We start from the raw sequence: 72,089 nt of genomic DNA, 5'->3' as shown, positions 1-72,089 counted from the left end.
TTTCAATCCTTTAAAAAGCGTGCAAAAAATATAAAGGTGACACCATAAAATCCAAGGGAAACGCCTTTCCGTTGGATTTTATGGGGTCACCTTTATATTTTTTGTACGCTTTTTTAAAGGATTGAAATAAAACGTTCAACAGGAAGAGGTTGCAGCAGAGTAGGGGCGTGTGACAGCAGGAGTCGCAGCGAAAGGTCTGAACTCCCGGTATCAGCTAGCAGTCGTGTCTTGACCAGCAACCCAGCAGCCATGATTGATTGGTTCACTCGGTCATCCACTTCATTCCAAGTGACATCTGACACCCCCAGTCAACAGTTGGTGGGTTCCTCAGACTCAACCCTCAGTCGGCATGGCCCTCATGCTGCTGCTGCCACCTCCAAGCTCTCCCATTGTGCCGCCATATGGTCTCCTCATGCTGATGCTGCCACCTCCAGGCTCTCTCATTGTGCTGCCATATGGTCTCCTCAAGATCATGCTGCCACCTCCAGGCTCTGTCATTCTGCCGCCATATGGTCTCCTCATGCTGATGCTACCACCTCTAGGCTCTCTCATTGTGCTGCCATTACAGAAATTCCTCTGCATTAGTGTTACGCCTAGCGCTCCGGGTCCCCGCTCCTCCCCGGAGCGCTCACGGCGTCTTTCTCCCTGCAGCGCCCCGGTCAGTCCCGCTGACCGGGAGCGCTGTACTGTCATGGCCGTCGGGGATGCGATTCGCACAGCGGGACGCGCCCGCTCGCGAATCGCATCCCAGGTCACTTACCCGTCCCGGTCCCCTGCTGTCTTGTGCTGGCGCGCGCGGCTCCGCTCTCTAGGGCGCGCGCGCGCCAGCTCTCTGAGACTTAAAGGGCCAGTGCACCAATGATTGGTGCCTGGCCCAATTAGCTTAATTGGCTTCCATCTGCTCCCTGGCTATATCTGATCTCCTCCCTTGCACTCCCTGGCCGGATCTTGTTGCCTTGTGCCAGTGAAAGCGTTTAGTGTGTCCAAAGCCTGTGTACCTGAACTTCTGCTATCCATCCTGACTACGAATCTTGCCGCCTGCCCCCGACCTTCTGCTACGTCTGACCTTGCCTCTGCCTAGTCCTTCTGTCCCACGCCTTCTCAGCAGTCAGCGAGGTAGAGCCGTTGCTAGTGGATACGACCTGGTTGCTACCGCCGCAGCAAGACCATCCCGCTTTGCGGCGGGCTCTGGTGAACACCAGTAGCCTCTTAGAACCGGTCCACTAGCACGGTCCACGCCAATCCCTCGCTGACACAGAGGATCCACTACCTGGAAGCCGAATTGTGACAGTAGATCCGGCCATGGATCCCGCTGAGGTGCCGCTGCCAAGTCTCGCTGACCTTACCACGGTGGTCGCTCAGCAATCGCAGCAAATTGCCCAACAAGGACAGCAGCTGTCGCAGTTGACCGCCACTTTACAGCAATTTCTGCCTCTGCTACAGCAGCAACCATCTCCTCCGCCAGCTCCTGCACCTCCTCCGCAGCGAGTGGCCGCTCCTAGCCTCCGCTTGTCCCTGCCGGACAAATTTGATGGGGACTCTAAACTCTGCCGTGGATTTTTGTCTCAGTGTTCCCTGCATATGGAGATGTTGTCGGACTTGTTTCCTTCAGAACGGTCTAAGGTGGCGTTCGTAGTAAGCCTTCTTTCAGGAAAGGCCTTGTCTTGGGCCACACCGCTCTGGGACCGCAATGATCCTGCCACAGTCCAGGCCTTCTTCGCTGAACTCCGGAGTGTCTTCGAGGAGCCAGCCCGAGCTTCTTCTGCCGAGACTGCCCTGTTGAACCTGGTCCAGGGTAATTCTTCAGTGGGCGAGTACGCCATCCAATTTCGTACTCTTGCTTCCGAGTTATCATGGAATAACGAGGCTCTCTGCGCGACCTTTAAAAAAGGCCTATCCAGTCGCATCAAGGATGTGCTGGCCGCACGAGAGATTCCTGCCAACCTGCAAGAACTCATCCATTTAGCTACCCACATTGACATGCGTTTTTCTGAGCGACACCAAGAGCTCCGCCAGGAAAAAGACTTAGATCTCTGGGCACCTCTCCCACAGTATCCGTTGCAATCTACGCCTGGGCCTCCCGCCGAGGAGGCCATGCAAGTGGATAGGTCTCGCCTGACCCAGGAAGAGAGGAATCGCCGTAGGGAAGAAAATCTCTGTCTTTACTGTGCCAGTACCGAGCATTTCTTGGTGGATTGCCCTATCCGTCCTCCACGCACGCACCCAGCTCACGTCGGTGTGGCGTCTCTTGGTTCCAAGTCTGCTCCTCCACGTCTCACGGTGCCCGTGCGGATTTCTCCTTCAGCCAACTCCTCCCTCTCAGCCGTGGCCTGCTTGGACTCCGGTGCCTCTGGAAATTTTATTTTGGAGTCGTTTGTTAATAAATTCCGCATCCCGGTGACCCGTCTTGTCAAGCCGCTCTACATTTCCGCGGTCAATGGAGTCAGACTGGATTGCACCGTGCGTTACCGCACAGAACCCCTCCTGATGTGTATTGGACCCCACCACGAAAGGATTGAGCTCTTCGTTCTCCCCAACTGTACCTCTGAGGTCCTCCTCGGTCTGCCGTGGCTCCGGCTTCATTCTCCCACCCTTGATTGGACCACCGGGGAGATCAAGAACTGGGACTCTGCCTGCCTTAGGAAGTGCCTCTCCCCCCCTCCCAGTCCCCTCAGGCAAGCCTCTGTGCCTCCTCATGGCTCCCGTCCTTGTGTCACCCTGCCCCGTGCCAAGCTTCACCCTCTGCCCTCCCTCCCCATTCCTACTCCTGCTGCTCTGCCTGCCGTTGAGGAAACCCTCCATTCTTTTCCGGTGTCCTCATCCCAGGGGAGGCAGTTACCGGACAAAAAAAAGGGGAGACCTAAGGGGGGGGGGTACTGTTACGCCTAGCGCTCCGGGTCCCCGCTCCTCCCCGGAGCGCTCACGGCGTCTTTCTCCCTGCAGCGCCCCGGTCAGTCCCGCTGACCGGGAGCGCTGTACTGTCATGGCCGTCGGGGATGCGATTCGCACAGCGGGACGCGCCCGCTCGCGAATCGCATCCCAGGTCACTTACCCGTCCCGGTCCCCTGCTGTCTTGTGCTGGCGCGCACGGCTCCGCTCTCTAGGGCGCGCGCGCGCCAGCTCTCTGAGACTTAAAGGGCCAGTGCACCAATGATTGGTGCCTGGCCCAATTAGCTTAATTGGCTTCCATCTGCTCCCTGGCTATATCTGATCTCCTCCCTTGCACTCCCTGGCCGGATCTTGTTGCCTTGTGCCAGTGAAAGCGTTTAGTGTGTCCAAAGCCTGTGTACCTGAACTTCTGCTATCCATCCTGACTACGAATCTTGCCGCCTGCCCCCGACCTTCTGCTACGTCTGACCTTGCCTCTGCCTAGTCCTTCTGTCCCACGCCTTCTCAGCAGTCAGCGAGGTAGAGCCGTTGCTAGTGGATACGACCTGGTTGCTACCGCCGCAGCAAGACCATCCCGCTTTGCGGCGGGCTCTGGTGAACACCAGTAGCCTCTTAGAACCGGTCCACTAGCACGGTCCACGCCAATCCCTCGCTGACACAGAGGATCCACTACCTGGAAGCCGAATCGTGACAATTAGACCACAAGTAAGTATTGAGAATATGCATTAGCTAAAACTTAACTTTTCTTTGGATAAAATATATGGACCCAAATTTTTTGTGAAATATAACAAAAGGAAAGTTGTGCAAAAAACACCATGTGCCACCTACACTAAGTATTATTGTGATGCAAAGACCTCGAAAAGTTGGAAGGGAACAACATATGGTCTCCTCATGCTGATGCTGCCACCTCCAGGCTCTCTCATTTTGCTGCCATATGATCTCCTCATGCTGATGCTATGATTGTAACAGGTGGGGGTAAAAACTTCCCCTGTAAGGCCCTACTCTCGCACTATTAATTTCCTTCTTGGCAAGTGTTACTCATCCTAAAAAGGGCAGCCTCACACAGGAACCTTTCCATATTTCCAACTAAAACTTTGGGAAATGGCAGTGTTTTTAGGTGGAAATAGGGATAGGTTCCTGTGTGGGGCTGCCCTATAAAAGGGCGAGTAACACTTGCCAATAAGGGAATTAATAGTGCAAGAGTAGGGCCTTACAGGGGAAGTGTTTACCCCCACTGGTTACAATGAAAAATACGTTGTTTCCTTCCACCTTTTAGAGGTCTTTGCATCACATCAATACTTGGTGTAGTAGTTGGCACATGGTGTTTTTTGCACACCTTACCTTTTGTTAATTAAAAAAAAAATTGGGTACATATATTTTATCCTAAGAATATTATTAAAAGTTAAGTTTTACGTAATGCATATCCTCAATACTTACTTGTGCACACTAACACTTTTACAAAAGAGACTGTTTTCTTCTGCCTACCTGCCTCAGCTACTATTCTGATCCTGCCACCCGCCTGATGCCACACATCTGAGGCCAAGTTCTCCTTCTTTTACCCACCTTCCTCTCCAGGTACTGGTATTGCCATCCACCACCCCACTCTGTCACCGGGTCACTTTCTGGACTCCTGATGCTGCTGTTGCCACCTCTAGGCTGTCTCATTCTGCCACCATATGTTCTCCTCATGGTGATGCCAGCTCCAGACTGTCTAATTCTGCCACCATATGTTCTCCTCATGCTGATGCCAGCTCCAGGCTGTCTCATTCTGCCATTATATGGTCTCTTCTAGCTTCCGCCACCTCCAGGCTGTGTCATTCAGCCACTATATGGTCTCCTCATGCTTCCAGCACCTCCAGACTGTGTCATTCAGCCAATATATGGTCTCCTCATGCTTCTGCCACCTCCAGGCTGTGTCATTCAGCCACTATATTGTCTCCTCATACTGCCTCCACCTTCAGGCTGTGTCATTCTGCCGTCATATTGTCTCCTCATACTGATGCCACCTCCAGGCTCTGTCATTGTGCTGTTCTGTAACAGTGATTCGTATAGCGACAACTGTAATCTGCATGTCATACTGAATAACAGTGTTATTTCACTAACACAGCACACTCCCTATGAGTGTTACGACAAGGCAAAGTGTTCTACACTTTTAGGCTCTTTGTATCCCAGAAATAGCCGTTTTTAATAGTGATTCGCTGCAAAAACTATGTCATGTCTGTCACATGTGCTCAGTGTGAACCTGCTTTCATCTGTATAGAGCACAGGGCGCCAGTGGTGAATTTGCCAATCTTGGTGTTCTCTGGCAAATGCCAAACATCCTGCACGGTGTTGAGCTGTAAGCGCAAACCCCACATGTGGACGTTGGGCCCTTATACCATCCTCATGGAATCTGTTTTTGACCATTTGAGTGGACACATGCACATTTGTGGCCTGCTGGAGGTCATTTTGCAGGGCTCTGGCAGTGCTCCTCCTGCTCCTCCTTGCGGATGTAGCAGTCCTGCTGCTGGGTTGTTGCATTCCTACTGCCTCTTCCACTTCTCCTGATATACTGGCCTGTTTCCTGGTAGCGCCTCCATGATCTGGACACTGACAGACACAGCAAACCTTCTGGCCACAGCTCGCATTGATGTGCCAGCATTCAAAAGTGACCAAAACATCAGCCAGGAAGCATAGGAACTGAGAAGTGGTCTGTGGTCACCACCTGCAGAACCACTTCTTTATTGGGGGGGTGTCTTGCTAATTGCCTATAATTTCCACCTGTTTTCTGTTCCATTTGCACAACAGCATGTAAAATTGATTGTCAATCAGTGTTGCTTCCTGAGTGGATCAAGCGTGATTGACTTGGAGTTAAATTGGGTTCTTTAAAGGAGTACTCTGGTGCAGAGTATTACTGCTCCGTCCTGCCCAGGCTGCAAAAAAAATTAAAATGAACCATCTCTCACCTTCCTGGGTTCCCACGGAGCGCCACTACAGCTGATCGGTCCTCCGGTCCATCATCTTCCTACTTCCACGTGCAACGAAGCGTCACATGGCGCTCAGCCTATCACCTGCCGAGGCAGAACATTGCGGCGGCCGGCGATAAGCTGAGCACCATGTGACGCTTCGTTCACACGGAAGTATGAAGAGGATGGACCGAAGGACCGATCAGCTGTAGTGGCGCTCCTCGGGAACCCAGGAAGGTGAGAGATGGTTCATTTTCATTTTCTTTGCAGCCCGGGCAGGACGGAGCAGGAATACTCTGCACCAGAGTACTCCTTTAAGTGTTCCCTTTGTTTTTTGGTCTTTTTTTTTTTTTTGAGCAGTTTATGCTAAACTCAGTTGGAAATGCTATGTTTTTAATTAAACCCAGATAATACAGGTAATTTGGTGTGAAAGAGCTATTTCACATTCACTCTCAACTGTAGGAATGCAGATTTATGCTACAGCCAGCTAGAAATTCTACTATTTGTTCTATGCTGGAAATGGGGATTTTTCTTAAAATACAGGTAAGCCCACTGCACGATGCTTTAATCTAATTGCTTTTTATTGTAGGGTGATAGCTTTTAATGGAATGTTCTGGGATTTGTACTGCAGCAACTGGACACAGTCATGCAGGTCACTAAGGTCACTGCACAATGTTTTGCTTAAATTGCTTTGTACTGTATTTGTGAAGGCTTTCTGGGATCAGTGGGCTCATAGTGAGTTCTACTGTGCACTTCTCACTGGGCAGTTTTCTCTCCAAGGTGGGGCCACAAAGCAGTGCATAGGGTTTTATCAGACTCTAAGACCCACCTCTATGCTGTCTACTGATTGACCTGGAAGCTGTATCCAAGCATTTGATTTTGCTATTAGCAACAAAATATGTTGGGCTTCCCTGATGTCATCTCAGTGTTCCTACTTTCTCCAAAGCTGATATGGTGCCAAAACACTATGTGTTCCTCATCCTTTCTCCTATAAAAGCACCAATGCCAGTTGTGCTGAAGCTTGTTTCGCACTCACTGAAAACATTGGGTACTGGGAGCTTGTGTGTGACATTGTTTACCACTTGCAGGTCCTGTGGGTCTGGTCAGTGCAGATGTTGGGGCACAACAAGGTGTCATCCCCCGCGCTCCGGCCTCCTGCACCGGCCACGAGAGCATTGTTCCCTTGTCCCTGGCTGCTGGCGGGGCTGGGATACGCATCACGGGGCGTGCCCGCATGCGAATCCCAGCCCGTCACTCACCTCTCTACCCTGCTGCCTCCGCTGTGTCAGTGGCCAGTACACCCATAATTATTGTGTACACCTGACACCATCCTATAAGTCTATGCACCTCTCACACTTCCCTGCCGGATCTTCAGTGCCCCTAGCCTGAGATTAAGCGTCCCTATAGCCTGTTAGCCTCACCCATGTATCCATACCTTCTGCTACATTATTAGACTCCGCACCTATGCCGCCTTCCTTGACCTTCTGCTACGTTTGACTACGCTACTGCCTTATCCTTCGGTAGCTCGCCTTGCCCAGCTACCTGTGTGGTCGAGCCGTGTCGGGGGTAGCGCCCTTGGTGTTGCCTGCCGCAGCAAGCCCATCCTGCCTTCGGCGGGCTCTGGTGAAGACCACCTTAGACTCCGCTCCCCGATACGGTCCGAGTCATCAGCCACACAGGTTAGAGGATCCACATCCAGGTCCGTTACACAAGGGATCCTTGTGTCCTCTGATGGGCCAGTCCTATGCTTGCAGTCACTATTCATTGTGGATTCTTAGGGGTAAATGGCCAGGATTGGACATATCTCTTATCCAGACTATCTCAGTGACAGACTATCTCAGTCTTTGTGTGGGCTACACTCCTGTACCTGTTCCATTAATTGGATATAATTGTACATTTATTTGCAGTAATATACAGGCAAAATGGATATATAGTTTGTAGAAAGGGGTTAATGACTTCACATATTATACAATCTATATTGATGGCCTCCAACCGGCGACTTTCTAGCTGTTTGGAAACACGCTGTCTCTGTCATGCTGGGTGCTGTAATTTCACAACAGCTGGAGAAGCACAGGTTGGAGATCACATTTTTATATCTATTATAAAAGGTGCATTGCTCCTTTGTCTTGTCAGATACTTTGTCTACTGTTACTATAGAATTGTGTGTTATGTTATGAGAGGCCATTACATCCCTTGTAATAATACCTTTCTCCCATTTGTAGCCCTTTAGGCACTAGGGCCTTAGCATACGGGATATACCAGCTCTGCTCCCCTAAAGCTTTGCCATGGGTTGCCATCACATTTTAAAAAGCATTAGACAACAATTTAATGGATTCAGATAAGGATTTTAGTAGACAATATTTTACAATTTGGAATTGAGATGTCAGTGGCTTTGACAATGTTAAATCAGGCTTAGGAATTTTTTTATTTTTTTTTGCAGTATATGCTATTAAGGTTGCCAAACCGTGCATTATATACCATGATGTGTATTCATTACCCATGCATGAGGAGTTGTACAACTTATTTTTTTTTCCCTTTAATAAACTTCCATGAATACGACAATAGCAATATACACAAAATCACTACAAAAACCTGAGGGCTGAATACATAATCAGAGATAATCTAGTCATAGAGTCCCGGGGTTACTACAGCTGATGAATTAAACTCAAAGACTCTGATTTCCTAGACTGTTCCCCAGGCTCTGCTGAGATGTTCCCTTGTGTCTACCCCAGGAAGCAATGCACTCTTTGGCTGTCTTACTCTCTGTCACTCCACCAGGAGGCAACACTTCCCATGTAACCCATAGCCTGCTACTACAGGCAGATTAAAATTTTATAAATGTATCATAAATGAATTGCAGCCCAGGAAAGACTTTCAGTTAAAGAAAATATATTAACAAACATGCTGATCTGAAAGCTTATCCAACCCAAGGCATTGTGGCCTCATTGACTATTTTAACAAGTTTATTCTTCTCTTTTTATTGGGAAGGCTGGTGAATGGTAAAGACCAATTAGCAAAAAATACGAAATAACAATGAGCTACACATAAGCACATTTTACATTTTGGTAAAACATAGAGCCAACAGACAGGATTTTGACCAAAAAGAAATATTATGGCTATAGCCAACTGTTTGATATGTCTGTAGTTATTTACTACACACTAAGTGCATTGTAATAGCTCTAGATGACCAACAAACCTGGAACTTTTTGGGACCATGGATCAGTGGTACGTCTTGAGACAGAAGAATAAAGAATTTGCTGAAAAAGAACACCCTACCTACCGTAAAGCATGGTGAAGGCTTGTGGTGCACTGGGGGCTGATTTGCTTTTTCTGGAAACCTGTGTAAGAAAACAAGGGATCAATCATAAAAAAAAAATCCTAGGGGAAAATGTCATACCTTCTGTGAAGAAGCTGAATCTTGGATGTCACTGGACCCTCCAACAGGTCAACCATCCCAAGCATCACTAAATGTCCAAGGCTTGGTTTCAGAATGATTCTGCAATGGCCCGCACAGTCTTTTGATTTAGGGCAGGGTAACACGGGGCAAATTCGCATTGTATTTGACACTGTGGATGTGCTCATAGCAGTCACAGAGGAACTGAAGAGCGAGCTGTGAATGTGACAGCGGTTGGCTCATCCGCAGCGTTAAATACAATGCGGATGCACCCCGTGTGAACCTGCCCTGAAAGAATAACTGACAGCTTGTTCACATGCACAAAATCCAATATACTGGGTTATAGTGCAGTTGAACAGCTTTAACCCCTTAAGGACCCAGGGCATGCAGGTACGCCCCGACGTCCTGGGTTTTTAGGACACAGGGCGTACCTGCATGCCCGTGGGAATTCCGGTCCCCGACTGGCGGGACCGGACCGGGATGCCTGCTGAAATCATTTAGCAGGCACCCCGTATAAACCCCTGGGGAGGTCCTGAGACACCCTACCCATGTCATCAATTCAGATCAGCAATTTGCGGCAATTCCGGGTCAATCGGGTCCCAGATGACCCAGTGACCCGGAAAAAAGGGTGATAGTGCCGTCCGAGATGGCACCTATCACCCTTTATAAGCAGGAGTGAAGTGGCACTGGTTACCAGCTGACGAATCAGGATTACTGCTGTGCGGGTGTCCGCAACGGCACTCGCTTCGACCCTATTCCGGAGGGCGAGAGCGGGTGCCGGGAGTTCTCACCTGGACCTGGGGCCCCTGATCCCCGTCATCGGCAGGGGATCGGGGGCCCAGGAGCGGTGACAGCGGAGACAGCGGCGGCGGCCTCAGACAGGATCCAGCAGAGGAAGTAAGGCCGTGCCTCCTGCTGTTGCCTAGCAACAACTCCCAGCATGCACAAAAGGGCGTGCTGGGAGTTGTTGTTATGCAACAGCAGAAGGAACAACTACAACTCCCAGCATGCCCTTTGGTAATTTGTGCATGCTGGGGGTTGTAGTTATGCAACAGCTGGAGGCACATTTTTCTATGAAAAAGTGTGCCTCCAGCTGTTGCATAACTACAACCCCCGGCATGCACTGACAGCTAAATGGCATGCTGGGAGTTGCAGTAGTGTGCCTCCAGCTGTTGCATAACTACAAATCCCAGCATGCCCTTCGACTGTAAGTGCATGTAAGAGTTGTAGTTTTGCAACAGCTTAAGGCACACTGATTGCGAAACACAGAGTTTGTTACCAAATTTAGTGTTTCACAACCAGTGTGCCTCCAGCTGTTGCAAACTACAACTCCTAGCATGACCTGAAAGACCGTACATGCTGGGAGTTGTAGTTTTGCAACAGCTGGAGGCACACTGGTTGTGAAATATTGAGTCTCAGTCTCAGTCTTTTGCAACCAGTGTGCCTCCAGCTATTGCATAACTAAACCCCCAGCATGCACGGGCAGCCAAAGGGCATGCTGGAAGTTGTAGTAGTATGTCTCCAGCTGTTGCATAACTACAAGTCCCAGCATGCACTTCGGCTGACACTGCATGCTGAGAGTTGTAGTTTCTGTAACAGCTGGAGGCACACTGGTTGCATAACACTGAGAGTTTGTTACCTTACTTAGTGTTTCGCAACCAGTCTGCCTCCAGCTGTTGCAAACTACAACTCCCAGCGTGCACTGATAGACCGTACATGTTGGGAGTTGCAGTTTTGCAACAACTGGAGGCACACTTGTTTCAAAATACTGAGTTAATTAATAAACTCTAAGGGGGGCATTTACTAAGGGGTTTAGTCATTTTTTTCTGACTATTTTTGGCGCAAAATTGTCGCAATTGCGCCTACCCTATAAATTGTGCGACTTTCCCTAGCAAGAGCTAGAAAGTAAAAAAAAAATGTCCCTCTTAATTTACGCAAGTTTTCAGTTTTTACTTGCAGTGGTCAGGAATTTATTAACTGAGACAGTCGCAGTTGCGCAATAAACTGTCGCAACGGCCATGAAAATTGACAAAATTTACTCCAGCTCCAACATGGAGCAGGAAAAGCTACTGCCGCCCGGGCTCCGACATACTTTCTCCCCGCTACCCTCACTGCGCTACCGGGAAACTACAGTGATTTACATCCCACCCCTCTCACCTGCCAGCGCCACACAACTCCCATCTGTCTGCTGTTGGAAGACTACAAGTCCCAGCATGGCCTTACAGTGAGGACACGCTGGGAGTTGTAGTCTTGTAGCAGCGGGAGCTGAGCGGCGCGGGCGGGAGGTAGCGGGGAGGCCGTATGAGGAGCCCGGGAGGGAGACAAGGGGGGTAGCGGAGAGACCGTATGAGGAGCCCGGGCGGCTGCACTGTAATGTCAGCCCGGGCTCCTGCCCTGAGAGCCATAGGCTTTGGCTGTCAGGGCATGCTGGGTGTTATAGTTTTGCAACAGCTGGAGGGCCACAGTTTGCAGACCACTGGTGTGTGGTCTGTAAACTGTAGTCCTCCAGCTGTTGCAAAACTAAACAGCTGAAGGGGACCGGCGAAGAAGTTCACTTACCCTTCCGAGGCTCCAGCGACGATCGCTGACGGATCCTACGGAAGCCGGTAAGTTGCGCAAGCTTCCCAACCAGGGTGCCTCCAAATGTTGCAAGACTACAACTCCCAGCATGCCTGGACACCCTTTGGCTGTCCGGGCATGCTGGGAGTTGTAGTTTTGCAACAGCTGGAGGCACCCTTTTTGGGAAACACTGGCCTAAAACAGTGTTTCCCAACCAGGGTGCCTCCAGATGTTGCAAGACTACAACTCCCAGCATGCCTGGACAGCCATTGGCTGTCCGGGCATGCTGGGAGTTGTTGTTTTGCAACAGCTGGAGGCACCCTGGTTGGGAAACACTGTTTTAGGCCAGTGTTTCCCAGCCAGGTTGCCTCCAGATGTTGCAAAACTACAACTCCCAGCATGCCTAGACAGCCTTTGACTGTCCAGGCATGCTGGGGCTTGTAGTTTTGCAACATCTCGAGGCACCCTGGTTGGGAAACACTGGCCTAAAACAGTGTTTCCCAACCAGGGTGCCTCCAGATGTTGCAAAACTACAAGTCCCAGGTTGGGAAACACTGTGCCCGGCCTCCGCCCCACCTTACTGTAAGGGCATGCTGGGAGTTGTAGTCCTGCAGCTGGGGGCAGGGGACAAGCTTGTCACTTGCCCACACATCTCCTGCACCACACAACTACAACTCCCTGCATGTCCTTACTGTAAGGGCATGCTGGCAGTTGTAGTCATGCGGGGCGGGAGATGTGTGAGCAGGTGATAATAAATGTACTAACCCATTTTTTTTGTTTTCTTCTCATTTCAGATCCGTTTATCCTGTGGACTCCTTCGGATTCGGTGGACTACTTCGATGACCAGCGTTTTTCTTTGTTTGATTTTAATAAAATGGTTAACGAGGGCTTGTGGGGGAGTGTTTTTTGTAATAAAAATTTTTTAAAACCTGTTGTGTTTTTTTCTTACTTTACTAGACAGGCTTAGTAGTGGAAGCTGTCTTATAGACAGAGTCCATTACTAACCTGGGCTTAGCGCTAGCCACAAAAACAGCTAGCGCTAACCCCCTATTATTACCCCGGTACCCAACGCCACAGGGGTGCCGGGAAGAGCCGGTACCAACAGGCCTGGAGCGTCAAAAATGGCGCTCCTGGGCCTAGGCGGTAACAGGCTGGCGTTATTTAGGCTGGGGAGGGCCAGTAACAATGGTCCTCGCCCACCCTGGGAACATCAGGCTGTTACTGTTTGGTTGGTATTTGGCTGAGAATGAAAATAGGGGGGACCCTATGCGTTTTTTTTTTTTTTAAATAAATAATTAAATATATTTAAAAAACGCATAGGGTCCCCCTATTTTTATTCTCAACCAAATACCAACCAAACAGTAACAGCCTGACGTTCCCAGGGTGGGCGAGGACCATTGTTACTGGCCCTCCCCAACCTAAATAACGCCAGCCTGTTACCACCTAGGCCCAGGAGCGCCATTTTTGACGCTCCGGGCCTGTTGGTACCGGCTCTTCCCGGCACCCCTGTGGTGTTGGGTACCGGGGTAATAATTGGGGGTTAGCGCTAGCTGTTTTTGTGGCTAACGCTAAGCCCGGCTTAGTAATGGACTCAGTCTATAAGACCGCTTCCACTACTAAGCCTGTCTAGTAAAGTAAAATAAAAATAAAACACAACAGGTTTTAAAAAAAATTTATTACAAAAAACACTCCCCCACAAGCCCTCGTTAACCATTTTATTAACATCAAGCAAATAAAAACGCTGGTCATCGAAGTAGTCCACCGAATCCGAAGGAGTCCACAGGATACACAGATCTGTAGAAGAAGTAACCAAAAAAAAAAAAAAGTGTAAGTACATTTAGGGAGAAAAAAACTGTGTTAAAAAAATGTAATAAACACACACACACACACACACTAAACACCGTTTACCACTTCTGAGCCATGACTACAATTTACAGTGATCCCTCAACTTACAATGGCCTCAACATACAATAGTTTCAACATACAATGGTCTTTTCTGGACCATCGTAAGTTGAAACCAGACTCAACATACAATGCTACAGACAGTCCAGATCTGTAAAACGTGTCAATGGCTGGAAGAACTGACCAATCAAAATGGGCATTCACTGGTAAAACCCCTGTATTACTGAAGTGTATGCACTGACTGGTGTCTGGTATTACATGTTCTGTACACTTAACCTGTATCAGGGTTAGCTGCTCTTTTGGACACCAGGTGAGGGCGACTCCATTACTTGTTTGGGACATTGCCTGTACTGTACAGGACCCCTGAAGAAGCTCCTGTCCTCTACATAGACCAGTGTTTGCCAAGCAGGGTGGCCCCATCTTTTGCAAAACTACAACTCCCAGCATGCCCGGACAGCCTTTGGCTGTCCAGGCATGCTGGGAGTTATAGTTTTGCAACAGCTGGAGGCTCCCTGCTTGGGAAACACTGACATAGACAGTGATTTACAGCTCCCAGCAGATCTTTATTACTTTTATATGTAGGGATTTGCTTTATCTATATCAGTTATCTACTTATTTTTCTTTGTCACTTTTTCCTATTTTGGATGACATTTTGGTGCCTTTAGAACCAATTACCACGTTTCCATAGAGTTATGGTCTCAACATACAATGGTTTCAACTTACAATGGTTTTTCTGGAACCAATTAATATTGTAACTTGAGGGACCACTGTAGTTATTGAATTATTTAGATGTGGTGAAAAAGCTAAAAAAAAACTCAAAAACAAAAGATCCAGAAGGAAACCTAGCAGCCAAACCTATTCAGACAGCAGGAAAAAGGAACAGACTATTTTTTCTACTACATGAAGTAAATTTCCCACTTTTGCCTATGTGTGCCAAATTTATTAATGCCGTGCAGCAATTTAGTAAATTTGTCGCACATAGTCAAAAATGAAGTAGAAAAAAACAGGGTAAAAACCAGACTACATAGTAAAAGATTAGTAAATGCCCCCCTAAGTGCTTTGCAACCAGCATGCCTCCAGCTGTTGCATAACTACAACCCCCAGCATGCATGAATAGCCAAAGGGCATGCTGGGAGTTACATAGTTACATAGTTACATAGTTAGTACGGTCGAAAAAAGACATATGTCCATCAAGTTCAACCAGGGAATTAAGGGGTAGGGGTGTGGCGCGATATTGGGGAAGGGATGGGATTTTATATTTCTTCATAAGCATTATTGTTATTTTGTTCCATGAATGTATCTAATCCTGTTTTAAAGCTGTTAATTGTTCCTGCTGTGACCAGTTCCTGAGGTAGACCGTTCCATAAATTCACAGTCCTCACGGTAAAGAAGGCGTGTCGCCCCTTGAGACTAAACTTTTTCTTCTCCAGACGGAGGGAGTGCCCCCTCGTCCTTTGGGGGGGTTTAACCTGGAACAGTTTTTCTCCATATTTTTTGTATGGGCCATTAATATACTTATATACGTTTATCATATCCCCCCTTAAACGTCTCTTCTCAAGACTAAACAATTGTAACTCCTTTAATCGCTCCTCATAGCTAAGATGTTCCATGCCCCATATTAGTTTAGTCGCGCGTCTCTGCACCCTTTCCAACTCCGCAGTGTCCCTTTTATGGACAGGTGCCCAAAACTGAACAGCATATTCCAGGTGAGGCCGTACCAATGCTTTATAAAGGGGGAGTATTATGTCCCTGTCCCTTGAGTCCATGCCTCTTTTGATACATGACAATATCCTGCCGGCTTTGGAAGCAGCAGCCTGACATTGCATGCTATTCTGTAGTCTGTGATCTACAAGTACACCCAGATCCTTCTCTACCAGTGACTCTGACAGTTTAATCCCGCCTAAGACATACGATGCATGCAGGTTATTAGTACCCAGATGCATAACTTTACATTTATCCACATTGAACCTCATTTGCCAAGTGGATGCCCAGACACTTAGTCTATCCAAGTCAGCTTGTAACTTATGCACATCCTCTATAGACTGTACCGTGCTACAAAGCTTGGTGTCATCTGCAAAGATAGAAACAGAGCTGTTAATACCATCCTCTATATCATTGATAAATAAATTAAACAACAGCGGGCCCAGTACTGAACCTTGGGGTACACCACTAATAACCGGGGACCAATCAGAGTACGAATCATTGACCACCACTCTCTGGGTACGATCCATGAGCCAGTGTTCAATCCAGTTACAAACTAAAATTTCCAAACCCAAAGACCTTAACTTACCTGTCAGACGTCTATGAGGGACAGTATCAAACGCTTTAGCAAAATCCAGAAACACTATATCCACAGCCATTCCTCTGTCAAGGCTTCTACTCACCTCTTCATAAAAGCAAATTAGATTGGTTTGACAACTTCTATCCTTAGTAAACCCATGCTGGCTATCACTTATAATACAATTATCCCCTATGTATTCCTGTATGTAATTTCTTATAAGTCCTTCAAACAATTTACCCACAATGCACGTTAAGCTTACCGGTCTATAGTTTCCTGGGGAAGACCTAGAGCCCTTTTTGAAGATTGGCACCACATTTGCCTTGCGCCAGTCCCTTGGCACAATACCAGACACCAGAGAATCTCTAAATATCATGAACAGATATTACTGAACTTACCTCTTTAGTTGTAGTTTTGCAACAGCTAAAGGTTTGCCCCCCCCCCCCCCCCCAAGTGAATGTACAATGTACATTCACATGAGTGGGAGTTTGCAGCGAGTTTCTCACTGCAAGTTTGAGATGTAGCAAATTTTCGCTGCAGCTCTAACGTCCAGCGGTAAATTCGCTGTGAACCCCACTTGTGTGAATGTACCCTAAAAAGACTACACTACATTACACCTACACAAAATAAAAAGTAAAACACTACATATACACATACCCCTACAAAGTACTCCCCCCCCCCAATAAAAATAAAAAATGTCTCGTACAGCACTGTTTCCAAAACGGAGCCTCCAGCTGTTGCAAAACAACAACTCCCAGTGTTGCTGGACAGCCATTGACTGTGCAGGCATGCTGGGAGTTTTGCAACAGCTGGAGGCACCCTGTTTGGGAAACACTGCAGTAGAGTAATTTTAGTATCAGAGGCAAGTGTCATTCTTGCATCCGGGTCTGTCCCTATGCAAATCCCTAATTTAGGCTTTTCACTTCGGAGCCCTGTCGTATTTCAAGGCAACAGTTAAGGGCCACATATGGGGTATTTCCGTACTGGGGAGTTATTGCCTAACAAATTTTGGTGGTCTTTTTCTCCTTTTGCCCATTATGAAAAGGTAAAGCTGGAGTCTACTCCAGCATGTTATTGTAAAAAAATAAATTTTTTACACTAACATGCTGGTGTTGCCCCATACTTTTCCTTTTTACAAGAGGTAAAAGGAAAAAAAAAGCCCCCCAAAATTTGTAATACAATTTATCCTGAGTACAGAAATACCCCATATGTGGACATGAAATGCTTTATGGGTGCACAACAAGGCTTAGGAGTGAGAGTGCACAATGTACATTTGAGGTGATTTGCACAGGGGTGGCTGATCATTACAGCGGTTCTGACATAAACGTAAAAAAAAACACCCACATGTGACTCCATTTTGGAAACTGCTCCCTTCATGGAACGTAACAAGGGGTATAGTGAGCCTTAAAACACCACAGGTGTTTTAAGAATTTTTGTTAAAGTTGGACGTGAAAATTAATTAATTTATTTTTTTTCACTAAAGTGCTGGTGTTATCCCAAATTTTTCATTTTCACAAGGATTATAGGAAAAAAGCCCCCATAATTTGTAACACTATTTCTTCTCAGTATATGATGAATACCCCAGGGCTCGAGTCCTGCAGGAACGCACAGGAACGGCGTTCCTATGCTTTTTCCAGAAGTGGAACGCCGTCCCTGTTACACTAGTCCTGCAGGACCGACCTCTGAATTATTCTTACCCTCCCTCTGTCTCCTAGCCTGGACTGCTAGATGCTGGACCTGTAGGACCTTTGATGATGTCACCATCACATGTTGGGGGCAGAGATTAGCTGTGGAGGAGAGGAGAGATCATGGTTGAAGGACCTGTGTGATGCTTTGGAGGAGGCAGGCTGAGCTGGAGGAGAGGTCACATGTCCCTCCAGTAAGGTAATTACATGAAAGGAGATTTGTTACAGTGTGTCACCACAGTAGTAAGGTGATTACATGAGGAGGAAGTTTGTTACAGTGTGTCAACCAGTAGTTATGAGATTACATGTGGAGGAGGTTTGTTACAGTGTGTCACCCAGTAGTAATGAGATTACATGAGGAGGAGGTTTGTTACAGTGTGTCTCTCCAGTAGTAAGGTGATTACATGAGAAGGAGGTTTCTTACAGTGTGTCACCCCAGTTGTAAGGAGATTACATGAGGAGGAGGTTGGTTACAGTGTGTCACCCCAGTAGCAAGGTGATTACATGAGGATTAGGTTTGTTACAGTGTGTCAACCCAGTAGTAAGGAGATTAAATGAGGAGTAGATTTGTTACAGTGTGTCACTGTTATACTCCATAGGCAGCTGTATGCATGTGGCCTGTAAGAATCCTGGAACCGTGCAGGATGTCAAGTTTTTGCTTGGACATTTTCATTTGTTTGTTTTTTTGCGCAAATTGGGGGGGGGGGGGTGTATTAGAAATGTTGGGTGAGTTCCCACACTTTTTTTTCCAGGACTTGACCCGTGGAATACCCCATGTGTGGAAGTTAAGTGTTCTGCTGGCGCACTACAGGGCTCAGAAGAAGAGGAGCACCATTGGGCTTTTGGAGAGAGAATTTGGCTGGAATTGAAGGCCATGTGCGTTTACAAAGCCCCCATGGTGCCAGAACAGTGGACCCAGACATGTGACCCCATTTTGGAATCTACACTCCTCAAGTAATGTAATAAGGGGTGCAGTGAGCATTTATGCCCCACTGGTGTCTGACAGATTGTTTGAACAGTGGTCCATGAAGATAAAAAAAAAAATTTTTCATTTGCACAGCCCATGGTTCCAAAGATCTGTAAAATGCAAGTGGGGTGTTAATGCTCAATGCACCCCTTATTCGATTCAATGAGGGGTGTAGTTTCCAAAATAGGGTCACATGTGGGGGGGGGGGGGGGTGTCCACTGTTCTGGCCCCATGGGGGCTTTGTAAACGCACATGGCCCCCGACTTCCATTCCAAACAAATTCTCTCTCCAAAAGCCCAATGGTACTCCTCTTATGAGCATTGTAGTTTGCCTGCAGAGCAATTTACATTCACATATGGGGTACTTCCATACTCAGACAAAATGGGGTTACAAATTTTGAGGGGCATTTTTTCCTATAACCTCTTGTAAAAATGGTGAATTTGGGAAAAAAATGCATTTTAGTGAAACAAAAATGTCATTTACACATCCGACTTTAATGAAAAGTAGTCAAACACCAGTGTGGTGTTAAGGTTCACTGTACTCCTTGTTATGTGCCTTGAGGGGTGTAGTTTCCAAAATAGTATGTGATTTTATTTATTTTTTGCTGTTAGGGCACCATAGGGCTACCAAAATGCGACATGCCCCCCCCCCCCCCAAAAAAAAAAAACATTTCAGCAAAGTTTGCTTTCAAAAAGCAAAATGTGACTTCTTCTCTTCTGAGCATTGTAGTGCGTATGCAGAGCATATGTCCACACATGGGGTATTTCCAGAAGTTGTAAATGGGGTTACAACTTTTGCGGGGACATTTTCTCCTATCACCTCTTGTAAAAATTGTAAATTTGGGGGAAAAAACTGCATTTTAGTGAAAAAAAAAACCCATTTACACATCCGACTTAATCGAAAAGTCGTCAACCACCTGTGTTTTTTTTTTTTTTTTTGCTATTCTGGCACCATAGGGGCTTCCTAAATGTGACATGCCCCCCCAAAATCTATTTTAGCAAAATTCACTCTCCAAAATCCCATTGTCGCTCCTTCCCTTCTGAGCCTTGTAGTGCACCCACAGAGCACTTTACATCCACATATGAGGTGTTTCCTTACTCAAGAGAAATTGGGATACACATTTTTTTCTCCTTTTACCCCTTCTAAAAATAAAAAAACTGGGTCTACAAGAACATGTTCGTGTAAAAAAATGGAGATTTTGAATTTTCTCCATCACTTTGCTGAATGTCATTTTGTATACTTTGAGGGGTGCAGTTTTCATTATTGGGGTAATTTATGGGGTAGTTCTAATCTAAACTGTTGCCTTGAAATAAGACAGGCCCCCAAAGCAAGAGAGCACCATGCGCATTTGAGGCCTAGTTTGGGGATATGTATCCGCCACCAAAATACCCTACAGCAGTTTTTCCCAAACAGGGTGCCTCCAGATGTTGCAACACTCCCAGTATGCCTTGACAGTCAGTGGCTGTCCGGCAATACTGGGAGTTGTTGTTTTTCAACAGCTGGAGGCTCCGTTTTGGAAACAGTGCCGTCCAAGACATTTATTTTTTTTTAATTATTATTATTATTGGGGGGGGGGGGGGGACTGGGTATGTGTATATGTAGTGTTTTACTTTTTATTTTGTGTAGTTTACAATCCCACCGGTGGAGGTTTACAAGGAATTTGAGCTGCGGCGGAAAATTTTCCACACCTCAAACTTGCCAAAGAAAACTCGCTGTAAACCCCCTCCCGTGTGAATGTACATTCACATGGGGGGGGGGGGGGGGGGCAAACCTCTAGCAAAACTACAACTCCCAGCATGTACTGACAGACCATGCATGCTGGGAGTTGTAGTTATGCAACAACTGGAAGCACATTGGTTGCGCAACACAGAGTTTGTTACTTAACTCAGTGTTTCACAACCAGTGTGCCTCCAGCTGTTGCAAAACTAGAACTCCCAGCATGTACAGTCTCTCAGTGCACACTGGGAGTAGTAGTTTTGCAACAGCTGGAAGCACACTGGTTGCGAAACACTGAGTTAGGGCACAAACTCTGTTGCACAACAAATATGTCTCCAGCTGTGGCAAAACTGCAACACTTAGCATGCATTGACAGTCGAAGGGCATACTGAGAGTTGTAGTTTTGCAAAAGTTGGAGGCAGCATGCCCTTTAGTAGTCTGTGCATGCTGGGAGTTGTAGTTATGCACCAGCTGGATTCACACTTTTTCATAGAAAAAAATGTGCCTCCAGCTGTTGCATAACTACAATCCCTAGCATGAAAAGATTACCAAGGGGCATGCTGGGAGTTGAAGTTGGAACTCCAGCTGTTGAAAAACTACAACTCCCAGCATGCCCTTTGGCTGTACATGCTGAGGGTTGTTGCTAAGCAACAGCAGGAGGTGAACAGGCCTAACCTCCTGCTGTATCCTGCCGCCAGGCCCGCCCCCACTGCTGCCACCGCTCCTGCAGCCGGGACCGCCACCACCGCTCCTGAGGGGACCCCCGCTGACCTCCGGACAGGTAAGAGACCTCCGCTGGCCCCGATCGCTGCCCCGATCCGGCACCCCGATCACCACCCAGCAGGACAGTGATTGGTCAGTCGTTCCAACTGATCAATCACGTCATCATGAGGTGGCACCCATGCCACCTCACTCCTGCTGGGTAATGGTGAATGGGACTGTCTCTGACAGCCCCATTTACCCTTTTTTTTCCAGGTCACCAGAGACCCGATTGACCCATAATCGCCACAAATCCCTGCTCTGAATTGGACCCCCCCAGGGGTTTGCACAGAGTTCCTGCTGATAGATATCAGCAGCCATCCCGGTCCATACAGGAATGCCCTAGGACCTTAAGTAGCAGGGAGTCAGGGTGTACCTGTATGCCCTGGGTCCCTAAGTGGTTAAAGTCCAAAATGGCATATTTTTGGTCACTTTTTATATCATGAAAAAATGAATAAAAAGCGATCAAAAAGTCTGATCAATACAAAAAATGGTACCGATTAAAATTTCAGAACACGGCGCAAAAGATGAGTCCTCATACCGGCCAGTACGTGGAAAAAAAAAAAAATTATAGGGGTTAGAAGATGAGAATTTTTAACATATACATTTTCCTGCATGTAGTTATGATCTTTTTCCGAAGTACAACAATATCCAACCTATATAAGTAGGGTATCATTTAAACCATATGGACCTACAGAATAAAGATAAGGTATTATTTTTACCGAAACATGCACTGCGTAGAAACGGAAGCCCCCAAAATTACAAAATTACATTTTGTCTTCAATTTTGTCACACAATGAATTTTTTTTCCATTTCGCCGTGGATTTTTGGGTAAAAAGACTAATGTTACTGCAAAGTAGAATTGGTGGCGCAAAAATTAAGCAACCATATGGAATTTTATGTGCAAAATTGAAAGTGTTATGATTTTTAGAAGGTGATGAGAAAAAATGAAAATGCAAAAACGGAAAAACCCTGCGTCCTTAAGGGGTTAAAGTGACAGTGGTCAGATTTGAAAAAAAAATGCTCAGGTCCTTAAGCGGTTAAAAAGAGGGGTTAATCACATTTATGGGTGAAGTATTTGCTGAGTTATTGCTGTATATGTCTTCATTTCTATTGTGCTGTTTTGCATAATGTAGGAAGGGAGCCGCTCTGCCCGGCCTGCCCCCTTGTTGACTATGCTCATGTCTTCACTTTTGCTCTCATCCCTCACCTCTTCCGACCAGGCTCTCATGAAAGTGAAGACCTTTGCATAGTCAGAAAGGGGACAGGCCAAGCAGTGAATATTGAGAAGGCAGGGGAGCTCGGCAAGGATATATTTAAATGACCATAACTCAGCAAGTACTTTACCAATAAATGTGAGTTAGCTTACTTTTTAAAGTAGTATATTGTGTTTGAACAAGCTGTCAGAGTCTATTCAAACCCTATACAGTGGGGATCAAAAGTTTGGGCATCTCAGGTAAAAATTTGCATTAATGTGCAAGGAAAGATGGAAAATCTCCAAAAGGCATCAGATTACTGATTAGACATTCTTATAATATGTCAACAAATGTTTGATTTTATTTCCATCATTTACCCTTTCAAAATAACAGAAAACAAAAAAATAGCATCCGCAAAAGTTTGGGCATCCTGCAGAGTTAATATCTTGTACTGCCCCCTTTGGCAAGTATCACAGCTTGTAAACACTTTGTAGCCAGCCAAGAGTCTTTCAATTCTTGTTTGAGGTATCTTTGCCCATTCTTCCTTACAAAAGTCTTCCAGTTCTTTGAGATTTCTGGGCTGTCTGTCATGCACTGCTCTTTTAAGATTATCCATAGATTTTTAATTATGTTGAGGTCAGGAGATTGTGTAGGCCATGGCAAAACCTTCAGTTTACGCCTCTTGATGTAATCCCCCGTGGATTTTGAGGTGTGTTTAGTATCATTATCCATTTGTAGAAGCCATCTTCTCTTTAACTTCAGCTTTTTCACAGATGGCAACAAGTTAGCATTCAAAATTTGCTGATATTTTATTGACTCCATTTTTCCTTCTACTCGTGAGATGTTCCCTGTGCCACTGGCTGCAATACAACCCCAAAGCATGATTTATCCACCCCCATGCATAATAGTTGGACAGAGGTTCTTTTAATTAAATTCTGTTCCCCTTCTTCTCCAAATGTACCTTTGCTCATTCCGGCCAAAAAGTTAAATTTTAACCTCATCGACCCACAGAACTTGTTTCCAAAATGTATCAGGCTTGTCTATATGTTCATTTGCAAAGTTCAAACGCGTATTTTTGTGGTGAGGACGTAGAAGAGGTTTTCTTCTGATGACTCTTCCATGAAGACCATATATGTACAAGTATCTCTTTATAGTGGAATAGTGTACCACAACTCCAGTGTCTGCCAGATCTTTCTGGTGGGATTGTGCAGTCAAACGTGGGTTTTGAATATTTTTTCTCACAATCCTGCGAGCTGTTCTGTCTGATATTTCTCTTGGTCTTCCAGATCTTGCTTTCACTTCCACTGTTCCTGATGACTGCCATTTCTTAATTACATTCCGAACAGAGGATTTTGACATCTGAAAATGTTTTGCTATCTTCTTATAGCCTTCTCCAGCTTTGTGAGTGTCAACTATTTTCAGTTTCAGATTTCTAGACAACTGCTTAGAAGAACCCATGGTGCTGATTGTTTGGAGAAAGGTCAGATGAGTCTGGGCAGTTAAAACCTTTGAGATTGACATCACCTGGTCTTCCCAGATGATGATTGACAACAATCCATGGAACTGGCAGGTCTCAGCTTTGCAAAGGGGGCAGTGCATGCTATAAATTCTGCCGGGTGCCCAAACTTTTGCAGATGCCATTTTTTTGTTTTCTTTTATTTTGAAAGTGTACATGATGGAAATAAAATCTAACTTTTGTTGACATATTATAAGAATGTCTAATCTGTAATTTGATGCCTTTTGGAGATTTTCCCATCTTTCCTTGGCTTCTTTATGCACATTAATACAAATTTTTACCTGGGGTGCCCAAACTTTTGATCCCTACTGTAAAAATATACACTACTCCAAGTACACTAAGAGTACACATCCTAGATCTGAATAAATGAACTAATCGTATGAAATAATTTAGTTTTTACATAGTTGAATGTGCTGACAACAAAATCACACAAAAATTATCAATGGAAATCAAATTTATCAACCCATGGAGATCTGGATATGGAGTCACACTCAAAATCAAAGTGGAAAACCACACTACAACCTGATTCAACTTTAATGTAATGTACTTAAAACAAGTCAAAATAAGGCTCAGTAGTACGTGTGGCCTCCACGTGCTTGTGTGACCTCCCTACAACACCTGGGCATGCTCCTGATGAGGTGGCGGATGGTCTCCTGAGGGATGTCCTCCCAGACCTGGACTAAAGCATCCGCTAACTCCTGAACAGTCTGTGGTGCAACATGGCATTGGTGGATGGAGTGAGACATGACGTCCCAGATGTGCACAATCGGATTCAGGTCTGGGGAAACGGTGGGCCAGTCCATAGCATCAATGCCTTCCTCTTGCAGGAACTGCTGACACACTCCAGCCAAATGAGGTCTAGCACTGTCTTGCATGAGGAGGAACCCAGGGCCAATCGGTCACATGTGCTCAGTGTGAACTTGCTTTCATCTGTGAAGAGCACAGGGCACCAGTGGCAAATTTGCCAATCTTGGTGTTCTCTGGCAAATTCCAAACATCCTGCACGGTGTTGGGCTGCAAGCCCAACCCCCACCTGTGGACGTCGGGTCCTCATACCACCCTCATGGAGTCTGTTTCTGACCGTTTGAGTGGACACATGCACATTTTTGGCCAGCTGGAGGTCATTTTGTAGGGCTCTGGCAGGGCTCCTCCTGCTCCTCCTTGCACAAAGGCGGAGGTAGCGGTCCCTCTGCTGGGTTGTTGCCCTCCTACGGCCTCCTCCATGTCTCCTGATGTACTGGCCTGTCTCCTGGTAGCGCCTCCATGCTGACAGATACAGCAAACCTTCTTGCCACTGTCACGCACCTGAATGCGGGCTGTCTGGTACAGGATGTGGATCCCCTACCTGTCTGGCTGATGACTCGGACTGTATTGGGGAGTGGAGTCTAAGGTGCCGCTGGTCTTCACCAGAGCACGCCGCAAAGCAGGATGGATTTGCTGCGGCAGGTGACACCCAGGTCGCTACCCCCAATACGGCTTGACCACACAGGTAATTGGGCAAGGCGACGCACCAGGGGATGAGGCAGAGGCTTAGTTAACATAGCAGAAGGTCAAGGCAGACGGCAAAGGTTAGGAGTAAAAAACGTAGCAGGAAGGTCTGGAACACAGATAGGCTAAACAGGCAATAGGAATGCTTTCTCTTAGGCTATGAGCACTGAAGATCCGGCAGGGGTGTGTGGGAGGTGCAGGAACTTATAATGTGGTGTCAGGTGCAAAGACTAATTATGGGAGCACTGGCCCTTCAAATTTCAGAGCTCCACTGCGCGCATGCCCTAGGAGACGGGGACGAGCACGGCGGAGCTGAGTTACAGAAGCAGCAGAGCGGGGTAAGTGACGGGCTGGAATTTGCATGCGGGAGCATCCCGCAATGTGGATCCCAGCCCCGCCGACAGATGGCAGCGCGTGACAGCCACAGTTCGCATTAATGTGCCATCCTGGATGAGCTGCACTTCCTGACCCACTTGTGTGTGTTGTAGACACCGTCTCATGCTACCACTAGAGTGAAAGCACCGCCAGCATTCAAAAGTGACCAAAACATTAGCCAGGAAGCATAGGAACTGAGAAGTGGTCTGTGGTCACCACCTGCAGAACCACTCCTTTATTGGGGACGTCTTGCTAATTGCCTATAATTTCCACCTGTTGTCTGTTCCATTTGCACAACAGCATGTGAAATTGATTGTCAATCAGTGTTGCTTCCTGAATGTACAGTGTGATTTCTCAGAAGTGTGATTGACTTGGAGTTACATTGTGTTGTTTAAGTGTTCCCTTTATTTATTTTTTTGAGCAGTATGTTAGTCAGCTGCAGGATGCAAACCCAAGAATATTAGCGAACTGGAGGCCCTTATCCATGGGGAATAGGCCACAGAAATGTTGCCGGAAGTTGGTGTCTGGACATGCTTCCCCTTTGCAGCAGGTCACAACAGCAAAACAGGCACTTGTCATGATGGGGTTAAATCATTTTCAGACTGCAGTGTTCAGTAAAAGAGTATTTTGTGTTAAATTTGGAGAATCCACTTGTGATATTAGTCGTGTTGAGCAATTTACATTGTTCTTGTTTGATTTTTGTAAAGAGCTGTAAGTTTCTCTATGTTGCAAATAAACCCAATTTGGGGTGTATTCACATGTACAGTATTCTTTTTTTTTTTTTAACAGTAAGAGTTTATTGAATTTTTTTTTTCCAATACAATACATACAGAAAATCTGCAGGGAACTGTAGCATTATGATCATGTTGATAAGCCAGTACCTGCTGCTGTTCTAGACAAATGCTGTTTTAAGTGTAGTGAAGCGTATTGTACTCCCCTCATAAGTGGATACCACATACATACATCTATGTGGTGTACCACTTTGTTCCTGTTAAAGTCTTAAGGGCCTAGTTACTGTGAAAGGCCAGCCAAAAGTACACACCTGCTGGTGTTGTAGACAAATACTGTTTTAAGTGTAGTTTAGTGTTTTGTACTTCCCTCATAAGTGCATACCACATACGTACATCTACATGGTGTACCATTTTGTTTCTGTTAAAGTCTTTGTCATTCAGCCACCATATAGTCTACTTATGCTTCCGCCACCTCCAGGCTTTGTGATTTAGCCCCTATATGGTCTCCTCTTGCTGTCGCCAACTCCAGGCTGTGTCATTCATCCATAATATGGTCTCCTCTTGCTGCCACCAACTCCAGGCTGTGTCCTTCTGACAGATTATGGTCTCCTCATGCTCCTGCCACTTCCAGGCTGTGTCACTGTTCCGCCATGTGGTCTACTGCTGGCACATTAAATAAAACTTTTTAGGTTCATATTTTCGAAATTTGAAATGTTAATGTTAAAAAAATATATTTAATCTTTTCAATTTTGAGGCCCTATGGTCTCGTCAGGCTGTTGCCACCTCCAGGCTGTGTCATTCAGCCACTATATGGTCTCTTTATGCTGCCACCACCTCTACGCTGTGTCATTCAGCCACTATATGGTCTCCTCATACTGATGCCACCTCCAGGCTCTGTCATTGTGCCGCTCTGCGACAGTGATTCTAATAGTGACATCTCTAATCTGCAAGTCATACTGAATAACAGTATTATTTTACTAACACAGCACACTCCCTATGTGTGTTACCGCAAGGTAAAGTGTTCTACATCCCTATTGAGGCTCTCTGTAGGCCAGAAATAGCTGTTTTTAATAGCGGTTTGCTGCAAAATAAATTTTCAGAAAATTCTGCGAATTTTTCAAAAAATTTGCTCATCTCTAATTGTTACATTGCAGATCCTGCCTGTAGAAGGATTTCTGGATGCTCCTATACACAATTATTTGGCTGTTAGCAAAATAACTCTATAGTGATAAATCATCTCCTTGGAACTTGGTTCCAATCGTCTGAAAATGTAATAGACATGACAGAAATGTCTATTAACTGTGAAAGCACTACATTAATGGTGCCTGACCAATGTTCTATGAGGGTGCAGTAATAAGGTGCAAAAATTGTGTTGTCGTCTGAAGAATGTTATGGCAGCATGACTCCTATTCTAGCAGCATGTCAATCAAACAACACATTTTGGAATTGCACTTATTTCTTCATTTGGTCTATATTAGGTACAGTTCTGATGAAGAAATGAGTACAATTTAGAAATGTGTTGAATAAAACTGGAAAAACAATCTATACCAAAGAGGGTCTGAAAGAAGATAAAAGTGATGTCTATGTTGTGCCACTTTTGTAATTGTCAGGTTCTGAGATTACAATGTGATGCTTATACAAATATTTTTTACGGGCGTATCAATGGAAATTCTCAATTAATGTGTGTTACACCCTACTCACAATTCCTATTATAGAGAATAATTAGCAGATTCTTAATTATCAGCTTTTACTTTGTTTATTTAAAGCTTAGAAAATAAATTGGGATGGGCGAATCAAATCTGATTAATCCAAATTTGTTATGAATTTCAGGAAAAAATTGATTAGCAACAAATGCGAATATCGTCTCGATTCGATTGCTTCATTAAACTCCATTTAGTGCGGTCCAGGCTCCAGGGGCCGGGCATCTAAAATGGTGGATCCACACGTGAAGACATGGGGCAAGGAATCCTGGGAAGGTGGGAACAAGGGTCGTCAGGATGACCCTGAATCACATGCAGCATGCAGCCTATCAGCAGCCAGCCACCCCTGTGATGTCACAGCCCTATATAATCGGCAGCCATCTTGTGGCCAGTCACATCAGTGTTCTATTACAGAGAGAGGGGGACAGACAGCAGTGTGTGTTGCACAGAAAAGCATTTTTACAGCAGCGATTCACCTTCCAGTCACATCAGCGTTCTATTGCAGAGAGTGACAGAGAGCAGTGTGTTGCACAGAAAAGCTTTTTCACAGCAGCGATTCACCTCAAGCCCAAATCCATCTTAGAAGTACTGATAGGGAAGGGAGTGAGATTGAGAGAGAAAGTGCAATTTTAGGTGTAGTACACTGCGACTGTGTGCTGCAGCACTGGTGTGTACAACAACTGAAAAGCTAATAGTAGCCAGCCAGTTAGGGTGAGCAGAGCACTAAAAGTGTATTGTCCTCTATTAAGTTGAGCCTGTGCATACATCTAAGTGGAGTACCATTTTGTTCCTGTTAAAGTCTTAAGGGTCTAGATACTGTGAAAGGCCAGGCAAAAGTACACACCTGCTGGTGTTATAGACAAATGTTGAGCCTATCAGGCTATATTTGTGCGAGGGGCGGGGATTTCTTCCGCCCCCTGCACTTCTAGGCAGGGCGTTAACGAGTTGTGTGTAGGGACGGGGATATATAACGCCCCTGCACCTACTGGCGGGGCGTACATGGCGGTTTGACGGGAGTGGGCCCCATGGTGGCTGGTTTCACTCTCTTGGTCAGCGTTGGGACCCTCAATTTAGGAGAGTTTGGTAGTGTAATTTACAAGGTTCGCTGGCTCATCCCCGCAGCAGTGGTGGGATCCAGTGAATGCAGGTTACTATATGGTAAGGCTGTAGGTTGGAGCTGCAGTAGTTACATCTTCAGCAGGCTCAGCACTCAGAACTAGTACTAAGTCGGCTGGCTTATTGAATCTACAGGGTCATTCACTGTTTGGCACTTTGCACTTCATCTTGCGCGCTGCTGGCGGCCTCTGACCTCTGCTGGGTCCTGCTCTGGGTCACGTGTGCCACAGCCGGAAACGCTATGTTCTGGTTTGAATCAGTCAGCGTTAGCCTTAGCAGTACAGCAGAGTTTTCAGGATGTCGGAACACTGTTTTTATAAATTTGGTTGTTAATAAATCTTCCTCAGTACCTCCTTCCTCTCACATAATTCCAGCTGGCTAGTTCCCGAGTAGGTATGGGTTAAGGTTCTGGGGAGGGGGTGAGAGAAGGAGTCACATCCATTTCAGAGTGTATTATCAAACCTCCTGATGCACTGTGACGAGCTTTTCAGCTGTGGTAAAGGTATTTACTCTTGGACTATTTGGTCTGTCTGCAGCCAGGTTGGTACAATGGTTCACAGATGATGGTCACAGATCTTACATGGCAACACCCCAGCCTTTGCATGCCACTCCTAAATAAGTGCATCATAAGACGTTATACACATGTCACTTTACCATGTACACATTCACAAATGCATTGACTATGGTACTTACCACACACATGTCACTTTACCCTGCACACGTTCACTATAACACCTTTATAATGCATGCGTTATTATGCCATGCTTATGTTCCTTATGACGCTCAAAGATGCAACTTACTATCCATGCATACACTTTCTAATACATTACCATTAGAGATGAGAAAACTTTAGCTTCGGTCCAAATTTATTTGGGGCAAATCTGTATTAAAAACAACTATTTCTGGCCTACAGAGACCCTCAAAAGGGGTGTAGAGCACTTTGCCTTGTCCTAACAAACATAGGGAGTGTGCTGGGGTAGTGAAATAATGCTGTTATTCAGTATGGCATGCAGATTACAGGCTAATATTGATGTTAGAATCACTGCTGCAGAGTGTCGATGTGGCAGCAGGGAGACCATGTGGTGTCAAAATTGAAGAGAATAAAGAGATATTTTATGTAATTTTAATTTAATTAAATTAAATTTGAATTTATTTACATTTTTGGAATACACATTCTGGTGAGCATCGAGCTGGCGGTCCTTCGCCAGGCGAGATACCACCTGTTCCAGGCCCAGCCTCTCAGCGCCCCCCTGACTTTAAAGTGCAAATGTTTCATTTAATCAGTTATGGTTCATAGTTATCGCTCCAAGCTATTTAATTGGATTCTTGTGAAAATTCCACAGGTAATATGATGTAGATGACCATAGGTTCTCAGTCTTGAAAAGATTGCATAGATTTTTTTTTAATTTAAATTTAAGATTTATATTAGATTCCCAATCTAAACCCAATCTAACAAGGAGTCACATTGCAGGACAATGACAGAGCCTAAAGGTGGCAGCAGGAGACCATAATCTGGCAGAATGACACAGCCTGGAATTGGCGGCAGCACGAGGAGACCATGTAGTGGCAGAATGACCTAGTCTGGAGGTGGCAACCGCCTGACAAGACCATAGGGTCTCACAATAGAGAAGATTAAAGCTTTTTTGCAATTTTAAATTGAAGATTTTAGATATATTAACATTTTAAAAGTTTAATTTAAGGTGCCAACAGCATAAGGAGACCATTTGGTGGCACAATGAATAGACAATAGGGCTTCACAATCCCTAAAATTAAGATTTTAACATTGAAATTGAAGATTTTGAAATTTAAATTTAGGATTACACTCCCAAGTTTTAATGTCCCGGGCCCCAGCGTGTGGTTACAAAGGACCAAATCTAACAAGGAGTCACATGTCAAATGGCGGGACAATGAGCCTGGAGGTGCCATCAGTATGAGGAGACCATATAGTGGCTGAATGACTGCCTGGAGTTTGTGGCAGCACGAGGAGACCATATAGTGGCTGAATGGCACAGCCAGGAGTTGGCGGCAGCATGAGTAGAACATATAATGGATGAATGGCACGGCCTGGAATTTGTGGCAGCATGGGGAGAATATATAGTTGCTAAATTGCACAGCCTGGAGGTGTCTGAAGCATGAGGAAACCATATGTTGGCTGAAGCATGAGGAGACCATATAGTGGCTGAATGGCACAGCCTGGAGTTGGCAGAAGCATAAGTAGAACATATAGTGGCTGAATGGCACTGCCTGGAAGTGCAGAAGCATGAGGAGAGAATATAGTGGCTGAATGAGTCAGCCTGGAGGTGGCAGCAGCAGAATCAGGAGTCCTGAAAGTGACCCGGCGACAGAGTGGTGCAAAGGGTGGCAATACCAATAACCGGTGACAAAGGTTAGCGATAAAAGGTCTGATGGAGAGGAATGTTTGTAACTGGGGAGCAGCACCTTAAATCTGTTTGGCACTATCCATATTTGTGAAGTGTTGGTGTGGCACCATGGTCAATCTACTCTGATGCATCAGGCATTAGTGGGTGGAAATCCTGGCTGATCCATGCCTGATTAATCTTCACAAAGATCAGTCTCTCCACGTTTTTCATGTACAGATGAGTTCTCCTTGGGGGTGACTATGGGACACGGTGGAGGATGAGGAGGCAGAGTTGCACACTGTCGCAGGACCAATAGTCTGAGAGCGTAAAGGTGTAAGCGGCGTGACCTGTCCAAGGTACTGTTGTGGCTGTGCAGGAACCACATTCACCCAGTGGACCGTAAAGGACATGTATTGTCCCTGATCATAGTTACAGCTCCACAGGTTGGCACTGCCGTGCACTTTGGTAGAGTGGGGTGGTGAGTGTTAATACTAGTACCCGGTGATGAAGTTGGGTGTAAAAGCAGAACTTGCCATCAGATGTGTGGCATCAGGTGGGTGGAAGGATCAGAATAGTAGCTGAGACAGGTAGGCAGAATAAAACTGTCTTTTTTGTCGAAGTATTGGTGTGCACAAGTAAGTATTGAGGATATGCATTAGCTAAAACGTAACTTTTCTTAGGATAAAATATATGGACCCATTTTTGTTTTCAATCTAAGAAAAGGAAAGGTGTGCAAAAAACACCATGTGCCACCAATACCACCAAGTATTTATGTGATGCAAAGACCTCTAAAAGGTGGAAGGGAACAACGCATGGTCCATTGTAACAGGTGTGGGAAAAAACTTCCCCTGTAAGGCCCTACTCTCACACTATTAATTCCCTCATTGGCAAGTGTTACTTGTCCTAAAAAGGGTGGCCCCACACAGGAACCTCTCCCTATTTACACCTGCAAATACTGCCATTTCCTATGGTTTTAGTTGGAAGAGTAACACTTGCCAAGAAGGGAATTAATTAATAGTGTGAGAGTAGGGCTTTACAGGGGAAGTTTTTTCCCCCACCTGTTACAATGGACCATACATTGTTCTCTTCCACTTTTTAGAGGTTTTTGCGTTACATAAATACTTGGTGGTATTGGTGGCACATGGTGTTTTTTGCACATCTTTCCTTTTGTTAGATTTAAAAAAAAATTGGATCCATATATTTTATCCTAAGAAAAGTTAAGTTTTAGCTAATGCATATCCTCAATTACTCACTTGTGGTCACTTGTGGTCTAATGCAAATGCATTTCTGAAACTGGGGACCAGCACCTTAATTATGTTTTGCAGTATCCATAGCAGCACAATGATAGTGTCATGTCTGTCTTGGTCTGTGTTCATACACAGCTATTGGATCTGGTTGTGTTTGAACAGTTTTATGTTCCCCAGTCAGGGAATAGTTAAAGTATTTGGCTTTCTATCCAATAGCTCTTAGCTTCTGGGCTGGTGATAAGAGATTTACATTTATACTTCCTGATATGCTGCTATGGAGCTCTTGGTGAAACATTCCTTGTTTTGAGCTTTTAATCTACTATCTCTGTTTTAGCATGCACCTTGCATTTATCTTTGATATGTTCTGGGCTTTTACCCATGGTGGGATACCATGTTCTTAGTAGATTTTAATCTGTGTTTGTACAGTCGGTTTTAGGATTTGTATGTCCTTTCTGCTATGTATCTGTTAACACTGTGTTTTCTCTTGTATCCGTTTTCTGTGTTTCTATAACTAGATATCCCTGTTACCAGTCCATGGGGACTCTAGGAGATTGATCCCGTGTCTACTGGAGGTTTTCTGAGGGATTGCAATTATTCCTGTCTTGGGTCCAGTGTGAACAGTATTCTATAATTATATCCTGTTGTATCCGTTTTTCTGAGTTGTAACTTGGCATCCCTGTTACCAGTCCATGGGGACTCTGAGAGATTGATCCTGTGTCTACTGGAGGTTTTCTGAGGGATTGTGAATATTCCTGTTAAGCAATAGATTCCGTTTACCTTTGTGTGGGGGACTCAGAGGGTATTGGTATTCCTGTGTCTACCGAAGGTTTTCTAGGGGATTATGCTATATTCCTGTCTGTTCGTGGAGTCTTTCCAGACTCATCTGTTTTCCTGTCTTGGGTTCAGTGTGAACAGTGTTCTATAACTATATCCTGTTGTATCCGTTTTTCTGAGTTGTAACTAGGTATCCCTGTTACTGGTCCCTGTGGACTCTGGGAGATTCATTCCTGTGTCTATTGGAGTTTTATGGATTGTGATTATATCGGTTTAGCGATAGATCCCGTTTTACCTTTGTGTGGGGGACTCAGAGGATATTGTTATTCCTGTTTCTACCAGAGGTTGTCCAGACGATTATGCTACATTCCTGTCTGTTCCTGGAGTCTGTTTAGACTCATCCATTTCTTTGTCTGGTGTTTTGAACTCTATATGTTTATCAGTTCTTTATTCAGATCTTTGGAGTTTTTGTACATGCACTGCTCATAGAGTAAATGATCACTTAGCTAGTGTTTTCCTCTGTGCTTTACTATTGGTCTATAGTGTCCTCTGTGCAGCTCACTGATCTGTGTCCTCTGAACTTAAAGTAAGTATAGAGTTCTATGTTCCTGTTATGTTTCTGGCTTGTGACCAGGTGTTTATTAGTATGTGTTGTTAAGGCCACTGCACTTTAGTTCAGGGAGGGACCGGCACCCAGTTGTTGATCCACCGTTTAGGGTGGATGAGCAAGTAGTCAGGGAGAGATTTTTTAGGGTCAGTTTAGGGCTCACTCTCCCTGTCCCCTGGTCGGTCCTGGACAGAGCGAGCCTGGAGTTGGTAGCATCAGCATGAGGAGACCATAGAGCAGCACAATGAGAGAACCTGGAGGTGGCAGCATCAGCATGAGGAGATCATAGAGCAGCACAATTAGAGAGCCTGGAAGTGGCAGCATCAGCATGAGAAGACCATATGGTGGCACAATGACAGAGCATGGAGGTGGTAGCATCAGCATCAGGAGACCATAGAGCAACACAATGAGAGAGCCTGAAGGTTGCAGCATCAGAGAGCCTGGAGGTGGCAGCATCAGCATGAGGAGACCATATGGCGGCATAATGAAAGAGCCTGGAGCTGGTAGCATTAGCATGAGGAGACCATAGAGCAGCACAATGAGAGAGCCCGGAGGTGGCAGCATCAGCATGAGGAGACCATATGGCGGCACAATGACAGAGCCTGGAGGTAGAAGCATTAGCATGAGAAGACAATAGAGCAGCACAATTACAGAGCCTGGAGGTGGTAGCATTAGCATGAGGAGACCATACAGTAGCACAATGACAGAGCCTGGTGGTGGAAGCAGCAGCATGAGGGCCATGCCAACTGAGAGTTGAGTCTGAGGAACCCACCGACTGTTAACTGGGGGTGTTGGATGTCACTTGGGATGAAGTGGATGACCGAGTGAACTGATCAATCAAGGCTGCTGAGTTGCTGGTCGAGACACAACTGCTAACTGACACCGAAAGCTCAGAACTCTCGCTGCGACTCCAGCTGCCACACGCCCCTACTCTGCAGTGACCTCTGCCTGTGCCTGATGAATTTAGGCCTCTACCACTCCTCTGTGCACATTCTGGCACTTCTCTGCCTGACATACTTATTGCGTATATGAGGGGAGTACAATATGCTTCATTACGCTTAAAACAGTATTTGTCTAGAACAGCAGCGGGTGTGTACTATTGCCTGTCCTTTCACAGTATCTAGGCCCTTGACAGGTTAAAAGGTTCAAAATAGTACACTACTTAGATGTAGGTATGTGGTATGCACTTGTGAGGGCAGAAAAATGCACTACAATAAACTTAAAAAAGTATCTGAGTAAAAACACCAGCTGGTGAGTACTTTTGCCTGGACTTTCACAGTATCTAGGCTCTTGACAGATTAACAGGTACAAAATTGTACACTACTTAGATGTAGGTATGTGGTATGCACTTATTAGGGCAGAAAAATGTGCTACAGTACGCTTAAAGTAATGTATTACAATATAACACTAGCAGTACACAGTTGCTGTGTACTAAACCCAAAATTGCACTCTCTCACAGACTATTAGGAGTGTACTGCTGGGTATGTATTATACCATCTACAAACTAATATAACCAGCAGATGATTTGTTGTGGAACAAAGAGGGCAGAAAAATGCTCTACAGTATGCTTAAAAAAAATGTATTTTAGTAAAACACCAGCCGGTGATTACCTTTGCCTGGACTTTCACAATATCTGGGCCCTTGACAGATTAACAACTACAAAATAGTACACTACTCAGATGTAGGTATGTGATATGCACTCATGAGGGCAGAAAAATTAGCTTTAGTATGCTTTAAAAAAAAAAGTATTTTTGCAACAACACCAGCAGTACACAACAGTGCTGCAGCACACAAAAGCTGTGTACTAAACCCATAATCACACTCTATCAAATACTATTAGGAATGGACTGCTGGGTATTATACTGTCCACAGACTAGTATGACCAGTAGATGATTTGTTGTGGAACAAAGACACAGAATTGCACTGAAAAATCATTCCTGCCTCCTCTGCTAAGGTTTATGAAGTTGAGGCAGCTTGTTGAAATGTATGAGGCAAAACACAGCTCTCTGCCCCTCTCTGTAATACAATGCTGTAGAAAGTGACTTGGAGGTTAATGGCTGCAGTAAAAATCCTTTTCAGTGAAAAAAGCACTGCTCTCTGTCCACCAGAACGCTGATGTCACTAGGAGGTGAAACGCTGCTGTGACACACACACACAGACTGTCCATCCAATCTCTCTGCAATGTAATGAATGAAGTGACGTGCCGCAAAATGTCTGCCGAATATAATGGGCTGTGACATCACAGGGGTGACTGGCGGATGCATCCTGCATGTGATTCAGGGTCATCCCTCCTACCGTCATTCCCGCCTTCCCAGAGGTTCTTGCCCCATGTCCTGACATGTGGATCCGTGATTTTAGATGCCCTGGAGCCTAGACTGCACTAAATAGAGTTTAATAAAGCAATTCACGCATTAGAATCGCGGCAATATTCGCATTAGTTGCACATCAAATTTTTCATGAAATTCGTAACGAATTTGGATTAATACACTCATAGCATTTATAATGTTTATACGGTCATGACATTTATAATGTTCATACGCTCATGGCTTTAATACTGTTCATACGTTCATGGCTTTTATATTGTGCATACTCTTATGGTATGTACACTGTTTTTACGCCCATGACATTATGCGCTTCTCACGTTCTTAGTATTTATACTGTCCATACGTGTATGGCTTTTCACTGTCCATATGCTCGTGGCATTTACACTGTCTTTATGCACATGGCATTTATACTGTTCATATGCTCATGGCATTTATACTGTCATACGCTCATGGCATTTATACTGTTCATAAGCTCATGCCATTTATATTGTTCATATGCTCATGGCAGTCATACTGTTCATATGCTCATGGCAGTCATACTGTCATATGTTCATGACATTTACATTGTTTCTTACACTCATAGCATTCATACTGATCATATGATCATGGAATTCACACTGTTCATACGCTCTCGTTGTTCATACATTCATAGCATTTAATCTGCATGTGCACTCTTGGCGTTTGTGCTACGCATGCTCTTATGAGTTGGGTTCATGCATTTATTGTGTTTGTGCTGCGCGTGCGCCCATAACATTTGTGTTCATGTGTTTGTGGCATTTGTGCTGTGTGTGCGCCCGCGGCATTGTGTTTCATGCACTCATGGCATTTGTGCTGCCTCGGACACTCGTGGCGTTTGTGGCGCTTGTGGTCCGTGAGCTGTACTTACACTCATAGTATTCACTGTACACAGTGATCGGCATCTATGCTGTGTATATATCCATAATTTTTCTACTATACATGCGCTCAAAGCCTTTATATGGCACATGCGCTTATAGTTTTATACTTATAGTTTTATACTTATAGTATTTATTTGTATATGTTTATAGCTTACACAGTACTTTTGCTGAATTGTTATACGTCTGTTATGAGACTTTCATGCTTTTATTGGTACGGTACATATGTTCATAGCATTTATTCTGTTCATACGCTCATAGTATTCATAAGGTGCATAAACTGCATAGAATTTATTTCGTACATACATTCATAATATTTATACTACATACTGTGAGTATTGGTAGCATTTTATGTTCGTTTACACTGTGCAGTTATATACAGCACTTATACTGTACATAGGTTCCATATCAGTCATGCGTCCATGACTAGTGTTGCTCGCGAATATTCACAATTCGAATTTTATTCGCGAATATCGCATATTCGCGAATTTGCGAATATTCGCGAATATAGCACTATATATTCGAAATTACGAATATTCGCTTTTTTTTCACAGTACACATCACAGTGATCATCCCTCTCTGCTTCCAGCTTGTGTGGTCTAAAGAAAGCTCTAATACTACTGTGTGAGACCGCCGGGCGAATATTCGCATATGCAAATATTCGAGAATATTGATCCCTCCCTTCTGCTGCTTCTATCAAGTTACACTGGTATACTTGCTATAAAGTTCATACATTTTCACATATGCAAATTTTCGCATATGCGAATTTTCACATATGCAAATTTACGCATATGCGAAAAAAACGCGAATATTACGAATATGCGAATTTAGCGAATATATGACGAATATTCGTCCATATATTTGCGAAATATCGCAAATTCGAATATAGCCTATGCCGCTCAACACTATCCATGACCATTCACTGTGTATAGATAGGTTTACATACAGACGTTCATGCTAGAATTATATGCATATTCTTGTTAGCTCTATAGCATGTATACATTATGTATACATTATATATCACAGTCAAACTACTATAGCCGACACCACACGGATATTTTAGATATTTGTGAAATAACACATTTTCCAGTCGTTATGTCTGTTACTTTCAGAAGAAGTTCCGGCTACTTATTACTACAGCCAATATGTTCTACTTAGCAATAATAGTATTCATATCACATACGGCACCAAGTCAGTCTCACTCATTGTGAGCATTTGAATCAGCTTGGCATGTTACACTCAGCATCTACTTTACAACCTTTTCCAAGGGTATGCACAACCCTAGTATTTGTTGACATCATGGTTGTCATCAAGTATGCAGGGGCATGATCTGTGTACTTACTGTTATTGACACGTCTTCAGAACAATAACATCATGACACATAAGCAGTTGTATACCTGTTTTAATTGCCACGTCTGCAGGGGGATGCATTGCGTACTTGTTGTTACTGACATGTCTTCAGAGCAACAACATCATGACACTTAGGTGGTATACCTTTCATGCCTGCCATGTCTGCAGGCACGATGGTTACTCAAAGACCTCTCACTTCTACAGGCTCAATGGTTATGCAAAGATCTGTCACGTCTACAGACATGATGGTTACGCAAAGATGTGTCATGTCAACAGGCATGGTGGTTACGAAAGACCTGTCACCTCTACAGGCACCATGGTTGTGGAAAGATCTGTCATGTCTACAGGCACGATGGCTGCAAAAGACCTGTCATGTCTACAGGCACGATGGTTATGAAAATACCTGTCATGTCTACAGGCTCGATGGTTATGGAAAGACCTGTCTCGTGTACAGGTACGATGGTTACATAAAGCATGTCCCGTCTACAGGCATGATGGTGATGAAGGGATCGGTAATTTGCAGTGGGACGTCACTCCTAAGATCAGTCAGAAGCTTGGCAGTTTAAGGTATGGTTTAGTCTTCAGGTAAAGGTCTTTAATAGAATGTAGTTTTATTTTCAGGTGATATGGCACCACAAGGTTATTACCACCAAAGGTCTGTCATGTAGTTTTGTTACCATGTCATTTTGCTAACTGTTTATTTTTGCCTCTCAATAGCGGGGACTTGGATAAGTCTCATGGTATGCCTGACAGGTATCGGTTTCACTCTTGCCATGGTGTCATAGGTAAGTATGTTAAAGATGCATATATCAGCTATATGTCGAGCTGGTCCTGTTCCAGTGCCGGCTTGTTTCTTCCAGAATGGGCGTGACTACCATAGCTCCTCGGTACTAGGCATCGTTTACTATGATCGCTAGTTCGCAGATTTTACTTCTGCCTCTCAAGTAAGTTTAAATATGGGTTTTGTGTTAGTTGTTGTGGTATTGGTTTATGGTTATGAATTCTATTATTTATCCTACCAGATGACTTGTTGCCTCTAAAGGCATGCCCTCCATTTGCGTTTATGGGCAGAAATCTGACTGCTTTGTTTATCTTTAATATTTTTTCATACAGGTATCTATATATCGTTGTAATCACGAGCACGAATGTGAAGCCCTGAGCACAAGTTTTAAGCCTATCAGGCTGTATTTGTGTGAGGGGCGTGGATATTTTCCGCCCCCCTGCACGTCTAAGCAGGGCATTAAGTGTTGTGTGTAGGGATGGGGGTATATAATGCCCCTCCACCTACTGATGGGCGTACATGCCATTTTGTGGACCTCTCTTAACCCTCCCTTTTTCAATTTATTCATTACAGGGTATGCCCTCTAAAGGCGTGCCCTCAGTTTGCGGTTATGGGCACAAATCTGACCGCTTTGTTAAGTTTAATGTTTTTTCAGCCAGGTATTTATGTATCATTGTAATCATGAGCACAAATGTGAAGCCATGAGCACAAATACTGTTTTAAGCGTATTGGAGCGCATTGTCCTCCCCTCATAAGTGCATAACACATACGTACATCTAAGTAGTGTACCATTTTGTTCCTGTTAAATTCTTAAGGGCCTAGATACTGTGAAAGGACAGCCAAAAGTATACACCTGTTAGTTTTGTAGACAAATACAGTTTTAAGCGTAGTGGAGCGTATTGTACTCCCCTCATATACACACTAAGTATGTCAGGCAGAGAAGTGCCAGGACATGCACAGAGGAGTGGCAGAGGCCTAAATTCATCAGGCAAAGGTCACAGAAGACTAGGGGCGTGTGGCCTGAGCTCCCGGTATCAGCTAGCGGTCATGTCTCGACCAGCAACGCATCTGCCTTCATCGATTGGTTAACACGGTCATTCACTTAATTACAAGTGATATCTGACACCCCCAGTCAACAGTCGGTGGGTTCCTCAGACATAATCCTCAGTTGGAATGGCCCAGGAGCAGTCCCTGTCCTCCCATTGCCTCTGTCCTATGCTATTCCCTCCCCCCCCCCCCAAAGTATCTTGCTGTGGTTTCAGCTCCACTATTTAGTGAGGACGTTCTAGAGGACAGTCAGCAGCTACTGTCCAGCCAAGAAGTGGAGGAGACATCCGCCACTTCCTCCGCTAGGTGGGCAAGTAGTGATAAGGAGAGTGGCAGCATGGGAGGTGGTGTTGCGAGCGTTCAGGCTCCTGAACTCCTGAAGCAGACACTGTTGAGGAACCTGAGGAGGACATCAGTGATGTGCAGAAACAACTCGATGATGACAAAGCTGATCGCACTTAGGAGCTGGGTGCAGAAGGGGCTTCATCAGGAGAAGGGGGTTCCAGGTTGCCCATGAGGCAGCAGCTGAGCCAGCAAGGTGGTAGCATGGTTTGCAATCAGCATGGTGGCAGAAGTGGAAAGTCTGGAGCCAAACATGCCTGGGGAAGACCACCTGCTTCGCAGCAGCCTACCTTCCATGGAGGTAGTGGAACAGGGGCTCCTGGAGTGGATCAGGGGTTCAGCGGCAGTAGCAGTCAATCAGTGCGGACTGTTGGTGAGAAAATCAGCTACTCTGCGGTGTGGCAGTTTTTCATCAAGCATCCGAAGGATGTTAACCTGGCCATTTGTAAGATTTGTTGGCAGAATTTTAATCCTGGCCAGGATCCCAATGTTGGCACCACGGTCCTGCGTCAACATATGCAGCATCACCATAAAGCGGTCTGGGAGAACAATGTCTCCACCACGTCAGCCGAAGTTAGCTTTGTGCCATACTCCTCTTCTGCCACTCCAGATGCTCCTGTTCCTCCTACTTTGAATCAGTCATTCCGCCAGCAATCCATCGGCGAAACCATGTCCAAGAGACAACATTATGCGCCCACTCATCCAACAGCGCAGAAGCAGAATGTGCTCCTGTCCAAGTTGCTTGTGCTCTTGAGAGTTTCCTGTGTGGGGTCACCCTTTTTAGGGCGAGTAACACTTGCCAAAAAGGGAATTAATAGGGCCAGAGTAGGAACTTACTCCCACCTGCAACAATGGACAATAGGTTGTTCCCTTCCACACTTTCGAGGAAAGTGTTGCTCGTCTTAAAAAGGGCGGCCCCACACAGGAACCTCTCTGTTACCCGCTGACCGGGAGCGCTGCACTGACATTGCTGGCGGGGATGTGATTCGCATAGCGGGACGCGCCCGCTCGCGAATCACATCCCAAGTCACTCACCTGTCCCGGTCCCTGGCTGTCATGTCCTGGCGCGCGCGGCTCCGCTCCTTAGGGCGCGCGCGCGCCAGCTCTCTAAGATTTAAAGGGCCAGTGCACCAATGATTGGTGCCTGGCCCAATCAGTCCAATTAGCTTCCACCTGCTCCCTGTCCATATAACCTCACTTCCTCATCCCTGTGACCCGTCTCGCCAAGCCACTCTAGATTTCCTCGGTCAACGGAGTGAAATTGGACTGCACTGTGCGTTATAGCACAGAATCCCTGCTCATGAGCATTGGACTGCATCACGAAAAAATTGAACTTTTTGTTTTGCCCAACTGCACCTCTGAAGTCCTCCTTGGTCTGCCATGGCTCCAACGCCTACCCTTGATTGGACCACCGGGGAGATCAAGAGCTGGCGTGCTTCTTGCCACAAAAAATGCCTCACATCTGCTCTCAGTCCTGCCAGTCAAAGCCCTATGTCTCCTCCTATACCTGGTCTCCCCAAGGCCTCTCAGGACTATGCTGTGCCTCCTCATAGCCCCCGTCCTGGTAACACTCTGCCCCGTGCCAAGCCTCACCCTCTGCCCCCCCCCCCTCCCCATTCCCACTCCGTCTGAACTGTCTGTCATTCATGATCATACCCAGGACTTCACTGTCCCCCAGAAGGAGACTGTCCCCATGTGGAGCGACATCCGGACAAAAAGAGGGGGAGACCTAAGGGAGGGGTACTGTTACGCCGAGCTCTCCGGGTCCCTGCTCTTCCCTGGAGCGCTCGCGGCGTTTCTCTCTCTGCAGCACCCCGGTCAGACCCGCTGACCGGGAGCGCTGCACTGACATTGCCGGCGGGGAAGCGATTCGCATAGCGGGATGCGCCCGCTCGCGAATCGCATTCCAAGTCAATCACCTGTCCCGGTCCCCGGCTGTCACGTCCTGGCGCGCGCGGCTCCGCTCCTTAGGCTGCGCGCGCGCCAGCTCTCTAAGATTTAAAGGGCCAGTGCACCAATGATTGGTGCCTGGCCCAAACAGTCCAATTAGCTTCCACCTGCTCCCTGTCCATATAACCTCACTTTCCCTTCACTTCACTGCCGGATCTTGTTCCCTTTGTGCCTAAAGAAAGCGTTTATTGTGTTTGCCATTACTGTGTTTCTGACCTCTTGCTATCACCAGTGACTACGAACCTTGCCGCCTGCCCCGACCTTCTGCTACGTCCGACCTTGCCTCTGCCTAGTCCTTCTGTCCCACGCCTTCTCAGCAGTCAGCGAGGTTGAGCCGTTGCCGGTGGAAACGACCTAGTTGCTACTGCCGCAGCAAGATCATCCCGCTTTGCGGCGGGCTCTGGTGAAAACCAGTAGCAACCTAGAACCGGTCCACCGACACGGTCCACGCCAATCCCTCGCTGACACAGAGGATCCACATCCAGCTAGCCGAATCATAACACTCTCCCTATTTTCAAGTAAAATCCCTGGGAAATGGCAGTGTTTGCAGCTGGAAATAGGGAGAGGTTCCTGTGTGGGGCCGCCCTTTTTAGGGAAAGTACCACTTGTCATGAAGGGAATTAATAATGCGAGAGTAGGGCCTTTCAGGCAAAGTTTTTACCCCCACCGGTTACAATGAACCCTATGTTGTTCCCTTCCACCTTTTAGAGGTCTTTGCATCACATCAATACTTGGTGATGTAGGTGGCACATGATGTTTTTCGCACAGCTTTCCTTTTGTTTGATTTTAAGTACATATATTTTAACCCAAGAATATTACTAAAAGTTAAGTTTTACGGAATGTACAGTGCATAGTGAAAGTATTCAGCTCCTTTGAACTTTTCGACCTTTTGCCACATTTCAGGCTTCAAACATAAAGATATAAAACTGTAATTTTTTGTGAAGAATCAACAACAAGTGGGACACAAATTTTCAGTTTTTTTATTTGTTAAAAAAGTTTGAAATATCCCAATTTTCAGTTTTTTTTATTTGTTAACAAAGTTTGAAATATCCAATAAATTTTGTTCCACTTTATGATTGTGTCCCACTTCTTCATCAAAAAGTACAGTTTTATCTGTTTATGTTTGAAGCCTGAAATGTGGCAAAAGGTTGAAAAGTTCAAGGGGGCCGAATACTTTCACTATGCACTGTATATCCTCAATGCTTACCTGTGCACACTAAAACTTTTAGAAAAGAGACCGTTTTCTTCTGTCTCCCGGCCTCAGCTACTATTATGATCCTGCCACCCGCCTGATGCCACACATCTGATGCCAAGTTCTTCTTTTTCACCCACCTTCTTCAATGGGTACTGGTATTGCCACCCACCGCCCCACTATGTAACGGGATCACTTTCAGGACTCCTGATGCCACCTCCTGGCTGTCTCATACTGCCACCATATGTTCTCCTCATGCTGATGCCAGCTCCAGGCTGTCTCATTTTGCCACCATATGTTCTCCTCATGCTGCTGCCACCTCCAGGCTGTGTCATTCTGCCACTATATGGTCTCCTCATGCTTCTGCCACCTCCAGGCTGTGTCATTCAGCCACTATATGGTCTCCTCATGCTGCCGCCAACTCCAGGCTGTGTCATTCAGCCACTATATGGTCTACTCATGCTGCCACCAACTACAGGCTGTGTCATTCAGCCACTATATGGTTTCCTCATGCTTCTGCCACCTCCAGGCTGTGTCACTGCACCGCCATGTGGTCTCCTCATGCTGCTGGCACATTAAATTAACCTTTTTAGGTTCATCTATTGGAAATATTTAATTTAAATAAAAAAAAAAAATATCTTTAATATTTTCAATTGTGAGGCCCTCTGATCTCGTCAGGCTGTTAGCACCTTCAGGCTGGGTCATTCAGCCACTATATGGTCTCCTCATGCTGCCGCCACCTCCACGCTGTGTCATTCAGCCACTATATGGTCTCCTCATGCTGATGCCACCTCTAGGCTCTGTCATTGTGTCCCTCTGTGACAGTGATTCTAATAGCGATGCCTTTAATCTGCATGTCATACTGAATAACAATATTATTTCACTAACCCAGCACACACTCTATGCGTGTTACAGCAAGGCAAAGTGTTCTACACCCCTATTGAGGCTCTCTGTGGGCCAGAAATAGCCATTTTTAATACAGATTTGCCGCAAATAAATTCGGACTGAACCAAATTTTTGGGGAAAATCCGTCAAATAGGCCAAATTGAATTTTTCCAAAATTTGCTCATCTCTAAAAATAAACATAACGTTGTCTATATATTGCTGTGTATATCTCAGTGAGCTCATTACAGGGTTTTCGTGCTTGACACATGACAACTTCTTACCATAAATATGCAACAGCAAGATCTTTTTTAACCAGACGAGCAAAAATTCTGTTGCAGATTTTATAATATAAAAACTTTTAGTCTTTGTATACCAAGCAAGTTTGGTATTGAAAGGCTGTATTCATAGCTGGATTATTTACACTTATTGATGATGTGTCCTTTCATAGTGGCAGATTTTCAGCTGTGCATCTTCTACGAGCAGGCACTGTGTCCACAGCAGGAAATCTGCCTCTACGAGTGGACACCTAGAGCTACCTGACAGCAGCAGTGATCTCACTTTTGTGACTGCCATTGGCGCATCTGCATCGTGAAATATGATGTGGATGCAATGTGTGACCTTAACCTTAAAGGAATTTCCAGGACACATATAATGATAGTCCATGTCCCTGTCAATTCGCTCAATAAGGGCACATGTGCAATCACTGTGGGCTTTATTTCCCACAAGGCATGGCTCTTCATATTTAGTGGCAGCTGTATACAGTATCACAGTTTATACTATTTACTGCATGACAATCAATATATAAGTCCCAGAAAACGTCTTTAATCCCTCTATAGGGATCTTCAATTCACTACAGGCAGCCCCCAGGTAGCTAGTCTCATAACTGATAGCAACAGCAGCTGAAAACAAGCAAAATACCAAGGGATTAGACAACTAACATAATCAGGGCAGGTCAGGACTGGCCATCTCAGGTCAATATGATGGACAGGCAAAGGTCAGGGCAGGCAGATTTGTTTCAGTAAGTAGGACATTCAGGAGGTCAGGTCAAGCAGGAGACAAACATGAGGTCAGGAAACTACAAGACCACTGCAGCAAGTAGTAATAGCAGAGAATAAAGGAGCATCAGAATCAAAGAAAGATATGAGAACAAAAAAACTTTGTAACAAAAGAAAAACCCTCAAAGGGGAAGTGTCAGCAGCTAAACAAGGGTAATAATAACCCCACGGCTAGATAAAACATTTCATCAGGCTTCCAGTCATACCTTTTTATTTTTTTTACATCCAAAATCCTTTCCAGCGCAAGATTGAAATCTTTTTGTTAATATGTAAATAAGGCTCAAGTGCCCAGAGGGGTCCCAAGCATGACGAGAGTTAACCAACCCCTTCTTCTCTTATTCGCCACTTCCTGCTGTCAATGAAATGGTGGTACACATATGCAAGCGGGCACAGAGGCGGTAAATAAGAGAAGATAGGTTGGCTAACCCTCTGCTCTTGCCATGCTTGGGAACACTTGGGCAGTAGGGTCTCATTTACATATCAACAAAAAGTGTTGTATCTCAGCAGAGAAAGCTGAGGTCTGATCGGCTGCTTTGAAGAGTTTTTCTATTAGACAATTTTGATAAATTGGCTCCTAAATGTTTTCAATTCTTTATTAAGATTCATGTTAAGAGTTTCCATTTTTTCCACCTACGGACCCATATAAGGACTTGTATATTTGTGCCACCAATTGTTCTTTTTAAATACATCACTCATTTTACTGCCTGTGCAGGGGGACATCCGGTCAGCAATTCACAGAGTAACGCTTCCTCCCCTGTGATGAGACAGTTCATTAGATGTGCAATTTGAAGTGGACTAGACCTTACTGACTTTGACTTGACTGACTAAGATTTGACTTGACTTGGAAGCTGACTATCACTGCCTTGAGCAGTGTATGCAATCACAATATTGATCCGTGTTTGCAATCAAAAGATTGCATGGTATAGCCCCCTATGGGGGCAAAAAGAAATAGTAAAAGATAAGAGAATAAATGTGAATAAGCCCCACCCTAATAAAAATATAAATCCCCCCTTTTCCTATTTTTTTAAATAAAATAATGCAATAAAAAAAAATCATATGTGGTAGCGCCGTGTGCGTATATGTCCAAACTATTCAAATATAAGGTTATCTAAACCCCACAGTCGATGGCGTACACGTAAAAAAATACCAAAGTCCAAAATTGTGAATTTTTGTCACTCCATATACCATAAAAATATTAATAAAAAGCAATCAAAAAGTCCAATCAAAACAAAAATGGTACCGATAAAAACTCCAGACCACGGCACAAAAGGTGAGCCCCATATAGCCCTGTACACAGAAAAATAAAAAAGTTATAGAGGTCAGAAGATATCAATTTTAAACTTACTAATTTTGGTGAATGTAGTTATCATTTTTTTAAAGTAGTAAAATAATTAAAACCTGCATGAATTGGGAATCCCTGTAATGGTATGGACCTACAGAATAAAGATAATGGGAGAGATTTATCAAAGGATTTAGACTGGTTTTTCCTGTCTAACTTTGTCGCACAGAAAGGCGCAGTCTAAATATGTTCGACTTTTCTGCGACTTTTGCTGTAGAGGATTTTTAGAACATGATGCATGCAAGTCTATTTTAGATGGAAATGCATTGGAAAATGCATTGGTGCTGAATTTATCAAGTGCGACTTTTGTGCGACAAATCGCATCTGCCCAAAATACGCTGAAATGTCAGACCATGTTGGAGCAGGTCTAAATGCAGTTTAAGCTGTAGACCCTGAAGTCTGAGCACAGAATTTATCAAGGGCTGTGAGATCTTTGATAAATTAGGAGCACAATAGACAGGAGACTACCACATACGCTGGTCTATAAGCATACCCAGAATAGACTAGATTAGCAAATGTCCCCCAATGTGTCATTTTTACCAAAAAGTGCACTGCGTAGAAACGGACCCCTAAAAAGTTGCAAAATTGTGTTTTTGTTTTTTTTTCATTTCATACCCACAAATATTTCTTTTTTGTTTTGCTGCAGATTATGTTATAAAATAAGTTATGTCATTACAAAGTACAATTGGTGACACAAAATACAAGCCCTTATATGGATCTGTAGATGCTAAATTGAACTTGTTATGATTTTTAGAAGGTGAGAAGGAAAAAACGAAAGTGCAAAAAGGAAGATTGTCCTTAAGGGGTTAATGGGAATTTTATTTGTGCAATTTTTTTTAATTCTCAATTAATAAATCCTATGAAAACATATGTAAATTCAAAACCACACCCAAAAGAATAAAAATAAATATTTACTGTTGCTGAAGCTATAGCTATAACAGCTCATGAGTTTTTCCACAGAAAATTCACTATTGTGCCCTTGATAAATCTCTCCTGCAGGGTATGACATTTAGACTAAAAACATTCACCAAAATATGTCCCCCCACAACCTGGCCCTGGTACTAATACTCATATACGCTAGTGTACATTTACAATAGGACACATGGCTTGTCCTCCTAACTTCTCGAGTTTATTTTAGCTCTGCGTCCGTGACTGTTCTCTATCATTAGCTCTGATTCTAAAACTTACAGTAGAAGTAAAATAAGAAAAAAAATTGGCACTTTGTAAAGGATTAGGAAACTGCGAAGGGAATTAGCAGTTAATCTCTTTTATTTCTCTATTTCCTTTTGTCAGTCCCTTCTAGAGCTCCCTTTCTCTCGTTGCCTTGTTGTGCAATTAATTCTCCGTTTTATGCACTCATTAATTCCCTCGCTCTTTATGACTCTTACGTCTTACTCCCGCCCTCATTAATTTTCTGTCATCTCCTATCTTCTCCGAACATCGAACCGGCGCATATAACAAGTGTTACCCGTTCTCTTGGCAGAAAGGAGTGGACATATTTTTTACTCATTCTATAAAAGAGATCAACATATGTTGTATAAATCTGGGGACGTTCCACGTGCCACGCATTCGGGATGATAAATAATCTTCATTAATGTATCTTGCCTTGATACATGGAGCATGAGTTGGTTCTATGTATCATATGTACAGTCTCTTATATTGTCTTCGAAGCATTACTATACATCATCGGAAAAAAAGGTGTAAGAATACATAGACAGGAACCATAAAAGTACGTCTGGGCTGGTATAATTTATCACCACCTTGAAGGTGCTCTGCTGCCATGGCTATACACACACCCTATTCCGCCGGCGCTGTCATAATGTTCTGTGCCACCTTCGTCCCTCTTGGGTTAATCTGTTATTCCTGTTTGACATCTTTATAGAATTCCAGTCTTAGGGCACAGGGAAGGTGAGAAGATGATGAGTGGTTGTAAGAAATAAAGGAGGCACAAGCTGCAAGACATAACAGTATATCTGATTATATAGCTCCGCTCTATGTACATATCCGCAGATGGAGACGAAATTAAATACTGGTATGGGCTTGAATGTAAAAAAAATAAGTATTTTTTTTCTTTTTAAATGGGGTTTTAATTACAATTTTGTAATTCCATATTCATTTAGGAAATTGCCTATTCAGAAAGAAGATAAATACTAAAGAACGTGAAGCATTGAAATAAATAATCAAGATCAATTGTATCAGTTTAAGTATATAGATAAAGGAATATGAATGGGACATGCAGCAGGGTGTATTATTTGTCACTCAAAGTGCCAGCCAATCTAGCAGCAAGATATCTTTCATCTTATGCATTATCCTTCAGCTAATAAAACATTGCATCACGTCTTATGCCTAAAAATAAAAGAATGAACCTGGTACAATAAGGCTATGTTCACACGGCGGAATGTCCATGCAGAATTTCACTGAATATTCTGCATGGACATTCCTGCTTCAGCAGAGTCCCACTGATTTTGATAGGATTCCGCTGCATTGAGCATACGGCAGATGTTTCTCCCATGGAAATCCCGATTCTAGCATCCACAGATTCCTATGTACCAATTCCGCTCAGCAATGCATTGCCGTCTATGAGATCATGGAAATGTGTTGAATGTCCACTCGTTTTCAGTTTTGTTTTCTGTAAGGACATTCCGCATATTTTCGGTCGTGGGAACCCGACCTTATAGAATGTCTGGTACTATGATACTGATCCAAAAATTTACTTTCATTGGCACTGACACCCAATGTCACCTGTAGAACTCTTTGAACCAAAATTTCATTTTGTACCAAAGAAATGATGGTCAACAGATTTCGGGCCAAATTCAGTGAGGCTGAGTTCACACCATGTATTTGCAAAACAGTTTCCGTATCAGGTTTTTGATGAAAAATTGATTCCTCAAAACTGGACCAAACTGTATCAAAACGTGTATATAAATTTGAACCCGTATACGGTTTAAAACCATATACGGTTTAAAAAATAATGTCTGGTTGCATGTGTTTTTTAAGGAAAAAAAATATACATTTTCAACTTTTCCCTCCATTATGAATAAAGTTTCAGTTGTTTGATTGAAATTCCAAGAAAAAACTTTCAGTGCGCAGTGCATGTGCAAAAGTCAAAAACCATATGGTGCAAACTGGATGGAACCGTACGGACATACTGTTCTATATGGTTTACATTGATTTCCATTAAAAAAAAAAAAAAAAAAAACGTTCAATGCAGTTTTTCACCTGGACCAAAAACTTTGGTAGACTACGGTTTTGGGTATGGGAAAAAAAATGTAGTAGATGCAGAATGGACACAACCTGATGCATCGTTGGGCATATGGTTTTCAATGGAGAGTCAATGCATACGGTTTTCAATATGGTTCCATACAGTTTTCAAATTGAAAATGTATACGGGAAATGTATTGCAAAACCGTGGTGTGAACCCAGCCTGAGCTAGACCAGAGAACCATTCTGAATGAACATCGGGCTTCATTTTGAATGGAGTTTTTTTCTCCAAATTTTTTCAGGTCATTTACTAATGTTACGCTTTTCCCTACGTTTTGCTTTTTTTTTTTACACATGCTCTGGGCTCTCAGGTTTTCAAGAGCTCAAATCCACAACATTTTATGTGGGAACATTGTTACATTTGTTGTTTTCTTTCTCTGAAAATGTCGGGAAAAAGCCCTTTTTCGGAGACAAGCTATTCCCCTGCTGACACGCCCCTTTGTCAGGTTTTCTGAGTATAGCAGAGAGTTAGTAGACAGACTGGAGCAATGTGGAAGAGGTAAACTGAGCTCTGGCAGCATTTTTCACTCTTTTGACCCCCACGATCATGCTGTGGGTGGTCCAATAAGTGAATACAAGCACTGCAACTGCTTTAGATGCCGTGATCAGTATTGATCACAGCATCTGAAGGGTTAATGACAGGCATCAGCATTTTACACAGTAGCTCTTTAGGATGTAAATCCTACTGCATTAAATACCATGGTACCAGGATGTACCTTTGCTTTTAATGTTGTTAAGGTGTTAAATTTTTATTATGAGGAATATTTAAATTACTTTTAAAAATCTTTTTTTATATATATACTTATTTAGTTCTCCTAGGGGACTTGTACGAGCAATGATTTGGTTGCTCATATAGATAAATGCAGTGCTTTTGCACAGAATTTAATTATTCAATAGATGAACTGCTTATACAGCCTGTCTAAGGCAGTATATCAGTTGCAACAGGCACCAAGGCTTTTAAAAGGCCACCGCGATCGTGTCATGGGAAGTCTAGTTTAACCCTGAACCATCAATGACCATGTGCCAAATGCTTCTGTTAGTTTCGACAACAGTTAAAAGTTAAAAGCTGGCAATGCAGTTCTCTGATGGTGAATGTAGCTGACACAGGTATGTATGGAGTGGGTTTGACTCGTGAGCCGTCTTCATACACCCTCAATGGCACCATGACACATATATCCGTCATGTGTCGTAAGGGGTTAAAGGCTACATGGTAACCATGGAGCAATGAGACGAAAGACATGTTACCTTTTACTCAAATACTGTAGGAATATTTTGTCTCTCTACAACCTTTTCATAGTATTTATCAAATATTTAAAAAAAAATAGCTTCATCATCATACGTCAAATTCCTACATCACACTGCAACTGGAGAAATATATTTTGGTCTTGTAGAACATAATACAGGTGTATTTCTGCCATCATGGATGATGATTTCATGGACAATTGGTTGAACATGTTCATTGAGGGCCAAATCTAAATACCATGTTTGTTGATTAATCTCATGTTATCCTCCCCTTCCTTGAATGTGGAATTCATTTTCTTAGATGTGTAGTTTTAGCATTACAACACATCAAATAAGATTGTTTTAGGTTTTAGACTTCCTTTGGCCCTACAGGCTTTTACAAATATTTATATAAATCATGGCTCATTATTGCTGTATTTGTTACTGATATTGAGTTTTTATCTTTAATTTGTTCCATTTTTAATTCCATCTTGTATTATTCATTATTATTCAAATTTATCTGTGGATGTGATCTCTGGATACGTCTTTGTTAAACTTCTTGTCCTTTGAGATCTGATCTCTTTCTTTGATCTATATTTATTTATAGAACATAATGTTCTCTTTTTCATTGTCCATTATGTTAACTACTACTAATTAACATTTTTAGGCATAATGTGCAATTTGGACATGCTAGCACTGACGGAATTAACCTTTTTTCTTCACAAAGACTTTATATGCTGTACTTTTTTATACTGCTATACTTTTTCCACAAGACAGTATTGTCATAGGTGAACCGCCATAGCAAATAATCCAAAAAGACAATGGGGGAGATTTATCACTGATTTGTTTTGGAAGTCACTTTTGGTTGCGTTTTGTTTTTTAGGGACCGTGCATAATTTATCATATGTGGGATTAATAATGCGCAAATCTACCAAAACTAACAAAATTACTTCCCAACATCATTTCTTACTTTGTAAAGCAGGTTACTAAAGCAGAACTGAGGGTGGTCTATGCTTGTGGCTTCTTTTCCACCATTGTGTTGTAATTTTGGGCATTATTAAAAAATAAAATAAAAATTAGCAAATATTAAATGAATGACCACTGCTTGTAAAGAAATCATATACAGTGGAGCAAAAAAGTATTTAGTCAGCCAACAATTGTTCAAGTTCTCCTACTTAAAAAGATGAGAGACGCCTGTAATTTTCAACATAGGTATACCTCAACTATGAGAGACATAATGAGAAAAAAAATCCATAAAATCACATTGTCGGATTTTTTAAGAATTTGTTTGCAAATTATGGTGAAAAATAAGTATTTGGTCAATAACAAAAGTTCATCTCAATACTTTGTTATATACCCTTTGTTGGCAATGACAGAGGTCAAACGTTTTCTGTAAGTCTTCACAAGGTTTTCACACACTGTTGCTGGTATTTTGGCCCATTCCTCCATTCAAATCTTCTGTAAAGCAGTGATTTTGGGTCTGTCGCTGGGCAACACGGACTTTCAACTCCCTCCAAAGGTTTTCTATGGGGTGGAGATCTATAGACTGGGTAGGCCACTCTAGGACATTGAAATGCTTTTTACAAAGTCACTCCTTCATTGCCCAGGTGGTGTGTTTGAGATGATGTGATTGTCATGCTTAAAGACCCAGCGACGTTTTATCTTTAATGCCCTTGCTGATGGAAGGAGGTTTTCACTCAAAATCTCACAATGCATGGCCCCATTTATTCTTTCCTTTACACGGATCAGTTGTCCTGGTCCCTTTGCTGAAAAACAGCCCCAAAGCCCAATGTTTCTACCCCTATGCATCACAGTAGGTATGGTGTTCTTTGGATGCAACTCAGAATTCTTTCTCCTCCAAACACGATGAGTTGAGTTTTTACCAAAATGTTCTACTTTGGTTTCATCTGACCATATGACATTCCCCCAATCCTCTTCTGGATCGTGCAAATGATCTCTAGCAAACTTCAGATGGGCCCAGATATGCACTGGCTTAAGCAGGGGGACACGTCTGGCACTGCATGATTTGAGCCCCTGGCGGCCTAGTGTGTTACTGATGGTAGCCTTTGTTACTTTGGTCCCAGCTCTCTGCAGGTCATTCACTAGGTCCCCCTGTGTTGTTCTGGGATTTTTGCTCACTGTTCTTGTGATCATTTTGACACCACGGGGTGATATCTTGCGTGGAGCCCCAGATCGAGGGAGATTATCAGTGGTCTTGTATGTCTTCCATTTTCTAATAATTGCTCCCACAGAGGATTTCTTCACACCAATCTGCTTGCCAATTGCAGATTCAGTTTTCCCAGCCTGGTGCAGGTCTACAATTTTGTTTCTTGTGTCCTTTGACAGCTCTTTGGTCTTGGCCATAGTGGAGTTTTGAGTGTGACTGTTTGAGGTTGTGGACAAGTGTATTTTATGCTGATAACAAGTTCAAACAGGAGCCATTCATACAGATAATGAGTGGAGGACAGAGGAGACTCTTAAAGAAGAAGTTACAGGTCTGTGAGAGCCAGAAATCTTGCTTGTTTGTGGGTGACCAAATGCTTGTTTTCCACCATAATTTTCAAATAAAGTATCTAAAAATCAGACAATGTGATTTTATGGATTTTTTTTTTCTCATTATGTCTCTCATAGTTGAGGTATACGAATGATGAAAATTACAGGCCTTTCTCATTTTTTAAGTGGGGGAACTTGCACAATTGGTGGCTGGCTAAATACTTTTTTGCCCCACTTGTACATTGTAAGTTAAAGGGTACCTCTCGTCAAATAAACTTTTGATATATTTTAGATTAATGAATGTTGAATAACTTTCCAATAGCATGTTAATGAAAAATATGCTTCTTTCTATTGTATTTTTCCCGATCAGTCCTGTCAGCAAGCATTTCTGACTCATGCTGGAGTCCTAAACACTCAGAGCTGCCAGCCTGCTTTGTTCACAGCCAAACAGGCTGTGAACAAAGCAGGCTGGCAGCTCTGAGTGTTCTCCTTTGTGAACAAAGCAGACTGGCAGCTCGTAGTGTTTAGGACTCCAGCATGAGTCTGAAATGCTTGCTGCCAGGACTGAGGGAGACCCCTAGTGGTCATTTCTTCAAAGTGGAAAATTAAATAGAAAGAAGCATATTTTTTTAATAACATCCAATTGGAAAGTTATTCTGCATACATTAATCTATAATATATAAAAAGTTTTTTTGATGACAGGTACCCTTTAAAAAACAAAAATAAATAAATATATATATATATATATATATATATATATATATATATCTTGCCATCCACTGTCCCCCCATTACCCTTCTCTTCTGTACCCTTTTTGTAAGTATGCTTCAATAAAGAAGACTTGCAAGCTGAATTGGTGAGTGCCGATATTTTCTGTTTCTTAACGACTGATCTGATAATTGCTTGCCATATCTGAGCACCACCTCCAGCAACACAGCTACACTAGCACCCATCTGCTGTCTTACACCCCAGGACACCACTAGCAGTGCCGCACCACCTCTAATGTAATATATATATATATATATATATATATATATATATATATATATACACACACACACACACACAAAAATAACATGCAAATGAGACCAATAGCAAGTAAAAAAAGATTCATAAATCTCCCTCATTGATCCTTTGGGAAACACTAGGTGGGGTGTCTGTAGGGGGAAGGTGGGGGGGGGTGATTTATCATCCCTATGCCCGGCATTAATGGGAAAAAGCCACGAGAATATATGTGCAAGCACCCTACTTGTGCACCATTCCAAGAATTGTCCGGGGTAAGCTTCAGTAAGCTTCAGATTTTTCACTATACTATACCAGCCCACTGGGCAAAGGGTGCATAGTCTTATACTGTATATTGCTCTAATTATTAGTAAAGTAGTATGCATGTAATGATATAAAGCCATGTGGAAGTTTCCTTAGAAAACTCAACCAAAAGACTATAGTTTTCTTGACTTAAATATAACCTGTCGGCTTTACAGTCATGTCGCTTTTAGTAAATATGTGTATTCCTATGAAACAATTCTTGAACACTGTTCCTAGAACTCTTGTCTTGTCATGTGTCCCTCTTTTATTCCTCCTATATTCTCCTTGTCAATATGGTGTGTCCTTATGTATTCTGACACTGACACCATTTTAAGTATCATATTGTATAGAAAATAGTAATGTCAAGTTGTAAATGTATTTATATATTTACAGGAGTATTAATATAGGAATGCCATAAACCAAGGTAAAAAAAAAAATTATAATAATTGTTTTTTTACTAATACAGGAATTCTTTGCTATGCCGAAATAGAGAAGAAATTTATTTTCTTATGTTTCTGGCTTATGTCTGCTAAAAGTGCTATATTGGGCTTTGTATATTGGTCCCCCATCCCTAAAAATTTTGGCCAGGACAACAAGTATGCACCTGTCTAGGGTGCCAATGCCTACTGGGCTGGAAGAACACAGCTGCAGGTGGGCAACCACTGGGGAATCCAGAGAATGTGCCCCTTTATGCTGAACACATATTGTTGAAGGAAAACTGTCACCCTGATCACCCAAACCAAACCCAATACACTGGGTTATAAAGTGGGTGGCCAGGAGTCCAAGGAGGGGTCACTTACCAATATCGGTCCAGTGATATATTTTGATATTGCCCGGAGAAGTTCTGTTGCTCAATTTAGTTAATTACGCACAGGAGGTGGGGTCCGGCCCCATGCTTCTTTCAGCCTCCTTTACTGCCAGCCCCTATACTGTATCATCATATTCAAATTTAGCGACTTAACATCCTAGTGATGTGAGTCGCATGTCATGTGAGCGCAGAACTCAGAGCAAGGAGCAAATATGCCATTCTTTTACAGTCATCTCTCATGTCCTAATCATATGAGAGCCGAAGCTTGAGAGAGCGACTGTAAAAGAATGGAGCATGCACTCTGAGCGCTGCGCTCATGTGACATGCGAATTACATCACTAGGACGTTGAGTCGCTGAATATGAATATGATAATAGAGGGGCGCAGTAGAAGAGGTGAAAAGAAACAGGGGGCGGGCAGCCATCGTGGCAATATCAAAGGAACCACTGGACCAATTTTGGTAAGTGACACATCCTTGGACTCCTGGTCACCTACACTATAACCCAGTATATTTGGTCTAGTGTGGGTGATCAGGGTGACAGTTTTCCTATAAGATGCACATGTAATAAAAAGCTGCAAGTCCTTTCACTTGTAGGGTGCAGGTTGCTTTAGACCTGTGAGAGGCTGGGAGTGGTGCAGAACTTATGTATGCTAGCATAAGTGTTCACAAATATGTCACTCATTGTGCCAACTGCACTAGAAAGGAGGGGAAAAGAGACGTCCTTGCAGCTTTGTGATTGAGTGGGGACAGGAATACTTTTTTTTATTTATGTTGGCACTTAGTGGGGCCATTATTAATGGGGAAAAGGAACCTACATATTAACTAGGAAGGCTGCCTACCTACTGGTCGGCTTACTCACCTACTGGGGGACCTGACAACTTACTAGGGGGATCTAAATATCTATTGGGGGATTTATCATTCTGCTAACTAGGGGGACCCACTTATCTACTCATGCCCCCTTTCTTACTAGAGGGCGTACCTAATAAGGGGCCGAATTAATTATAAATGAGGGCCTAACCACCCTGGTCTATGTACCGCAAACTTTTTCCTATGTTGGATACAAAAGAGAGCACTACTTCTAAGAGGAGCATCAAGGCGAGATCAAGGAGATTATTACCATTTGGGGAAGTTTATGTAGGTGGGGAAGATGTATAGAGGGTACTGAATGTTGGGAAGGCAAATATGTTTGAATTGTGCTTAGAAGAAGTTGTCATGGTGGTCTGAGACAAATGAACGACTTCAATCAGAAAAGGTGTTAGGCACTGAATATAAGTGCACTATTTATAGAGTCTTCGGGGTTTCTTGTACCGGCCACTATGTAAAGTCATTCTATGGGGGTAATGTTGGTGTTTCTATAGTGGTTTTAGATGGTATGTTAATATTATATACTGTCTATCTTTTGGTGGTGCTATATGGTAGTATAATACACATCTTTTCATACTAACTCTAGTATGTGACTTTGTTGTTGGTACAATATTTCAGCATTTTTGGGCTCCACTTTTACCCACGTCCATGCTTAATCTAAAACTGGCCTGGTAGTAACCAGATTACTAAGGGATACAAAGCGGTTGTGAAGCATATGAATTTGAAGCATCCAAATTTACTAACTGTATATTAGCTAGGCATACTGCTCTTTCCCTAATCTCTACTATGACGCATGAAATCCATATTATCAGATGGCCCTAGATGGCTAGGTGGTAAACTAAATCTTTACACACATTACTGAGATATAGAAAATTAAATAATATACAGAAAGAGAGTGGGGTTCACATGCCTACAGCATTTTTGCATCTGAATTCACCTTTAAAGGTTAAGTTAGATTTCAATATCATATAAATGGCAAAGTTGCACGTAATACATATTGTATACAAGGACAAATTATGTATTATGACAAAAACACTTAATTTCTAGGGCTGTGCTTCTGTAACACCATCGTCCATTGTCCTAAATACATACATTCATGAACCACATTGTAGATATTTAATGTCATACACTATATAGCGAAGAAGACTGAACACATTTTAAATGCATCCATGCATCCTGCAGGCATTCGGCTCAATGCAAAATGATGAGAGCATCAAAGGCGGACATTGAATTAATCTTCTCATTGCATTTAGTCATGACTTGGAGAAAAGCTAGAAACAGTCTAGGGCATACTTAACCCCTTAAGGACGAAGCCCATTTTGACCTTAAGGACCAGAGCATTTTTTTTTTACCAATCTGACCTCTGTCAATTTATGCATTAATAACTCTGGGATGCTTTTACTATTTATGCTGCAAACTTTGAAGCTCTCTGCTTGTAAGGAAAATAGACATGCCAAATAAATTATTCATTGATTCACAAATACAATATGTCTACTTTATGTTGGCATCATAAAGTTTACATGTTTTTACTTTTTGAAGACATTAGAGGGCTTCAAAGTTTAGCAGCAATTGACCAGCCCAGTTTTGAAGTTACTTTGAAGGTGTTTATTTCGAAATCCCCCATAAGGGGTCCCATTATGAAAACTGCCCCCCTCAAGGCATTCAAAAAGACCTTCAGAAAGTTTTCCCCCTAAAATTTGTAAACCCATTTCTTCTGAGGCCTATGGCATATCAGTGGATGAAGGTTACATACAATCAGAGAAAAATGAAATAAAGAAACACCCACATGTGACCCCATTGATTACAGTCAGCACACCCCACCCCCCAGGAGTGGGTATAGGGGTAAAGTGGGCATTTTGAACGCACGGGTGTTTCCTAAATTTATTTTCAAGGAATGGATGAAGTGTAGTTTGGGAAAAATGAAAATAGCAATTTTCAACCTATGCTCTACTGCATCATTCTGGGAACGACCAACATGTGACCCCGAATTGTTGCCTGGAAATATGACGGGGCTCATGAGAGAGAACTCTGTTCGCATTTGAGGCCTATGTTTCTTACTGACCTATCAGTAGCTGACGGTTACATACATGCAGAGGAAAATTAAAGAAAGGAACACCCACATGTGAGCCTATTACAAACAGTACACCCCCTGGGGAAGGTGTATAGGGGTGAAGTGGACATTTGGAATGGACGGGTGATCCTTAAATTTATTTTCCAGGAATGGATGAAGTGCAGTTTGGGGAAAATGAAAATTGCTATTTTATTACTGATATGCCAATTATGTACCCAGAATAATGACCCAGAGCATAGCCAAAAGAAAAATTATGCCCGCTCCAAACCCTATGCTCTGAATCATCATTCTGGGAATGTGATGTGTGTGGCCGTCCCTAACCTGTTGCCTGTAAAGGTGGGGAGTGAGCTCTGCACATTTGAGGCAACATGCAAACCCCCAATGCAAGTGACTCTGTGATTCATGACCCATTTTTGGAAAAAATACCCCAAGAAGTCTTATCAGGGTTATTTTGTGAAGGCTTTTTTGGGGGGCAATTTTGTAGTTTATGGGTTTAAAGGGGTACTCCGGTGGAATTTTTTTTTTTTTTAAATCAACAGATTTGTAAATTATTTCTATTAAAAAATCTTAATCCTTCCAGTATTCATTAGCTGCTGAATACTACAGAGAAAATTATTTTCTTTTTGGAACACATAGCTCTCTGCTGACATCACGAGCACAGTGCTGACATCTCTGTCCATTTTAGGAACTGTCCAGAGCAGCATATGTTTGCTATGGGGATTTTCTCATACTCTGGACAATTCTTAAAATGGACAGAGATATCAGCAGAGAGCACTGTGCTGGTGATTCAACAGAGAGCTCTGTGTTCCAAAAAGAAAATAATTTCCTCTGTAGTATTCAGCAGCTAATAAGTACTGGAAGGATTAAGATTTTTTAGAGAAGTAATTTACAAATTTGTTTAACTTTCTGGCACCAGTTGATTTAAAAAAAAAACTTTTCATCTTTAGTACCCCTTTAAAATTTGGAAGACAACCTACTGTGGACAGGTATAATGGGGTCAAATTATGGGAAATTTAAATTGGGTAAGAGGATTATAAATTTAGTACTCCATGGAATTGTGGTACTCCCTGAAGCAGTCTTTAATGCAGAGGCCCGGATGATCGGGGAAAGTGTCGCACTGAGTGATGGTGTCCTTCCTTATCCCCATCCTGTGATACGCTCTTAATTTTTTCTAGGATCATCCCTTCTTTTCAGTGTGGGGGACCTCACCTGGAAAGTGTTGGCCTGGGACAATCCTGGCACATACATTTCCAGTTCCAAAGATCAGAGCCTTGAGGACTTCCTCTTGGAACTGAAGGAATGTTCCTGTGTTGCCAGCGTACTGGGACAGTACAAGAGAGTTATACATGGCAACCTTCACCAAGTAGACCACAACTTTTTTGTACCATGCTTAGGTTTTCTGCAGGGCTTTATATGGCTTGAGGACTTGATCAGAGAGATCAATTCCCCCCATACACTGATTGGAGTCCACGATACAATCAGGCTTGAGAACCGGTGTTGTGGTACCTCTCACAAGGACAAGGGTGCAGCCATTTCCATGAATTGTGGTCAGCATAAGGATCCCTCTTGTCCTTACGCCTAACCAGTAACAGGTTTCCAATGGCAAGGGCACGGGAATCACCCTTTGGTATAGGTGTCGGGAGGCCTCTTTGATTCTTTTGCATATTCCCGTGGATCTGACAGCGGGGGATTTGAAAAGAGGGATACTGGTATAAAAGTTATCCACGTAAAGGTGGTAACCCTTATTCAGCAGTGGGTGCAAAAGGTTCCACACAAAAGGTTTCCCACTAACACTAACACCAGTGGGGGGGCATTCCGGGGGTTCAATACAGGAATCCAGTCCCGCCTATACTCTTAACTTGTAAGTGTATCCTGAGGTACTCTCACAGACTTTATAGAGTTTCAAGCCATACCTTGCCCACTTAGTGGGGATATATTGGTGGAAGATGAGTCTCCACTTAAAACTTATGAGTGACTCATGAATAGAGACCTCCCTTTGGAGTACGTAGGCCCCAAATTTGGCCCCAAAGTGATCAATGGCCGGCCTGATTTTGTACAGGCAGTCATAGGCAGGATCACCTTGGGGGGCCATACTGTAGAGTGGGGTCTGGTAGAGGATGTTCCGACTCCAGTATTGCCTGACAAAGTTTTTTTTTTTTTTTACTAGGCCCATGTGCAGCACGAGGACCAACAATGTCCTCATTTCGGCTGCACTGTTGGTGGACCATCCATTGGGTCTAGCAAAAAAGGGAATCTGGGTGGTGGGCAACAAACTGTTGGGCGTACAGGTTCTTCTACTCCACCATTAGATTGACAAAGTCATCACTGAAATAATAACTGAAGTCCATTTCAGGGAATCGATAATGTCAATCTTGATTCCTGAGTTGCCAACAAAATCAGGAATCATGGGCTGATAGTCCTCCGGGGCACTCCAACCAGGTTTACTGGCAGGGGGCACCGGTAAACTTGTCTTGGAGGTTGGACATTTAGTACGGGCGGCAGGGTCGCTAGTACTAGTGTCGGGCACTGGGTCACTTGTAAGGGGGATTTGTGGCTCCACTCGGCGGCACCTCTCTGTCACCTTCTAGGGGGCTCATCATCACTACTTGATGATGAGAAGGACAAGGAAGACAACAGGAAAGTGGGGTCTTCCTCATCCTCACTGGCAGATTTGGTGTCAAAGAGCATCATGGCGTATGCCTCCTTCACCGAAAATACCCGGGGGGGGGGGGGGGGCATTTTCTTTTTTTTTTTTTATTTATTTATAATCATACACCATTATTGGAGAAAAAAATGGTCTGCACCCCAAATAAAGTGCAGGCATCCCATTCCGATCACCACCCGGTGAGTGGCGGTGAGCGGAAAGCCAAAGGGCGTACGGGTACGCCCCTTGTCCTTAAGTCCCAGGACACAACGGCTTGCCTGTATGCCCTTCATCCAGAAGGGGTTAAAAGTCCACATAAAAACCCATTGTTATGACCATACACTTTTTCTAATGGACTGTTCTACCTGATGTATTGACTTTATGGCAACGGTCGTGTCGACGTGGGTGGTTTGTTTTTTTATTTGTATTTCTTTATATGTATTATTATTTGAATTCCATCCAGTTTGAAAATAAATAGTGATCATAACTTCAAGAACAAAAAACAAGTAAAAGTTTCTTGAATCAACCGCTGCTACAAAATAAGAGTAGATTGTTAAAGTTTCCATGTCATTTGAAAAAACTTTTGGCATATCACAGAGACATGCCAAAAATTTTGATCAGTTGGCGTCTTGGGGGTTCAGCTATAGCAAACAAACAACCAAACAGTTTTTGTACCTCTCACCTCCCTTCGTGCTTACTTTAGTCTTCCATCCATTCACTTACAAATGGCAAAAGAGTCCAAGAGAAAGGAGCACCAGATAGAATAAAACTTTGCTTTGATTTTCCAATAAAAAATATAAAAATAATGAAGCTGGTGCAAACAAACATTATTAGTGAAATTAAAAACCCCTCTGATGCATTTCCGCTGTACCGAGCCTTAGACATAGGTGCCGTTGGAACATAGATCTGGGCTTACATAGACCGGCATATACAACATGCCCACACATTATACATGATATATAAAAACAAAGGCAAAGAAAAAATAATATATGAGACTATAAATAGTATCTCATTATGGACAATTGATAGTGTCATAATTTATTTTTCTTTTATTTACATATCACGTATAATGCTTCGGCATGTTGTAAAAGTAGGCCCATGTAAACCCAGGCATGTGTTTCCAACCCATTTATGACTAAGGCCCAGTAATGTGGAATGCATCAGAGGGGTGTATTTTCTTTTGACGTGTCTCTGTAACATGTAGAATGTTTGTTTTTTCAAATGATAGGGACACCTTAAATGCTAAACTTATACATTACATGGTTTTAGGTAGACCTGCCATTAAAGGGAATCTGTTATCAGTGTCACCCTCTCTAACCTGGTTGATACAGGTTTGTAGTGGGAGTGACACTGATGAAAATCATAATTACCCTTCCTAGCTCCATGCCTCAGGTCTTTGATAATTCCTGGTCTTCTGGATATACTAATGTGGAGCTTTTTGCACGGGGGATATTCCCATGGCCCTACAAGGTGATGTGTGGTTGGCATCTTCATGTTAACACCTCCTTCCCTGTGTTGATCCTCTGCAGAGTAGAGCTCTATTCTACAGCAGAGGAGGTGTTACTATGAATATTCCATTTGGACGTCATCATGTACCAGTGGCTTGGGAACAACCCCTGTGCACCAAGCTCCACATTAACATATCAAAAATATCAAGGATTACTAAAGACCATAGGCACGGAAGGAAGGAAGGCAAGTAAGGATAGGTATACCGTATTTTTAGCCTAAAGTCTATGTGCGTGTTATACGCCGATACACCCCCAGGAAAGACAGGGGGAGAGAGGCCGTCGCTGCCCGCTTCTCTCCCCCTGCCTTTCCTGGGGTCTAGAGCCCTGCTGCCGGCCCTTCTCTCCCCCTGGTTATCGGCACCGCTGCCCGTTCTGTCCCCCTGACTATCGCTGCCGGCGCCCCATTGCCGGCGCCGACAGCCAGGGGGAGAGAAGGGGCAGCGGCACCCATTGCCGGCCCCGTTGCCTCCCCCCATCCCCGGTGGCATAATTACCTGATGCCGGGGTCGGGTCCGCGCTGCTGCAGGCCTCCGGCGTGAGTCCCCTTCGTCGTTGCTATGCACGGCTCATGACGTCATAGCCGTGCATAGCAACGATGAAGGGGACGTTGGAGGCCTGCAGCAGTGCGGACCCGACCCCGGCATCAGGCAATTATGCCACCGGGGATGGGGGGAGGCAACGGGGCAGCGACGCCGGCAATGGGTGCCGCTGCCCTTTCTCTCCCCCTGGCTATCGGCGCCGGCAATGGGGGACAGAACGGGCAGCGGCGCCGATAGCCAGGGGGAGAGAAGGGCCGGCAGCAGGGCTCTAGACCCCAGGAAAGGCAGGGGGAGAGAAGCGGGCAGCGACGGCCTCTCTCCCCCTGCCTTTCCTGGGGGTGTATCGGGGTATACACGCGCACACACGCACCCTCATTTTACCATGGATATTTGGGTAAAAAACACAGATCTGATCATCTTTTATATTGGGAAACTGGTAAGACAGTGTTAAGGGGTAAACTGATAGCTCATGTGACCAATTTAAAGAAAACAGCCCACACTAACTTCAACACAGCTAGTGAAAGGTTGAGGAAAGATTTTGTGACCTTTATCTCCTCTCCAACTACTGAAAACAAAAAAACGTGGTGGGAGCCAGAGCTCAATTTGAGTTATGGCTTGACCACAAAGAAAGACTTACAAGATCAAAATTAGAAGTGGACCTTTTCCGCTATGGAAACAAGGCGGGATGCCTTATGGCACGCGTAGCTAAAGGAAGACAGGCACCCCTACATATTACGGCACTAAAAGACGCTACAGGCAGGACCCACAATAATCCTCATCATATAAATAAAATTCTAGAAGGCTATTATAGAGATTTATATAGTGACTCCCCTTCGGATTCCTCCGCAGGTGCGGGCATGCTGGAACTAATAAATATGCCAGTCCTTGCGGAGGACCAGCGAGACATCTTAAATGCCCCGATAACTGAGATGGAAGTAACAGAAACAATTAAGCTCCTATGCAACGGTAAAGCTCCAGGCCCTGACGGTTACCCCAGAGAATTTTACAAGGCCCTCGTATCCAAAATTACTCCGACGTTGGTAGGTGTGTATAATACCTATCTATCCACAGGTCACTTATCTACAGAATCGTCCTTGGCCTACATCAAAGTGCTCCCGAGGCCTGGGGTCATATCGCCCGATTTCCTTATTAAACCTCGACATAAAATTAATCTCTAAAATCTTAGCTGACAGATTGGCCCGTTTCATGCCTTCCCTCAAGTAGGCTTCATACGAAACAGATCGGCCACCATTAACATACGGACGGTAATGACCATACTAGATATAATCCAGCACCTCCACCAGCTGGGAGAACGCCCGGCACTACTTACTCTTGGCGCTGAAAAAGCGTTCGATAATGTCCGATGGGAATGGCTGGAGAGGGTGCTGGATAAGATAGGTCTGCATGGAGCGTTTCATACGTATTTGTCGGGAATGTATAGAACCCCAATAGCTAGGGTATCTACACCGGGAATCCTTTCGTCCCCCTTTCAATTGTATAAAGGTACACGCCAGGGGTGCCCCCTTTCCCCACTCCTGTTTAATTTGGCGTTAGAACCCTTGGCTTGGTCGCTGGTTTCTTCACACATTTATGAGGGCATTAAAGGGAAGGAGTCGAGTGTTAAGCTCGCTATGTTTGCGGATGACTTGCTGCTATTCATAAATGATCCGGGAAATTCGCTACCGGGTATACTAGCCCACCTTCAATCATTTGGGGGAAATCTCGGGATATTGTATCAATGTCTCTAAATCAGAACTGTTACCACTAGGCCCTTCGCCCCAGGACTGGATGAGAAACTCGCCGGACTTGGGCGTACGGCTAACCTACACGCATGTCACTTACCTGGGTATCAAAATAGGGCGCACACCGGATAAATTATATACCCTTAATTACCCGCCATTATTTACCAAAATTCAGGCTGAATTACACTGATGGAGATCAATTCCTTTAACTTTATGGGCCGTTGCCATCTAGTGAAAATGATAAGCTTTGCACGCTTATTGTATCCCCTGCAGACTTTACCCCTTCTTCTCCGGCACAAAGATATAAAACAGCTTAATTCGGGATTCACAAAATGTATATGGGCAGGTAAAAGGCCTAGAATAGCGTAACACAAACTGATGATGAGCAGACAGGAAGGAGGTCTGAATTTCCCTAATTTGCGGGGCTATAATCTTGCCTGCCTTTTCCGATTCGCAGTGGACTGGCTTCATGGCTCCTCCTACCATGCCACATATAACCTAGAAACGGACTTAGCCTCACCATGGAGTCTGGCTGCGCTTCTACATACCTCTTACCCAAGACTCCCCCCTTTGGTGAAGGGGTCTGTTCTCCTGAGAGACACAATAGTGGCGTGGAGGGAGACTAGGAAGCTATTCCACCTACCTTTTCTAATTTCTAAACACCACCCCTTAGCAGATCACCCAGAAGCGCCCCAACATATCCCCCGAGCTATACGTTCACTGTGGAAGGAAAGGGGGCTAATGTCAGCAGGAGACTTAATGGACAAAGCCAGCAAGCACTGGATATCACCTCCTGAACAAAGAGCGAAATTTAACTTACCTCAATCGTCTACTCTCCACTTGAACCAAGTATATTCGTTTTTCACGTCCCGACTTCGTTTATTGGATGCGGAAATTACTGATCACGCACTAGACGGACTGATTGGAAAAGATCCTCACAGGCTATACATATCAGATATTTACCCATCACTGAGACAAGCGTTACTCAACATAAAACCCAACACTGTATTTTCAACTTGGTCCTCCTGGATACCAGGGGACGATATATCCGATTGCATTCTACGAGGATGGCACATAGTGAGACGACACATTATAAATGAAAGGTGGAGATAAACTTATTACAAACTAGCTCACAAGGCCATATATGGTTTTAATGTTCTCCCCTCCCCGAACTTCCCTGACAGGATGACTTCCTGCCCAAAATGCTCCATCTCTTTGACTGATTTGTGGCATGGAGTATGGACTTGCTCAGACACACAGACGTACTGGTCGATGATTCTATCTCATATGAACACCACATGGGAACTAGACCTACCCATCACACCGAGAGCACTCCTCTTTCATCAATTCCGTCCTCCGGACGACCCGACTCCCCTAGGACCCAGGGTGCCCTCCATAGTACACATATTCTTACATGTACCCCTTCGCTGTGTGTTTACAACGTGGTTGGAATCTTCCACCCCCACATTAACGATGGTCATTACACAAATGAAATCTTACTTCCAAATTGACAGACTGGACACTGAGAGGCATAAAAACACACGGACCTCCAAGTTTTTTGACAAATGGGACACTTTTATTGTATCTCATTTCACAGAAGCGGAGATTGCAGACATTCAGTAATACGGAATGGTATTGTATGGGGGTAGTGGGAGATACCCTGGGAGCCTTACGATTACCTACCTGAGGGTCCATCTGTACTGTGCCATGGCTTCTGTTAACACTTTGGAGTTATATCTGGCGGCATGTGTAACCCAGGATTTGAATTGTGAATATCTGTACATTGGTTAATAAGCAAGGTTTTTCTTACTTGTATTACTTGTTTGTTATTTTTTGTTTTATAACATCTGCCTTCCCTGCGTGGAATCTGCATTTATGAAATGTATGTTTTATGCATAAAAATTTGAATAAATTATGTTTAAAAAAAAAATATATAGACCAAACTACAGAGCATTAGGCTGGTCTATTGTGAGCCTAATTTATCAAAAGGCGCACGGCTCTTGATAAATTCTGTGCACAGACTTCGGGATCTATGCTTTAGATTGTATTTAAACCTGCTCCAGTATGGTCTGACATTTCGGCGTACTTTCAGCCGATGCGACTTGTCACTGAAAAGTCGCTTTTGATAAATTCAGCACCAATGCATTTTTTCAACTAAAATAGACTAGAATGCGTCATGTTCTAAAAATCCTCTAAAGCAAAAAAGTCGCACATATTTAGACTGCGACTTTCTGTGCGACAAATTTAGACAGGAAAACCAGTCTAAATCCTTTGATAAATCTCCCCCTAAGTGTCATGTTGTGACCTAGGAAACCCCTATACTTACCTTAAAGGGGTTGTCCAGGAAGCAGAAAAGGTCCTACCTGTTCTTTTACCTAGTGCTTCTCTTTTACTCTGTGGACATCTCAGAAGTATACTGTTTCGAGACAAAAGGGAACGGGTGCTTGTCCCGATCATCACGTGCGGACAAAAGCACTCTTAAACACAAAATCCAATAGCTGCGCAATGTTGCTGCAACACCGCTAACATCATGCAGCTATTGGACATTGCATGTAGATGTGGTTTTGCTCCTGTATGTGAAGATGAGGACAGGCACCCATCCCCTCCAGTCTTGGAAAAATACACTTCAGAGACAACCAGAGAGAAAAAGTCGAGCACTGAGGAGCAAAACTGGTAGCACCTTTTCTGCTCCCCTGACACCCCCTTTAATGCTGCTAAGACCTCCCCTAATTGCTTAAATGGTGTACCATGGCTCCTTCATACAACTCTATAGAAAGTATGAAAACAGCCAAGTTAGTGTCATCCTGTGGATAGCTGATACTCATGAAGACAACCTCTGTTGACCCATCGATTATCTGATCTCTGTGGGTCCAGCTTCTCTGAACCTCTACAATGAGCTGTTATCACCACGGGAAGCTGCCTCTAGCCATGTAACTTAATAGATGGTCATTTATATAAATGGCTGTCCATTTAATGCATGAATAGACAGATCTCCATTCTGGCTCACAGAGTGGGTCCTAAGCAGAGGTGGTGTAATGACTGGAGTGCCTGTAATGAATTTATTCAGATTAGCTGCTTAATGAAACATCTCCCATTCTCTTTCCCATATCACAAGCTGTTGTCTACCACATTTAAGCTAAACAGTTAAAATGCTTGAAAAGTACATTTTCTCTCTGACTTGTCATCTACCGAGCCTCGCCAGAACAGACCTAAAGACCAAAGGCTCAAGGTGAGCAATACAAAATTCAATTTATGAAATGAACTCCAACAATTTTACTGCATTGCCTGCTTGTTTCATCACTTCTTTGCTGCTCTTTCTTGTTTTCATAAGCCCGATGGGTAACTGCAGACAGAAGTATTAATACACAGGTAAAAAGAAGATCATTTTATTATTTAGAGCCTCTAAGCCATCTATGATAACAGATTATCACCTCTCCTCAGGACATGGCATCGCTTATGCGCCAGCTAAAATGAAAACCAGTGATGAGCGCAATCCTCCATGGGCTTATGGGTTCTCACACACCATTATAGTAGAAAGTGTTCTGCTGGAGAGCGTGCAGTTCTTTTTGCTGTCTCTGGAGACCGACCATATCTTGAGAAGTGACAGTGTTCTATGAGTGGGAGTAAAGCCTGGGAGAGCTACACAAAAAGTTTATTCCGAAGAATGGAGATTTAGACTGTGTGGACATGGGTATTAAAAATATATAGAGTACATAAAAAGTCAGTACTTTTTGTGTAAGTTTTACTGAATGTCCCTACAGATCCTACATCACTTTTATGGTAACTAAATTTTAACTCTAGGTTTAGACTGCATTTTGTCCTGTTACCTATACTAAAGGGGAAAAAAAAAGAAAATGTCATATACAGTGTCAAAATTGTAGACAAATAAGAGAAAGAAATCTCTGCAAGGGATCTATTTACAGAAAACAGGCTCTGTAAAAGCAAATACTATGCAGATTTTTCCGTATTCATCCAACTCTATTTTTGCATGACTATTTCCTCTGTTAGATCTGTTAGATTATTAGAGATAAACACATTTTTGGAAAATTCGATTCGGCCAATTCGCCAAATTATCCGAAAAAATGTGGTTTGGTCCAAATTTATTCGGGGCAAATCACTATTAACCCCTTAAGGACACAGCCCATTTTCACCTCTAGGACGCAGCCCTTTTTTGCACATCTGACCACTGTAACTTTAAACATTAATAACTCTGGGATGCTTTTACTTATCAATCTGATTCCGAGATTGTTTTTTCGTGACATATTCTACTTTAACATAGTGGTAAATTTTTGTGGTAACTTGCATCCTTTCTTGGTGAAAAATCCCAAAATTTGATGAAAAAATTGAAAATTTTGCATTTTTCTAACTTTGAAGCTATCTGTTTGTAAGGAAAATTGATATTCCAAATATTATTTTTTTTGGATTCACATATACAATATGTCTACTTTATATTTTAATCATAAAATTGACATGTTTTTACTTTTGGAAGACACCAGAGGGCTTCAAAGTTCAGCAGCAATTTTACAATTTTTCACAAAATTTTCAAACTCGCTATTTTTCATGGACCAGTTCAGGTTTGAAGTGGATTTGAAGGGTCTTCATATTAGAAATACCCCATAAATGACCCCATTACAAAAACTGCACCCCCCAAAGTATTCAAAATGACATTCAGTAAGTGTTTTAACCCTTTAGGTGTTTCACGGTAAAAGCAGCAAAGTGAAGGAGAAAATTCAAAATCTTCATTTTTTACACTTGCATGTTCTTGTAGACCCAATTTTTGAATTTTTACAAGGGGTAAAAGGATAAAATTTATACTTGAATTTGTAGCCCAATTTCTCTCGAGTAAGCACATACCTCATATGTCTATGTAACTTGTTCGGCGGGCGCAGTAGAGGGCTCAGAAGCGAAGGAGCGACAAGGGGATTTTGGAGAGTACGTTTTTCTGAAATGGTTTTTTGGGGGCATGTTGCATTTAGGAAGCCCCTATGGTGCCAAAACAGCAAATAAAAAAAACATGGCATACCATTTTGGAAACTAGACCCCTTGAGGAACGTAAAAAGGAATTAAGTGAGCCTTAATACCCCACAGGTGTTTCATGACTTTTGCATATGTAAAAAAAAAAAAAAAAAAATTTCACTAAAATGTGTGTTTCCCCCCAAATTTCACATTTTTGCAAGGGTTAATAGCAGAAAATACCCCCCAAAATTTGTAACCCCATCTCTTCTGAGTATGGAGGTACCCCATAAGTTGACCTGAAGTGCATTACGGGCGAACTACAATGCTCAGAAGAGAAGGAGTCATATTTGGCTTTTTGAGAGCAAATTTTGCTCGGGGGGCATGTCGCATTTAGGAAGCCCCTATGGTGCCAGGACAGCAAAAAAAAACGACATGGCATACCATTTTGGAAACTAGACTCCTTGAGGAACGTAACAAGGGATAAAGTGAACCTTAATACCCCACAGGTGTTTCACGACTTTTGCATATGTAAAAAAAATAATTTTTTTTTTACCAAAAATGCTTGGTTTAGCAAAAATTTAACATTTTTAAAAAAGGTAATAGCAGAAAATACCCCCCAACATTTGAAGCCCAATTTCTCCCGATTCAGAAGACACCCAATATGGGGATGAAAAGTGCTCTGCTGGCGCACTACAGGTCTCAGAAGAGAAGGAGTCACATTTGGCTTTTTGGAAGCAAATTTTGCTCTGGGGGCATGCCGCATTTAGGAAGCACCTATGGTGCCAGGACAGAAAAAAAAAAAACACATGGCATACCATTTTGGAAACTAGACCCCTTGGGGAACGTAACAAGGGGTAAAGTGAACCTTAATACCCCACAGGTGTTTCACGACTTTTGCATATGTAAAAAAAAAAATATTTTTTTTACACTAAAATGCTTGTTTTCCCCAAAATTTTATATTTTTACAAGGGATAATAGCAGAAAATACCCCCCAAAATTTGTAACCCCATCTCTTCTGAGTATGGAAATACCCAATAAGTGGACGTGAAGTGCACTGGGGGCGAACTACAATGCTCAGAAGAGAAGGAGCATCATTGAGCTTTTGGAGAGAGAATTTGGCCATGTGCATTTCCAAAGCCCCCCGTGGTGCCAGAACAGTGGACCCCCCACATGTGACCCCATTTTTAAAACTACACCCCTCACGGAAGGTAATAAGGGGTGCAGGGAGAATTTACACCCCACTGGCATTTGACGTATCTTTGGAACAGTGGGCTGTGTAAATTAAAAATTTTATTTTTCATTTTCACAGACCCCT

This window comes from Hyla sarda, chromosome 3 (genome assembly GCF_029499605.1).
Source record: "Hyla sarda isolate aHylSar1 chromosome 3, aHylSar1.hap1, whole genome shotgun sequence".
NCBI classification, from domain to species: Eukaryota; Metazoa; Chordata; class Amphibia; order Anura; family Hylidae; genus Hyla; species Hyla sarda.
Note: the sequence above shows the minus strand (reverse complement) of the source record.